The sequence below is a fragment of the Talpa occidentalis genome, unplaced genomic scaffold, assembly GCF_014898055.3.
Source record: "Talpa occidentalis isolate TD23 unplaced genomic scaffold, MPIMG_talOcc4v2.1 talOcc4.11, whole genome shotgun sequence".
Classification (NCBI taxonomy): domain Eukaryota; kingdom Metazoa; phylum Chordata; class Mammalia; order Eulipotyphla; family Talpidae; genus Talpa; species Talpa occidentalis.
The window spans coordinates 39,213,139-39,282,256 of record NW_023601104.1 but is presented as its reverse complement, the minus strand read 5'-3'; the positions used below and the strand labels follow the sequence as shown (position 1 = coordinate 39,282,256).

Below are 69,118 nucleotides of genomic sequence, written 5' to 3'. Positions count from 1 at the left end.
GAAGGACGATGTTGAAATACCTTCTCTGAGTCACACAGGCCTGTTCATACCTGAACCATGAGTCTGCTATCTTGCTGGACCAATGTCTGAAATTTGTTTCTCACTACAAAGTTGCCAAAAGAATGATTTCTTTCCTGCAGCCATACCCAGCACCTGGTTCGTACTGGCCTGACTGACAACCTGTGCCCCCAGGCACCTGAGGGAAGGCCCTGAGCCTTAGTTATCTCTGTGTACCCACTCTTTAGTGAGTAATGGACAAATTAGAAACTGACCTCTGTGAGGACTTACTTAGTTGGGTCCCTAAGTTGATATAAAAATTATATTAAATTGAAGCCATTAAGATTCAGCAAAGAAGCTATATATATTTTTTAAAGATTTATTTATTTATTTGCACAAACACTGGGTACAGACAGAAGCGAGGGAGGGTGAGAGAATTCACCAGAGCCAGAGGGGCGAGCAGAGCAGGCAGACTCATGAAGTACACTGCTGAGGGGTGCAGTGGGCAGCAGGAGAGGTCTGCGCGCCATGTGGGACCCTCGCCCCGGTGGCTGGGGATCGAACCGGTGCTGCAGAGGCTGGGGCAGCTTCACAACCCAGCGCTCAACCGCTGTCCCACAGGGGAGGCCCAGCAAAGAAGCTTTTTTACAGCTTCCCCTTATCTGAATAGAAGAAATGTCTTTGAGGGCAAAACTGCTGTAAATCTCTTCTTGGGGGAAGTTTTATGGCCAAGAAGAAGTCATATCACTCATCCCTGTGAATCAACCTCACAACTATCTTACCTCCCATTTCTTCCCCTAAGAGCTCATTTAACTTTCCAGAGAAATAAAAACACACATTTGCATCTTACAGAGTTCCTATTCTTGCACTTCCAATCTCTGTTAAGCTGGTATATAAATCCTTATCTTTACCCTTTCAGGGAACCATTTTTTGTGTGTACGTGCTCTCCGTATGTATAAGAATAACTTGATCTATTTTCCATTAATTTGTCATTTGTTAGTTAAATCACAAATCCCTGAACAGATACCAAAGTGGTAGGAAGGTGTTCTGCCAACACCAGAAAAAGAAAGGAAACCAGCCCTCTGCAACGTGAGGACCCCATGAGGAGAGGCTGTCTATGACTGGGAAATGTGCCCTTGCCAGACCCAGCTGCTGGTAGCATGAGTTTGGAGTTTCCACCCTCCAGAACTTTTAAACAAGACCCTATATTTGATGAAACAGATACTGAGTTTATTCCCGGGAGAGACAAACAAGGATGCACCTAATATCACCAGAGGGCCAAAGGAAATTGTTCTGATGGAAAGCCCCTCGCTGGCCCCGGCGGGGGATCTCCCTTCACTAGCACTTCCGCTGAAGATCCAGATAAATTCTGCAGAATGGCATGAAGCTATTCCTTCCTCTTTACTTGGAGGGTGTGGAAAAGTGCAGAAATGCTATTAAAAATAGGTCTAATGGAAACAAGGTAAAAAGGACCCCAGTCAACTCTGGAAGGAGTCAAAGGGTGACAGTGTTAACAAAACAGATGATTTGTATCTACTTCTAGAAAATTTGGTTAACAACACCTCTCTTTCTATGTTGCAGAGGAAGTTGCTTGTATCCAAAATAGAAGAGAGAACTGAAAACTGCACTGCTGTGGACAGGACAGCCCATGAAGTTCTCTGCCATTAACGATGACTCAGAGTCTAAATGAATTTGCAGCAGGGGGAGGCTGGGGAGTGTGCTGTTGAGAGCAGCTCTGCCTCTCACTCTCCCAGCCCAAGTTTTTATGAAAGATATGAACAAAGCAACATGAAAATAGCATGCAATTGTGTTTTTGCTTTTACAGATTCACAAATTACTGCTGAAACAAGTTTTCTTGGCTAGTAGGGAACATGTGCACAGCCAGCACTTCCTCAGAGAACAGGAGTCAATTATGGGAAGTTCTGTTTGCAGAATTTGTAACATTCTAGAACTCCATGTGTAGAGCAAACAGGTATTCTCCAAAAACTTCAGGTCTCTTTAGGGCAGCAAGCTCCCAACACTGCACAGTGGTTCACCTTCCTGAAGTAAAACACTTGGAAATAAACACTTGGAAATACATCCTGAGCAACTCCATACAGGCTTTGTGGATGCCACCCCCACTCCATCAAGACACTGGGAATTACAAATCCCATGACCCCCAAAGGGAAGTTGCGAGGACCTAAGGGCAGAGTTAAGCAGCCATTTTCTCTGCTTGTAAATAAAAACCAGCCATGATAATGGGGTCTCAGACACTTGGCTCATGCTCTTGGCCAGGCAGGTTTAGTCTCAGCAGGTCATTTGGGATTCCAGGTCAGCGGAAAGGATAGGACACATTTAAGACTTTATCTCCTCTTTTCTCCCTGAGTTGTACATTTCCTCATTCCCTTTCCCTGTTAAATAAACCTTTTGTTAATCTTTTGTGTGTGCCTGCAGTGTAAGTCCCTTTTAAGTGCGCAAGTGAGGACCCACAGTCAGGCAACCGTTTTAGAGCAGGGTTGCCCTGTAACAGAACTATCTGTAACAACAGAAACAAAAACAAAAAGATGTGAATACTACTGAAGACTAAAAACAGACAAAACCTGAGTAGATGCTGGGGTTGTGGGGGAGACAAGGAGCATGAAACTAAAATTCATCCCACCAGGTCTTTCCTGGCCCCACATCCATATCCAAATCCGTGCATATAAGAAAATAATGTTGACTTTACAGATTTCTAGGCTATCGTCTCAAAATAATAAAAAAATCCATTTAAAGCATTCTTTTCCCCAGCATTTCTCTCTTCTCTTCCCAGAGCTTCAAAAACTAATTACAGCTCAGGTTTTGAGCAAAGCAAGTGTGATGTCCCTAGACTGCCCCTGTGTAGGCAGCATCTCAGAAGGCTCAGTCCACTGTTGTTTAGCCCACTTCTTAGGGAATTTTTCCACCACCCACAAATTAACATTCACTAGTTACATACATTGATGCTTTAGGCACTGCTCTAAGCATTTGTGTCTGCTTTATTTTCTCCTAGTAAAAAAAATCTACGAGGGTCATACGAACATTCGATTCTTAGAGATGAAGCAACTGAAGAAGAGGGAAATTAAATTATATAATTTGCCCTGCTCTTAAGGTGCCACATCAGAAATTGGACTGAGACTGTCTAAATCCAGAGAACAGAAAATATTTTTTTTAAATATGCATGATTTCACTTATATGTGGATTTTTTTTTTTAATAGAGGCATGTTTTCTTCCTTCCTTCCTTCCTTCCTTCCTTCCTTCCTTCCTTCCTTCCTTCCTTCCTTCCTTCCTTCCTTCCTTCTTCCTTCCTTCCTTCCTTCCTTCCTTCTTCCTTCCTTCCTTCCTTCCTTCCTTCCTTCCTTCCTTCCTTCCTTCCTTCCTTCCTTCCTTCCTTCCTTCCTTCCTTCCTTTCGTTTATACATGCACTGGGTACAGTCAGAAGTGCAGGAGGGTGAGAGAATTCACCAGAGCCAGAGCGGGGAGCAGAGCAGGCAGAAGGACCGAAGTACACTGCTGAGGGGAGCAGCGGGCGGCAGGAGAGGTCTGCGCGCCATGTGGGACCCTCCTCTGGTGGCCGGGGAGCAGCCGGGGATCAAACCGGTGCCGCAGGGGTCGGGGGCAGCTTAGCAGCCCAGCGCTCAACCGCTGCGCCACCGGGGAGGCCCCAGAAAATATTTTTTTTTTGTATTTATGTCTGAGTTATTTAAATTGTCACTCAGTAAAAAACATCAAACTAAAACAAATAATTCTCTGTCTAGGATGGAAGAAATCAGATGCTCTCTATTTTTTCTCCAAAAGGGATTTAGAGTTTATTTTATTTCCTCTACTTTGCCCTGTAGCAAAACTGTAGTAAAACTACAGTAGTAGTCACTGTAGTAAAACTGCCAACAAAAATTTCCAACCTTCTGTATTGGGGGTGAAGAGTGGGCAGGAAGTGGCCAGGACTGGGGAGGCCCATTGCAAAAACAGAGGCTTCCTTCTCTTCCTGGTTCAGGCACTCCTCCCTGTTTCTCCAGAATGGGGAAGTTTTCTATATGGGCACAGCTGGACACCTCTCTTTCCCCTCTGTCTCCAGGAAAACTACTACGGGGAGATGAGGATTCCAGTCCAAGCTGTTCAGGATTCCAGTCCAAGCAGAGAGAGACTTCCATCCCTCATTCCCCTGAGATCACAAGTTACATGCCCTTTGTTAACTCCAAGGAATATTACTTGAAAATGGTCACCAAAAGAAAACCAGGACTAGATTAGAGTTCAGACATCAGTGCTGTATGAACTTCCTGTTCCTCCTGGAGAGCCAGCAAACAGATGATCTATGTGGGAGAGAGGCCCCTCCCAGCAGAGGGAAGCCTGGACAAACTCCCAACTTCTGGCATTGTCCTCCTCTTCCTTGGAATGAACCTCAGATGCTCCTCCCACTCTTCTCAGAAGCCACGCCCCTTGTAGTCTCCATAAGATCTGAATCCCAGAGACACCAGAATTGAAGAAACTGGACTCTGTTCTCTCCTGGTGACCAAACTAGGTGAGTGTCCACCAGGTGGACTCTGGACCTGCTTCTACTTGAGTGTGGAGAGGCAGGAGCAGGAGGGGAGAGGCCAGCACTGAGACAGCTTGGGCCAGGCACAGCCAGGGGCAGGGTCTAGAGCTTGCTTGCTGCAAAGAGACCCTGTGGGGCTGGGGGAAGAGCAGCCCTTAGTTAGGAGAGGAAAGCATATCTCTAAAGAACACAACAAATTCTGCTTTCAGGCTCTGGGCTGAGTCTCCTTGAGCTGGAGGACAGCAGGGTCTGTCAGCCTGACCCTGAGTGTCAGGGCAGTTCATGGTTTATGCGAAAGGATCCTGTAAGGAGGTGGTTGAGCATGGGGTACACATGTATTTGACATCAAAACAGCTGAGTAGTCACAGACAGGACTGCCAGGGTTTGGTCACTTTGGCGCTCACCCACAGAGGGGAGGATCGAGTGTCTCTAGCAAGCAGGAGAAAATGCTCTTGAGAACAATAGTGGCTGATTACATGGCAAATCTCACAGGAAAAGGATGATTTTCTTGCTTATCTAAGGGGCACCTATAACCCAGAGCCCAGTGGGGGGAGTGGGGTCCTTCTCCTAAGGGGTGGCTTTTCCTCCTCTCTCCTCTCCCAGGTGGGGCTTCCAGGGGAGCGCAGCCACCATGGCTCTGAAGTCCCTTGTCCTGTTCTCACTGATGGTCCTGGTGCTGCTGGTGCTGGCGGGGGCCCGGCCTTCCTGGCCGAAGTTTGAGAATGATCACATGGACCCCGGAAACGGCCCCTTCAGCCCCAACTACTGCAACAAGGAGATGGAGAACAGAAATATTTCAGGGAAGCTGTTCAACACCTTTGTGCACCAGCCCGTGGAGGCTGTCCAGGCTGTCTGCCTCGAGCCAAATATCACCTGCAAGAATGGGCAGAACAACTGTCACAAGAGCAGGTCCCCAATGAGCATCACAGAGTGTATCAGGGAAAAAGGGCCCTCCGATTACAACACTATTAACAAAAGGAGACACATCGTCATTGCATGTGAAGGGAACCCGCTGTTGCCCGTCCACTATGATGGCTCCGAAGAGGTCTCATCTGAGGCCAGATAGAGATGTACCCCCACCCCCTCTCATCCTCATGGTCCCTACTCTCCTGAGCTCCAATGGGAATAACTCAAGTTGGGCTCCTGGCCATCCCATAACAGCATCCCTGCCTGAGGCTTGTACCATGTGGCTTTGGGGGTGAGACACGCTTGTGTGGGGCCCCCAGTTAACTTCCTCACTGCTTCTTCAATAAAACACACTTGCAACCTGAAGCTGCCCCAGCCAAGGCCTGTCTGTGTGATGCTTCCCTGCAGGGCTGAGAGCTGGGGATCAGGGAGCTCTGGGAAGCAGCATGGAGAGAAACCAAGTTCCTGCTCTTCTGACCTTAGTTTTCAGTGACCTGAGATAATCCTTTCCTAGAGATTCTGTGAAACCAGGATGAAATTTTTAAGTGTGGGCTGTTTCAGATAGAAGGGAGCTATAGGATTGTGGGTGCCCTGGTTGGGGGGGTGGTTGGTAACATACATATAAAAAGGGGTGACCCTATGCACAGACTCTTATATGGTGTGAAAACCAGTGTTATTGTTAGGGGGAAAGGATGTCCTAAGCTAATTCCATACAGGCTTTGTGGACTCCACCCCACTCCAGACCAAAGCCATCAGGACACTGGGAAAGACAAATCCCATCACCACCAAAGGAAAGGTTGCTGGAACCTGAGGGTGGAGTTAAGTAGCCAGGTTTGGTATAAAACCAGACATGTGGGTCTTGAGGGGGGGCTTTTTGGCTTCATGGCTCTTGGCTCTTCGCCAGCTCTCAGAGTGCCATTGGGTTTCCAGGTCTGCGGAATGGGTAGGACGCATTTAAGACTTTATCTCCCTTTTTTCTCCCTGAGTTGTACATTTCCTCATTTCCCCTTCCCTTGTAAATAAACCTTTTATTAACCTTTTGTGTGTGTCTGCAGTGGAGTATTAATAAGTCCTTTTCAAGTGCGCGGGTGAGGACCCACAGCCAGGCAACCTGTTTTATATCGGGGCTGACCCGTAACATTATCTCATTAAAAAATAAAAAAAAATTAAATGTGAAACAATCCAGGACACTGTCCTGCTGGGTGACCTGACACAGGGTGAGGCTCAGAAGTTCTTCCCTTTACTTGGATGAACAAGGACATCAGAGGACCCTGCTCAGCTTCAGGTTAGGGAGGAGGGATCTGTGAAGTTATGATCTGAAATTTGCACTTTGTTTTTCTTTGAGTGAGCAGTCACTAAGTCCGAAAAAAGGGACATTTTCCTGAAAAGTCAAACATCAAATGTAGGAGTTAGAAGGCACTGTGAGACCATCAGATGGAGGGCAAGTGGGTTCCAGCTTGTGCACCTGCTCTAACTGGCAGCCCCGGCCTACAGAGCCCCAGATACATGTCTGAGGAGGGAGGTGCTTAAACAGTCTCCTCTGGGGAGGGCACCAGAGTGGGAGGAGAATGTGCCAACCGCTGCCCATCCCTGGTCTGAGGTCACCCCTGCCTCTGACACGGGAGCCTCTGGAACCGCAGACAGGCCCGTGCCCTGCCCTGCTGCTCATCTTGGCACAGCCAGGGTTATGGCTGCCTAGCCACTGTTCTTGCTGCTGGGGCCCCCAGAAGGAAATTCCAGTGTCTCCCTCCTTCCCTGGGTTGTGGGGTCTGGCTGCTCCATAAGCTCACTTGTGCCTCATCCCCATGACCCAGCCTATGGGCCTGTGGTCACGCTGCTCCCTTCTTGGCAACCCTTCTCTCAGGCACTGAGAAGACTGGACTCTACTGTTCCCACTTGTTCATTTCCCTTGACTCTGTTTATAGTTGCCCCTGGAGAGGGACAGGCCATTTAATCAGCTGGACCAGTGATACAGAACGCAGGCCTCAGTGTCCCTCAGCCAATCAAAGGAAACAGAGTTTGAAGAAAAGGGAAGTGGTTTAATTTGTCGACAAATGAGGAGGGCAGCAGACTCATGTCTGAAAGACAGCTGTCATGCTCTTAGACAGAGTGCAGAGGTATTTATACAAGGGGAAAGAAAAAGGAAATGGACTAGGGTCTGCAAAGGGGTGTGGGAGGGGTCTTCAAGAGGAAAGGTGGGTGCAGCTTGCTTTTCTTCAATAACTGATGTTTAACTCCCTCTTTCTTGAAATGCAGGAGGACTTGTTATGCTCACCTGAGAGGCCTGGGCCCTAAAGACAAACCTGTCAAACAAGGGGAAATTGCAGGGAATAGGGGAAAGACAAACCTGCTAAACTTGCTAATTCTTAGGGACCAGTCATTGGTAACTGCATCATCATCCCCACTCTCTGTTATGATCTTCCATTTCTAAGGGAGAAAGGGGCATTGCATCTTCTGGCTGCTTCCTGAATAGGGTTGTGGTAGGGGGGGTTGGGGGAGGGCTCGTTACTATGGAAGGCCTGCACTTGCTGGCACAGCTCCTGAGAGGATGTTAAGGCTTTCGTGGAGTTGTGGCAGTAATAAGGTATACAACATATCATAGTCCTAAATGTAATAGGGATTATTTTTTTTCCTTTCTCAAGATGATGACGTTTAGGATACAGCCCTCACCAAAGAGGACCAGAGACTAATAGAGTTACTGAGATGTAATTTTTTTCTCTACCCTCATCCCAATTCTGTAAATAGTAAATCAAATAGTAAATCAAATCAAATTTTAAACAATTTTACCTATATTTCCATAAACTCATAGTGCAAAATAACCAAGTAGATGTTGTTGGCTTTGCTGAAAACGCCACAGCCTGGAGTGAGCTTTTTTTTTTTTTTTTAATGTTAACTCATACTTTTTTTTTTTTTTAAAGATTTATTTATTTATTTATACAAGCACTGGGTACAGTCAGAAGTGCGGGAGGGTGAGAGAATTCACCAGAGCCAGAGCGGGGATCAGAACAAGGAAGTACACTGCTGAGGGGAGCAGCGGGCGGCAGGAGAGGTCTGCGAGCCATGTGGGACCCTTGCCTGGTGGCCAGGGATCGAACAGGCGGTGCAGAGGCTGCGGGCAGCTTCGCAACCCAGCGCTCAACCACTGCGCCACCGAGGAGGCCCTGGAGTGAGCTTTTTAATACCCAGTCCATGTAGGCTTCAAAGTCACAGTCTTACCAGACTTCACCTGAGATTTCCTCTTCTCAAGGTTCCCAAGGCCTTTTCCAGGGTTTTTCCAGTCCTACCAATGGAGGCAAGCTTCCTCACCTTTCATGGAGGTCTCTGGAACCCGGTAAGCAAGATTGTATCATTTTTGGAGTCTATGGATTTGGAGTGTGGGGTCCTTGGGTTTTCACTCTGGGAAAAATTTCACCGGAGCTCCCATTTCAGGGACACGGGTGAGTTTCCCAGGCAAGTTTCTCCACGAGACAGAGACGTTAGTTATATTTAAAGAACAGGTTATTAGGGAAAGGGACAGAGGAATAAAGGACACTTGCATAGACACAAGTGGGCAGGAAGAGCTGTCACAAAACGGACAGGACAGGTTTGCTAAGAGGCCTGCATGGTTGCAGACAGGTGGCCTTGACAGGTCATGGGCAGGCAGGAAGGCTGCTGCCCTGCAGAGGGAGAGAGTTTGTGAAAAGGGACACCTGCATAGTCACAGGTGGGAAATGGGATGCTGCCCCCCCAGCCCGTGCACTGATATAGTCTTCTTCTGTTTGGGAGGGGTCACTCCTTGTGAGCTGTCAGTTGGTTGCTAATTTTGGATGACTATGTAGAATTTGAAAGGGACCAGAGATTCTACAATGGGCTCAATCTCCATTGAAGGAAGAGAACCCTACTGTACATTGCAAAATAATTGAGTTAACTGTTCTTTACTCAATTAAATTGGTAATCATAATTATATAAACGTAATCAATGAATCCATCTTTTAATACAAAACATGTCCCCTGAGCTCATGTCCAGATTGCTCCTGGGGAAACTCCCTTCCAGGGGCCAAGGACCTGTGCAGGTCAAGGCTCCACAGAAGCTGCTCAGCACCTGTGCAATGCCTTGCTGATAAGACAGAGGCCATGATCTCCGTGACAGCGCCCCGGACTCCTGCAGCTGAGAAGCGCCTGTGGGCAGACTCTCCACCCTGATGCCGCCCTTGATGGACCACATTTTCTAGCTTCACCCCTCCCTTCTCTGTTTGTCCAAAGGGAAACTAAACAAGTGAGATCCATACAAACTTAAAAAGCATGTCTTTAAGTGTTGTAAGGGGTTAAGACACAACCTATGAAGGAGTTAAGACACAACCTATGAAGCCATCCGTAGCCACTGCAGCATGAGTTCGATCCCCAGCCAGGGAGCAACCCACATGCCACAGCAGACCTCTCCTGTCTCACCCGCTGCTTCCCTCAGCAGTGCATTTCAGTCATTCTGCCTGTTCTGTTCTCCACGCTGTCTCTGGTGAATCCTCTCACACACACACCCCACCCCCCGCCCCTCTGGCTTGTACCCCAGTTCTTGTATGCATAAATAAATTAAAATAAATCTTTTTATTTTTAAAAAGTGGGCCTTCCTAGTGGCGCGGGGGCTAAAGACTCTGCTGTGAAGCTCTCCCCAGCTACTGCAGTGCGAGTTCGATCCCCTGCTTACCAGGGAGCTATCCACATCGTGCAGTCAACCTCTCCCGCCTCCCTGCTGCTTCCCTCAGCTGTGTATTTCAGGCAATCCACCTGTTCTGGTGAGTCCTCTCTACCACCCCCCACCCCCGCCCCACACCTCTGGTCTGCACACCAGTTCTGGTATGCATTAAGAAATAAATCTTAAAAAAAATCACACACACAAAAGGCAACCCCCAGAAAGGGATAAAGTGTTTGCACACCCTGTGCCTGACCAGGGCTTCATCTGCAGCACTGACACAGACACATTCACACAAGAGCAATGAAAGCAATGACCCCTATCCACAGTGGGAAGGAGCGCCGTGGTCACTTCTCAGAGAAGAGACCCCACCGCTGTAGACATGGGCAGATAATTTGGCCATCCTTATTCTAGGAAGGATCAAATGGGCTGGCTGCAGGAGAGGCGCCGCCTGAGTGCTGTGAGGGGGTCCAGGAGAGAACACTCTACAACTCCTGAAATGCAGCAGCGGTCGGGCCCCATGGACAACAGCTGAGCAGACCCCACACACCTGCCAGTGTGAACATGGGGCTTGGAAATGATGCCCAGCCCAGAAGCACAGGAGGGGGCACTGGATCATGGATGGAGTGACCTCTGCCCCGGCGCCCAGGGTGGGGGGTTCTGGCTCTCTTGGACCCTTTTCTGACTTGATGCAGCTCTTGGGCTTCAGTGGCCCTGCTTTGGGACAACCCTGTTGGGCTGGGCCTTTCCCCATGGGAGGGCGGGGAACCCTGGGTGCTGGATTTGGAAACCGCATTTATCCCCTTTTCTTCACTGCACACGAATTGTATTAAAGTTCCTTTCCACGAAAGGCTTCACACTCTAGCGGATGTCTTGTCTCAATGCACTGGACAGCAGAACCTATTGAGAACAGGCAGGTTTGGGGGTGATGGGGTGTCCTCACCCTGCCCTCCAGCACTTTGTTGGAAAGCAAGTGAGAATGACAAAGACAAATATCCTCCGTTGACTTAGCAGGTGAGGAAAAAAAGTAAAATTCCTAGAAAAAGGGACTCTAGAAGCAAGCGAGGCTGTTGAGCTTCGGAGGAAAGGGGAGAGCGGACAGGCCCAAGGGGAAAATGTCAGGGACGAGCAGGTATTAGGAAGGAAAGGTCAGGAAAATAGATTGCGGTTATGGGGGTACTATTACAGAGTGATCCTGGGGGGGGGTCTCTCTGAGGAGCGATTACTTGGCAATGACGTGAATGAGGTGACACAGGGGGCGCTTCCAGCAGAGCGAGCCTCCCGCGCAAAAGTCCGCATGGAAAATGTGGTTATTGTCAGCGAAGTTCATAGGGCCTGTGTGTGTTTGGGGGGGTAGGGGGGTGGAGAGTGGAATGAAGCTGAATTATCGCCCTGTTTCTGTCATGGTGATTTGATAACCCGCCATAGGAATGGTGATTTGATTCCCCTTGGTGGACACCACCTAGGAAGTCAGCCCCAAGTCTGGGGAAACAAACTGATCAGCAGCCATGAGGGAAATACATACATGATTGCACAGACATGAAATCCAAACCCTGGGGGTGCAGGGGTTAAAGAAAGCGCAATCAAGCTCTTGCCAGCCACTGCAGCAAGAGATGGATCCTTCACCTGCCAGGAGCATCCCACAGGGCTCAGCAGACCTCTCCTGTCTCACCCGCTGCTCCCCTCACCAGGGTATTTCAGTAGATCCGCCTCTTCTGATCCCCCTCTCTCTGGTGCATCCTCTACCCGCCCCCCCCACCTCTGGTCTACACCCCAGTGGTTGTATACACAATAAATAACTCTTGAAAAAAAGAAAGAAAATTGCCCCCCCTCCCCTCCAAGTGCAGGCAGGGGCACACACTAAGCCCTTCATGGTGTGAAAACGAGGAGCAGTGTCAGGAACAGCTGCCAAAGAGAAAAGTCAATCAGATGGAAGAAGATGCTCTCACCCAGTGGGAGCAGGTGTAGGCGGTTGAAATAGGCCGGGGATTGGATTACACATGGGAACAGAGATTATTTATTTTGGGGGGCGATGTGCTGGGTCCCTGGAATACTTTGGTTAAATGTAAAGTGGAGGATTGTGATGAGAACACGCGGAGTGCTGCGTGTGAGGTTAACTCCGCGGCGTGGCATGGGGAGCCCCTGAGCTGCTGGGAAGGTCTCCCGCGCGTTTGCAGCCACCGGAGGGTCAGTTCGTTTTCCAGCGTCTCTGCCGAAATAACCAAGACGCTGCGATCCTTTGCGGGGCGGCCCCGAGGAGATCCAGGGCGCGCACGGTGGTGGGGCTCAGGGCCAGAGCGGGTACCTGCTGCGTCCAGGCAGCCCCTCCGGTTCCGGTGCCGGGGCCTCGGCGGCGTCACCTGGGCCCTGGGCGCGGGAGGCGCGGGGGCGGGCGAGGGCTCACACCTGGGGGCCGGGGCGGAGCTTATAAGGCGGCGTCTCCGAGGCCGGGCGGGCTCGGGCCCCCAACGAGAGAGGAGGAGGCCTCGCTGGAACGCCAGAGAGAGTCCAGATCCCCCGGGCGCAGGGGGGCCTGCCAGTCTTCAGCCCCCCTGTAGGGCAGGAATGGCCACTGAGCAGGTTTTCTAGGATCCAGCAGACCGGGGAAAGGAGGAGTCAGAGTCCTCAGTGGTTTTCTGCAGGTCTTTTATTGGGGTTACCAGGTACATGGCAGGCAGGGGTGCTGGGGGGCTGGGAGGCTGGCAGGCGGGAGTGGGGGGATGGGGGGCGCGCTCCTCTCTGCGGCCTCCCGACCCGGCGCCGCGGGAGGACGGTGCGCACGGCGGGGGCCGCCGACGGACTTGGGCCCCGCTCAGAGCAGGTCTGGGGTGAGCGTCCCTCGAAGCTCTGCCCGCGGGGGGAGGCGCCGCGGACCCCAGAGGGCAGACGCCGCCCGGGAGCTGCCGCAGGAGACCTGGAGGGGAGGGAGGGAGCTGCCGGCGGGGCTCCGCCCAGGACCCCGAGCCGCGGACGCAGCGGCGGGGGAGCTGGAGCCCGACGCCCCTGGGCCCCGCCACGGACGCTGGGCGGGGACTCCCGAGCACCCTGGGGCGGGGACGCCTTCTCCGTGGTGCCTGGGACGGGGAGCGCGGGGATCCTCTGGGCGCCCCCGGAGAGGAGAGTCGGGGTGGCCTTACGCGGCCTGGGGGAGGTTCTCCGCAGCCGGCGGGAGAGTCTCAAAACGCCGCCCAGACGCGCCAAAAGCGGGCGCCAAGGCCAGGAGCCCCGAAGGTGCGGGACGCAGCCGCGGGGCTCCCGGAGCAGCGGAGCCCCTTCGCAGCACCTGTGGGCGAGGCCCGTTGGCTGGAGAGCGAGGGTGAGGACCCGAGGAACCTCTGGGGGCGGGTGGCGCCCGGGCCTATGGGGGAGCCCACGGCGGGGAGGGGACCGGAGCGGCCCCGCGGGGAGCGCGCTCTCCCTGGGCGGGCCGAGCCCACGGGCCAAGGGCCGGCCTGAGGCAGGGGCCGCCTGGCAGCGGTGATGAGACCTGGTGCGGCGGGACGGCAGTGAGTACCCCCGGGGCTGGGCGGGTGCCCCCAAGAGAGCTGAGGGTCTCCGACCTCGGAGTGCGCACAGCTGGGGGTGGGGGCGGCTGCGCTGAGACCGCAGCGGGGAGAAGGCTCGGCCGCCGAGACTGAGCAGTTGGTTCCCCCTGGAGGGAGCGGAGCTGTGGGGGGCAGTCTAGAGCGGTCATGGGGGCGGGGGAAGGGGCGTGCAAAGGAGCGTGCAAAGGAGCTGCTCTTTCAGCCTTCCGGGGTGCCATGGATGGGGGGGGCAGTTTCTGCTGTCTGTTGTGATTGCGCTCCGCGGCGCCGCTCACCGGTGTGGGTCGTGGAGCAGGGGTGACCGGCCGGGAGAAAGCCAGGTGGAGACTGTGGAGAGACAGCAAAGGGCTGTGTGGACTGAGGGGCAAGCGACGGCTGCTTCCTTTCGGGGTTTGCGCCGAAAACCTTTGTGGCAGTCCAGGGTAGTGAAAAAAGGGGGCGTTTGGGAGTGCAGGCTGTGGTCGGCAGCCTGAGGGCGGGCACCTGTCGGAAGGGGCCGGAATGCTTACGGGCGGGCGCATTGAGGTGGGGGCTGCGAACATAAAGGTTGCTGCAGGCAGCAAGGAGCTGAAGAGCGCCAACGGGAGCGAAGCAACTGGACGTAAGGGTAGAGGGTCCGGGGGAGGTTTCGCCTATGGGGGGATCTGGCGCCCCCTACCGACAGTTCTGGCGGTGTCACTTTTGCGCCTGTGCGGTCGGGTGGGCCGGGTCTGGCGCACCTGGGGCTGCACTTGGGCTTCTCAGCTATGCTGGGGCAGGTGCGGGCTTTCCCCCATCAGGGATGCGGGTTGCCTGGGGCTGGCGCCCGGTGCGGTGTCTGGGGGGCGTGTTTGCATTTCCTGGCCGTGGGCGCGGTCACTGTCCGTTTGTGGCTAGAGGGGTGTCCTCCCTGACAAAGTCATCTCGCCCCTCACCCAGGGCGTCTTCGGGGCACAGGCTGCTCCTGGGGGTGTGAGGGTGAGGGGAGGTTGCAGGTGACCCTCTATCCCCCCGGCGAGTGTGGCCAGGGCCAGGGGGTGCTCAGATGGTTCCGGGAGTCCTGTGGATGCAGCAGCTGGAGATCCCTGGGGGAGGGGGGGTAGTGCATGCGCCCCTGCTCTGCTTGGAGCCCCCTGGCGTCTCAGGGTCGCTGGCCGGGCGGGGCCTTAAGTTGCGTGGCCTCTGCTGAGGGTGGTCGGGCAGAGAGGCCCTGGCCTGGGGGGCACCGGGTTGGGCCGGCACCTGCTGCCAGCGCAGTGGGTGCTGGGGGTCAGGAGCCCCCGCACTGTCCCGGGGAACCAGGACCCTGCCCTGGGCTCAGTCTCTCCATCGTGATCCCCATGGCAGCGCCGTCTCTCCTGCAGCTCAGGTTGTGCTCAGCTTCCCCGTGAGAACTGGGGACCCTTTCAGGTCATGACGTGGGCCTCCTGGGGGCAAGGGGGGTACAGATGGAGATCCCCAGCTCTGGCCAGCCTCTGTAGGATGAGTCCCCCCCAACCCCTCAACCCCGCCCCCACCGCCACTGCCACCGCCGGCTGGCCAGGAGCAGCCCACAGGGCGCAGCAGACCTCCCCGTCTCCCTGAGACACAGGGCAAGCTAGGAATTAGGCAGTTTTAGGGACAGTGCAGGAGGGGACCTCTGAAGAATTTAGGGAGGCTTCAGAGATAAGGACAACCAAGGGAAAGTAACCCATTCCACTAGGAAAAACAAACATCCCAGCACCAAGGACAACATTGTTAATGCTGGTCCTGGTTTCCTTCAGGTGGTAAAGGGAGGCGGAGATTGGAGAAATGGAGAGTGTTTTAATTTATGGTCACATTAGAAGGGCAGCTGTTTAACTTCAATGCAGGGATGCCCATCCAGAAGACTGGGCCATAAATTTAAAGATGCAACAAATGGGAAAAGAGGAAGCTGTTAGATAAGGAATGTGAAGATCCCCCACTCAGTAACAAATTGAGTGAGACAGCGGAGAACTAACCAATCACAAAGAGACTGGGGCAGCTTTAGAATAATGAGGGAAAGAAGGTCTATGTTCCCTGAGACATGACTCCACTTTGGCTTCCTTGCCCCTCCCAGGCCTGGTTCCCTGACCTGGGAGTCCCACTTTATTTCTGCTCTTTTTCTCCTCAATAAACTTTTTCTTTCTATAAACAAACTGCCTCTACTCGCTTGCTTGCCTGAGCGTCTGCGAAGTTCCTGCTGCGGCTTCGTGAGACACCAACCTGTGGGGGTCTAGTGGCTGGGGCTCAGCGCTGCCCCTGCAGCCTGGAATCAGTTCCTGGCTGGGAGACTGGGCCTGACAATTCCGGTATCATCCCTGCTGAACCCTTCTGGCGTGGATTTCAGTCCATCCACCAGTTCTGCTCCCCACTCTGTCTCTGGTGACTCCTCTCACCCCACACCTCTGGCCTGCACCCCAGTTCTTGTGTGCATAAAGAAATAAATCTAAAAAATAAAGGCGGAAACGTGTAGCTACGTGTAGCTACAGAAGCATTTTATTATGAATATGAGGTTGGGTCTGAGCTGCTGGAGCCGGCTGATGCAGCTAAAAGTGATGGGGCCCTCAGGGAGGAATGAACCAGTTGGTCTCCCCCATCTCTGGCAGTTCCCCCTTTGTGTGACAGGTGTGTCTACTCCCCAGGAGCTGAGACAAGCAGCCTGGAGCTTGCCCATCTCGGGCCTCCCCTTCCCCTCCCCTTTGCAGACCCTCCCTCAGCCTCCCCTCTTTCCCCTCTGCACAAAGCCCCTGCCCTCTGCCCAGAGCAGGTCAGGGGTCTGTCAGACATGAGTCTGCTGCCCTCAGGTTTGTCCACAAATTCAACCACTTTCCACTCGGTTTCCTTTTTTTCCCCCCTTAGATTTCATTTATTTATACAAGAACTGGGGTACAGGTTAGAGGTGCTGGAGGGTAAGACAATTCATCAGAGACAGAGCAGGGAGCAGAACAGGCAGCAGATGGATGACACTGCTGAGGGGAGCAGCGGGCGAGACAGGAGAGGTCTGCTGTGCCATGTTGGTTTCTCCGTGGCTGGCTGGGGATCGAACCCACGCTGCAGAGGTTGTGGACAGGTTCACAGCGTGGTGCTCAACCCGCTGTGCCACCAGGGAGGGAAACTGAGGCCGGCATCTGGTATCAGTGGGCCAGGCCAGAGGCAAGGGCAGGCAGGAGGCTGCTGCCCGAATGAAGAGAGAGTTGGTGAAAAGAGGCACCTGCGCAGTCACGGGTGGGCAGAGAGATGGCTGCCCCTCGCCAGGGCAGAGACAGCACGGGTATAGTCCTGTTCTCTTTGAGAGGTGCCACTCCTCTGTGGAGTGGCCTGTTTGTTGCAGATGTTGGATAACTTGGCAAAACTAGGAAGGGGCCACAGGTTCCAGGATGGACTAATCTCCCCGTCTTTACCCTCAGGCCTGTGCTCCACTCCCTAGAACAATCTAATCCTGCTTGGGCCTTATGCCTTGTGATAAGGCACTGGCCTGAGGCCTAGATTTCTACAGCTGGGTTAAAGGTCGTGTTGCTTCCCTCTACCCCCACCTCCTTGTGTGAGTCAAGTTCTAGTCTTGGGGCACCCCTTTCCAGGTTTTTCACTGCTGTCCTCCATCAATTCTTCTAAGGTAGGAAACTCAATTTGAGACCTGTTTGTAATTGCAGTTTGGCAGGGGTGTGTTCTTTTTTTTTTTGACTCATTCATTCATCACTGCTGATAACGGGAGAGTACCCTGCCCTGTCTCTGCAGCTTGGCCTGACTCCAACCCCTAACTACGAAACCAGAGAACAGACTCAGGGATGTCAGTCTGGGCCACACTGTATTGTACTGCACCATAATGTGCAAAGAGAAACGTTATATGTAGAGCCAAGAGACTTCATTTTTCTCGTGATGTACTTTGAATAACAGCTGCTTTTTAATGTTTGCAATAGGATCCATGTCAGGATCTGCATGTAAATGACGTTTTGGTCATGCTTTTATTTTATTTTATTTTTTTACAGATTTATTTACTTATGTGTTCATTTGGACTGACAAATGGGTTCAAGCTAAAAATTGAAAACCCATTGGTGGAATTCAGATGATGGGGTTCAGTATGGTGGTGGGGTTCTTGGATCTCTCTGACAAATAATTCAGTAATGTTCCTTTTCATCAGCACACGACAAGGTTATTGAGGAAAAGAGAACAAGAGAGATGTCTGCATAGATACAGATAGGCGCTGAAAGAACAAAAGCTGCATTTTGCCAGGGTAAGGGGTGTTCTTTCCTAATGTTCTTTGATGGAATTATTGTGGAAATTATTGCCTTGGGGTAAGAATGGGTTCTGTTTGATAATCCTCTCTGCCCCCACCTCTGGCTGATAATCTTTTCTAACCCCACCTTATATTGCTGGAACCTTTCATAGTTGGGTTAATAAAGATTTATAGATTGTCCTTATGATACCTCCCTCAGTAAAAACAAAACAAAACAAAACAAGAAGGTGACCTTGTCATTAACTGATATGCAGCTACTCTTCTCACACCTGCTTTACTATCAGGAAGACCATATTTTCACCCTTAGAAATTTTTCTATAACTGCAACAGAATTTTTAAGGCTTTCTTAAAAAAAAAATCCTATGGTTACTTTTCACCTGCCAAGGAGCAGGGGGTTAATTGCACCAATGATTGCACCAAGTTTTAAATTTGCTTTGGTTGACTGGTTCTGAAACTGAAAGGGAGTTGTGTACATTGTAGAATATTTCAACATTAGAATAAAATAAAAGGAGGAACAGTGAACTGTGATTTTTTTCATAAAAAAATAAACACTTTTAGTGTCTTCCTAGTGGTGCAGGAGTTAAAGTCTCAGCACTATCAAGCTATTGCCAGCCACTGTGGCCTGAGTTTGATCCCCAGGCAAGGAGTTGATCCACAAGGCGCAGCGGACCTCTCCTGTTTCCCCGCTGCTCCCCTCAGCATGGGTTTCAGTGGATCCACCTGTTCTGCTTCCCACTCTCTCTCTGGTGAATTCTCTCACCCCCTGCACCTCTGGCCTAGACCCCAGTTTTTGTATGCATAAAAATAAATCTTTTTAAAATAGATAAAATTAGCTTACCTCCTCATAATTTCCAATATTTTGAACTGTGAACTATAACACCCGTGTGTGAGGGCAGAGACTATACATGTGAAAATTTAGAATTACAAAATGAACTCCCATTAACTGGGTGAGGAAACCGAAGACCACACTATATTATAATCTTCCTCCCCAAGTGAGCAGGAATATGTGGCTGTCATTATAATTATTTCCCTTGCCCTTCATGACAGTTCATCACCTAAGTGTGTATCACTAAATGCATACCTAACACATGATTTCAATTTTGTCTGGTATTGAAAATTTAAATCAATCATAGTATGTTCATTTTATATCTGGAATAATGTTATGCCTACAATTTTATATCTTTCCTCCATCCTTTAACATTATAACACAAGTATTTTCCAAGTCATTTAAAACTATTCAGAATGATTGTACCCAATTGCTACATTTGTTTCATGTACATAGTGTAATATATTTCACTGTCTCCTGGAGTTTTGACTTAGGTTGTTTCCAGTATTTGTTAGTATGAGAAAATGCTGGTTAGCATTTTTACAAATAAAGATTTGTGTGTGTGTGTGTGTGAAAGCATCTCCTTAGGTCATATCTCAAAAATTGAATTACTATTTCTTTTAATACATACTATATATATATATATATATATATATGTATATATATATATATATAAAATATCCCAAATGCTAATATCTAAATTCAGAGTCCCCGCAGAGGGCAACACCAACTTGTTCTCTTCTCTGAATGAGCGAGGATCCCTATTTCAGTGGGTTCTTGCCTCCACGTCATTTTATCTCCCCATCCTCAAGGCTCTGACTTCACAAACTCCCGCTCCCTGCCCCCGCCGCTGCGCGCCCCCCCTGCCCCCCGCCCCCCGCCTTTCCGGGCTGCGTCCCCCCTTCGCCCGGCTGACCCGCCCCTCGACCGCGGTTCAGTCCCCCCTGCCCCTCCCGCCGGCCCAGCACCCATGCCCATTATCCCGCCGGCCGCACCGCCCCTCTGCACCACCAGGTGGCGCGCGCCGCTGCTCCGTCCCTGTTTTGCCCCGTGAGCCTCTCCTTCCTCGGCCTTGCCCCGCCCCCGTAGTGTTACGTCACGTCTCTGCGCGCTGACGCGAGATCGGAGCGGAAGTGGCGGAAGTCAGGAGCTCCCGCCCCGGTGGAGCGGGACCGCGGGCCGAGGAAGGAGAAGCCCCGAGGGCAAAGCACAGGAGCGCGGGAGCGCGCGCCGCCTGGTGGTGAGGCGGGGAAATGCGGCCTCACGGGGAGTTAAGGAGGAGGCGCGGGGGCAGGAAAGGCCAGGGCGGGCGGAGCAGGACGGCCCTGCTCTCACTGTGGGAGGCGGCGGGATTGGCCACTGACCCTCTGTGGCCGCGGGTCAGTGTTCCCCAGCGTGTCTTTAATGCACATGGACACGACCTGCTGTTTTAATGGCTGCGGAAATTTTAGGGTCATAGTGTTTTTCAGAGATGTGGGCTCTTCGCCTCCGTTTCCTTTTAATTTTCTAAACTTCAGCCGCAGCAGGACGGGCGGGGGCGCCCCCGTGAGCGCCCCGGGGCTTTCCCGCTTGTCTCCGGCCGTCCCCCCCACCGCCGCCGCCCCTGCCGCCTCGCCCCTGCCCCTGCCGCCTCGCCCCTGCCCCTGCCGCCCTGCCCCTGCCCCTGTCCTCCACGCGGACGGGGGTTACAGACGGAGAGCTCCAGCTCTGGCCGGCCCCTGCAGGACGAGTCTCACCCCCGCGGGCCAGGAGCAGCCCACAGGGCGCAGCTGACCTCCCCCGTCTCCCCTCTGCTCCCCCCAGCCGTAGATTTCAGTCCATCCGCCAGTTCTGCTCCCCCCTCTGTCTCTGGTGAATCCTCTCACCCCCGCACCTCTGCCCTGCACCCCAGGTCTTGTATGCATAAAGAAATAAATATTTTTTAAAGATTTATTTATTTATTTATTTATGCAAGCACTGGGTACAGTCGGAAGCGCGGGGACCGGGGTGGGGGGGGGGTGAGAGAATTCACCAGAGCCAGAGCGGGGAGCAGAACAGGCAGACTGACGAAGTACACTGCTGAGGGGAGCAGCGGGCGGCAGGAGAGGTCTGCGTGTCATATGGGACCCTCGCCGGCTGGGCGGGATCGAACCGGTATTGCTGAGGCTGCGGACAGCTTTACAGCGCTGCGCTCAAACGCTGCGCCACAAGGGGAGGCCCAGGAAATAAATCTTAAAAAAAATTAAAATGATTGATTGGGATACTTACTATAACATGTAAGGACTTTAGTTTCCATCTCATATTAGAAACCTCCTTGATTACCAAAAACAAACAACAAAAAAACAAACAAGAAAACAATTTTTTTTAAAGAGGCACGTATTTTATTTATTTATTTATTTATACAAGCACTGGGTACAGTCAGAAGCGCGGGAGGGTGAGAGAATTCAGCAGAGCCAGAGCGGGGAGCAGAGCAGGCAGAAGGACCGAAGTGCACTGCTGAGGGGAGCAGCGGGCGGCAGGAGAGGTCTGCGCGCCATGTGGGACCCTCCTCTGGTGGCCGGGGAGCAGCCGGGGATCGAACCGGCGCCGCAGAGGCCGCGGGGAGCTTTGCAACCCAGCGCTCGACCGCTGCGCCACCGGGGAGGCCCAAGAAAACAAATATAAATGCCTATATCCGGGCCTCCCCGGTGGCGCAGCAGTTGAGCACTGGGTTGCGAAGCTGCCCGCAGCCTCTGTAGCGCCGGCTCCATCCTCGGTCGCCAGGCGAGGGTCCTACATGGCACGCAGGCCTCTCGGGCCGCCCCGCTGCTCCCCTCAGCAGTGTGCTTTGGTCCTTCTGCCTGCTCTGCTCCCCACTCTGGCTCTGGTGAATTCTCTCACTCTCCCGCGCTTCTGACTGTACCCAGTGCTTGTATAAATAAATAAATAAATAAATCTTTTTTAAAAAAAGGCTATATCCACTGAACTTGAAAGAGTGAAGTTGCTTTAGGAATTAGTTTGTCTTTGTCTTGAAAAGGAATATAGTTTTGGTGAAACTGTCCACCCGTCCAAAACCTCTTCTAGGAATTAAAAAAAAAAAAGATGGCAGTAAGAAGTGATAGGGAATTTTCTGCCCCACTTTCTTTAGACTCTAAGAGGGATTCTTACAAATATAACTTGAAAAATGTTTTCGTATCTGAAGGAGTTAGTTCAAAAAGAATATTTAAAAGTAATAATTGCTGTCAGTAATATTGGTAAAATGACTGTCTCTAAACATTAGAGATAGTGGCCCAAATTCTAAATGAAAGAGATCTCTGTTTTGAAAAGACTATCCACTATTTCTTCCCTTTAAAAGAAGTAACTTTGTTCCCTAGGTAAGCACCTTCATTGATTTTTTCCTTCACTTGTCCTAGACAAAAAGCAAAAGAAAGAAACAAACAAAAACACCAAACCTCTTGTTTCCTTTGTAAATCTGCAATTTGCACTCCCGCTGCTGCCCTGAGGAGGGAGAGAGTTGGTGACAGGAAGCACCTGCATAGTCACGAGTGGGCAGAGGGATGGCTGTCCCTTGCCAGGGCAGAGACTGCACGGATATAGTCCTTTTCTCTTTGGGAGGCGTCACTTCTTTGTGGAGTGGCCTGTTTGTTGCTGATGTTGGATAACTTGGCAAAACTGGAAATGGGCCACAGGTTCCAGGATGGACCCAATCTCCCTGTCTTTACCCTCAGGCCTGTGCTCTGCTCCCTAGAACAATCTGATCCTGCTTGGGCCTTAGGCCTTGTGATAAGGCACTGTGCCTGAGGGTTTTGATTTCTACAGCTGGGTTAATGTTCCTGTTACTTCCCTCTACCCCCACCTCCTTGTGTGAGTCAGGTTCTGGTCTTGGGGCACCCCCATTCCAGGTTTTTCACTCTTGTCCTCCATCAATTCTTCCAAGGTAGGAAACTAAATTTGAGACCTGTTTGTAATTGCAGTTTGTCAGGGGTGTGCTCTTTTTTCTTTTCTTGACTCATTCATTCATCACTGCTTATAGCAGGAGAGTACCCCACCCGCAGTCTCTGCAGCTTGGCCTGACTCCACCCCCTAACCACCAACCACAAAACAGATTCAGGGATGTCAAAGTCTGGGCCACAGTGTATTGTACTGCACCATGATTTGCAAAGAGAAACGTTGTATGTGGAGCTGAGAGCCTTCATTCTTCTCATAATACAGTTTAATAACAGCTGCTTTTTAATGTTTTCAATAGGATCCATTTCAGGATCTGTAGGTAAATGACGTTTTAGTCATGCTTTATTTTATTTTATTTATTTTTTTCCAGATTTATTTACTTATGAATACAAGAGCTGGGGTGCAAGCCAGAAGTGCGGGGGTAGGGTTAAGAGGATTCACCAGAGACAGAGTGGGGAACAGAACAGGTAGACTGACTGAAATCCACTGCTGAGGGGGGCAGCAGGGAGAAGGAGAGGTGTGCGGGGGGCCTATGGGTCACTTTCCTGGTTGGGGATCGAACTCCTGACGCAGTGGCTGCTGATGGCTTCATAGTGCTGTGCTTAACCCCTGCGCCACCCGGGTGGTCCCTAGTCATGCTGTATGTCAGCTTCAGGTAAGGGGATTTTTAAGAATAATTTGGAAAAAAAAAATCTTTCCCAGAAATTCAAGCAACCTTGTTTGCCGTTTCAATGACTAACGGATAATTTAGAGTCACAGTATTTTGGGCGAGGAGGAGACTTTTCTCTGCATCTCAGAGTTTATTTACAGACCGTCCCGTCATGACCTGAGGCCGGGTGGGCGTGGCCTCCGGGAGGCCCTGCCCGCCCAGCCCCGCCCAGAGCACAGGGGCTGCACCTGCGCAGCTACCGCACATGCGCGCTCGCCCAGGCCCTGCCCCTGGCCCTGCTGGCCCCCAACTCGGGGTGAGGTTCTGGGGTGAGCCTGGTCCTTCAGGAACCCCGTGGGGGCGCCACTGCCCTTGACCTGGGGAGCCGGGGGCGTTGGAGCAGACAGGTGAGGCCGAGGGAGAGAAGGCGCAATGGCTCGGGGAGGCCCCAGCGCGGCGGGCTGGGTGTGGAGAACTGGGGCTTTGGGGGTTCATTGTGGGGCTGGCAGGATGCAGGGGTCCGGTTCCCTCCTTGCACGTGGCCCCGCTGCTTCCTGAGACGTTTGCTCCCGACTGTGGCCCGCGAGGGCGCCCTGGCGGGTCCTGGGCCCTCCATCCCCGCGCCGGCCTGTGCATTTTCATCCCCGCGGTTTACAGTGCACTTTGGGGAACGGGTTTTCCACTTTCCTGGGTCCGATCGCCCTCCCGCCCCTGGTGTAGCAGGCCAAGCCACATTCCAATCTCCCAGGGTGCAGGCTCTGACCAGTGGGCTGCGTGGGCCTGGGGCTCTGCTTTTCTCACGGGGTCTGAGGTGCTGCCCCTAATGGGCCTGGGCCCATGTCTGAGGGCAGAGGCGTCACTTCCCTGTCGCGCAGCTGATATGGCCATTCAGAGCCTGAAAGGGGAGTTTCACACCTGAAACTGCCTCATGAGGTGACTTTAGACTCTCCCTTGAATAGAATCCAGGCATTCCTGAGCCTCAAGTGAGCAGGAGCCACGCGGCTGCTGCACTCTGGCTGCACGACTCTGGTTTTCTAAAATGGGTTATTATTAACTGACTCAGTGTAGTGAAAGCAGTGACCCTCTCTGAGTCACTAAAGGGCCCACCTGAGAAACACAGCAGGTGCAGCCGGGCCCTGTCACCAACGGGGTGTGCAAAGTTCTTCTTTGGGGAGAATCTGAGACACTGAAGGGCCCTTTCCTGAGCTCTGGAGATCTTTTCTCTAAGACAGCTGGTGCCAAGAAGATTCCTCTTATTTCAGGGGCTGCATCAGCCAGTGACTCATTCACCTGGGAAGTAGCATTTTGTAGATAATCCATGTTGCCTCTTAACCATTCTAATGTGTTAACCTTTTGTTACCTAATCCCCTGTTATGAGGAGAAGTTGGGCTCCTCAGGGAAGGAGAAAGGAATTGCGTTTACTAAGCACCTGCTGGAGGTGACCTGAGGCACTGCAGTGCATGCGTGACTGAAGTGAGTGATCGCCATTAATGACATTGTAGAGATGTTACTCCTACTCCGTGGTGGAGAACCTTAATCTTGGCGTGTTTCCAGCTCCTTGACCTGACTCTGGTTATTCCCAGAGGTGTTTTTCCTTCCTCATTACTTCGTTGGAGTCTTAGCACCCAAATAATTGTCGATGCTTCGGATTTGTAGGGATGGCAGGCCTACCCGGAAGTCAATCCATGGCTGCAATTCCACAAAAGTGGAACGCTCTATGTTCTGCCATCATCTGTCTTACTGACTGTGGAATCTCTGCTACCATCATCAGGATCTGAGCTCCAGGAGGAGACAGAAAATGACAGTGTGCCATTGGCCGGACCCTGGAGATGGCTGTAAATGTGAGTTGATTTGAAACACAGGAATTTCATGCTATACTGTCCTATTCTTATTTGTGGTTTGCTTTTTGGTAAGGCCAATGACATAGGCAGAAAGAGGATATTTAGTAATTTCAAATCTTGTTTGATGAAACATCATGGCTCCATTTGTCACTTGGCCTTTTTTCTTCCATAGGTATGTACAGCTTTCAGAACTCTTGTATTGGAAAGCTTGAAGGGTCTGGACTGTCAATGAGTGTCATATCGTCTCTCTTTTTTAATCAAAGCAATATAAAGTTTGTGAGTTAAGCAGCATACATTTCTAAATTTAAAAACAAACAAACAAAAAAGGCAAAATGTGTTTCTTTGGATTTATGAATGAGAAGGAGCCTAGGTTTAGGCCAGAAACCCAAACCCCCTCACTAATATCAATGAGGTGAGCTTGACATTCACTCCAATTGAGTCTGCTCTGCCCAAGCCTGCCTGACTGGCAGGAAGGCCACAGTTTCACCCTTAAAGTAGTTTTTCTATGACCACAACAGAATGATTTACTTTGAAAATAATTTGACTGGTTCCTTTTCCCCTGCCAAAGATTGGGAATATAAGTGCACCAGTGAGTTTTCATGAGCTAGAGTTGACTGGTTCTGATCCTCAGAGAGAGCTTTGTACATTCTAGGAAATTTCAACCATAGATGAAAATAAAACGACCTATGGCCAATGATGATCTTTCATCCACAGAGAAACACTCTTATGAGTTAGCTGACTCTTTTTCCTGTGATTTCCATTATTTTGACTTGTGATCTAGAACAACCGTGTATAAGGGCAGTTTATATCCATGTAGAGTTTCAGAATCACAACATGAATCCCTATGAACTGGGGGATGAAACATACTATCAAATGTCATCATCTTCTTCTCTGAGTTCGCACCAATAGGAGACCTTTACAATAACAATTCCCCATGCTTTGCATGACACGTTCTCACATAATGGTGTATTAAGAAATGTAGCATGAAAACCTGATTTTCATTTTGTCTGGTATGTGAAATAGTAATCAATCCTCTTTGGTTCATTTTCTATGGAGACTCAACAAGATGTGGGCAAGGTGATCCCCAGGATTGGCTGCAGTGAGAGCCTCCTGCTGTCACTGCTGTATCGTGTTCCACTGGATGCCAAGTCCATTCTTGTCCACATGCACACTGGGTAAGTTCATTCCTGTTTTCTATCCATGCTGGAATAACACTATCTTGGGAATTTTATATTCCAATTTCTTGACTGATCACGGTCACAGTTTGATACATCTGAGAGTGGATTGTTTCCTGGGGTTTTCATTGAGATGGTTTCCAATCAATTCTTCCTGTATATAAAGAGCCAGGGGACATTTTTATGAATCAAGATTTCCTTTTAATATTTATTTATATATGCACACAAGAACCGAGATGCAGGGCAGAGATGTGTGTGTGTGTGCACGCGCGTGTGCACAGGTCAGGATGGGGGGGTAGGTGGATGGTGAGAGAATCCACCAGAGACAGAGTGGGTGGCAGAACAGGTCCACTGACTGAAATACACTGCTGAGCGGAGCAGTGGGCGAAATAGGAGAGGTCTGCCACACCATGTGGGTTTCTCCCTGGCTGGCTGGGAATCGAACCCGCGCTGCAAAAGCTGCAGACAGCTTCACAGTGCAGCACTCAACCCCCTGCACCACCAGGGAGGACCCCAATGGAATTATTTTTACATAGTAAGCATTTAAAATATTTTTTCTTGAGTGCTGTAGTACGTAATTAGTCACTTGCTGTTTCCAGCCATGACTTCTCATGACATCCAGGTCTCCATGCCACAGTCAGGCACAGAAGTTTTGTTTCTAACGGTACAACTGGGAGGAGATGAGTCTATACCTTTGAGAATGGACAATTAATGAAGGACCAGACATGTCAAGTGGCATGTGAAGGCCAGAACAGTTGTTGAGATGAAGATAGCCAAGCTGGAACAATTACCCACAATACAGTTCTTCCTGAAAGAAGAGATCGTGTAAAATGGCTTAGATCAAATCCCATGTTATGTTTGTTGCAGGTATAGATAAATATGTTTCTGTAAGAGAAGTCCCATATCAAGTTTTAAACAATGCGTATTCTTTGAGAGGAACACTGGAGCATATGGGAAGTCCCCTAGTCCATAATGCAAATAATCATTCAATACATTGTGAATATGGGATAGAATTAAACTTTCAATCGAATACTTCTCAACATCACAGATGTGACTTGGAAGATAAAATATCTACATGGGATCCTATTGAGGAGTCCTCAAAACTTATCCAACATCACACAATTCATGAGAAAACCCATAATTGTAAAGAATGTGGCAGAGCCATCAAATGGTGCTCAAGACTCACTCAACATCAGAGAGAGAGACTGCACAAATGTGAGGAGTGTGGTAAAGGCTTTTATTGGCAGTCACAGCTCACTCGACATCTCAGGAGTCATAATGGAGACAAGGCTTAGATGTGTCCAGACTGTGGTAAAGCCTTTCTATACTTGGGTCACCTTTCTCAACATGGGGGAACCCATAATGGTGAGAAACCTTACAAATGTAAGGAATGTTGGCAAAGTCTTTAACCATCAGCCTAGTCTTAGTCATCATCACAGAATTCATACTGGGGAGAAAGCTTACAAATGTCAAGAATGTGGCAAAGCCTTTAACCAGCAGTTAAATCTTCCTCAACTTCTGGTAATTCATACCAGGGAGAAAGATTACACATGTGAAGTATGTGCCAAAGCCATTAACAAGAAGTCAATTCTTAATCATCATGATCGAATTCATAGTGGTGAGAAAACTTACAAATGTAAAGAATGTGGCAAAGCCTTTCATCAGAAGTCAAGTCTTACTCAACATCACAGAATGTGTATTGGAGAGAAATGTTAAAATTTTGAAGAATGTGGCAGTGTCTTTAACTGGAAGTAAAATCATTCTGAACATCAGGCAGTGCATACTGGAGAAAAATCCATAATATAAAGTGATGAGTGGGTTGTCCTAATGGTTATTTTGAAAACACCAGATTTTCATTTTGGAAAGTAAGTTTAAAGAGGTAAAAATGTGAGTAATTTATAGTCACATCTAAATGCATATTAAAACATTGCCGCACAGTAGTAAGTCAATAACTGAGACATTATTTCAAATCAGAATATTTTTATAGAGCATAAACCAACATTAAAATGCTAAATATGTAATAGTAGAGTGTAAATGTTCAAGATGATGTCTTTGGGACAGGTATAGTTATTTTCTATGTCCTTTTTTATCAGTCATGCTTGAGATATTATGAAGAGACAGGATGAATGTAATTCAACCTTAAATCATTTCCTTCTATGGCTATTGCTTCATATATCTGTGAAGTCATGTTTTTTTGTTTTTTTTTTTTTTTTTTTGCTACCTCAAACATCTAAGGGATCCTCCTCTAGTAAATTGATTTTTTATGTCTAACTTTCTGGGTTAGTTTAGGAAAGTGTATTGTACATGTATGAAGACAATCTAAAGGGATATGTTGTTTGTGGTTGAATCAAAACATTGATCCAAATGACCATTGTGGCCTTCATTGTTGGCATAAAAGTCAGACAGGAACATCCTGAATTTCAAATAATTTCAGCAGTTTCTCAAGGACATAGACTACAGCATACTAAAGTCCTGATGTCTCTTCATAGTAGTAATAGAGGTCATGAATTTTATTTGACATTTGCCAAAAGATTTCTTCACAGGCACTTGATGAAAGAACAGGTGACTTTTTTATAACAGAGCATCAAATTCTTGTCCATTTACATTATCTAAATATAGAGTCTCTATGTTGACCACAAACTCTGGGGTCCTGGTATCAGAAGAATAAGACTGCTTCTTAAATGCCTGTATATTGATTTTTTAAAAAAGGTTAATTTATTTATGCATACAAGAACTGGGGTACAGGCCAGAGGTATGGGGTGAGAAGACTCACCAGAGACAGAGTAGGGAGCAGAACAGGCAGAGTGACTGAAATATACTGCTGAGGAGAGCAGCAGGCAAGGCAGGAGAAGTGTGCTCTGCCATGTGGGTAGCTCTCTGGTCGGGGGGATCAAACTCATGTTGCAGAGGCTGCAGACAGCTCCATAGTGCTGAGACTTAACCCCTTGCACCACCAGGGAGGCCCCACCGTAGGATTTTTAATGGCTGCATACTTTCTTTATTGTGTGGAGGGACCCTAATTTATTATACTTGTTCCTTAGAGGATGAAAAAGCAACAAGGGGACAGAGTTTTCAATACCTTTGTGTTGTGAAGAGCTTTCCTCTGAAGCCCTGTGTGACTGCAGTGCAGTCATGATGGGGGATGAGTGAGTGGGTGAGGTGTAGGAATGGCCAAGGGGTGAAAGGGACTTACCAAGAAAGCCAAAATAGAAAACATGTGTTTGGGAAGATGGCCCGAGGCAGCTCATGGGGTGTCCAGCATGGGCAGCAGTCGAGGGGTTTCCTGTATACCGAAGAGTGGAGCAGAGGGATGCAGGGTTTTAGAAAGCAAACTTGGCTTGGTTTTCATACTTGAGCACCCTCCTGGGGTTGGGTGCAGGTGGGGGACCTGATTTGGCTAAAAGCAAGTTTCTGGCAACAGTGAAATGGGCAGTCAAATAGGCATCAATTCCAGTTGTAGAAAGTTCCATTTTATGGTATGGTCCTCACAGATTTCAGGTGAGGAATGCAAGCACCTGCTTAATTGTAACAGTTCTTCCTAGAACCTTCTTTTTTTCCATCATTATTCCAGATAAAATTCCCAAGGGATCCAGGTGTCCAGAGGCATGGAGAGGAGGCCTGGGGTCTGAGGACACAGGTTGCTAGAATCATTCCCAGGCCTATTCTCTCGGTAGTTCTCTTTCCCTCTTGGCCTGATTTTATTTTGTGAATCTCAACCCAGTAAAGGCTCTCCTGGCCCTCTCTAGAGAGGTCTCTCTCTGTGAAATGATTAACCATACCCACCCTTTCAGCCTTATGTGTGTGGGTGGGAGACTCCTCGATGGGTCTCGATAAGTTTCTTTTCTGCTCTGTGATGTCTGAAAAGAGGAAGATCTACTGAAGAAAGGAAGTTCCTACCATCTTTTGCCTTTCCTTCTTTTGTCGTTTTTTGAATGGGGCAGTATTGATGTTCACTGATCAATATTTATGTTCACTGATCAGAGGGTAGGAGGAAACCCTGAGTTTCTACTGTGGGTTTATATCTGAGTTCACTTCAGAAAAGCAGGACATGGTGGGATTTTTGTTTGTTTTTTGGGAGGTTGTTTTGTTTTTGGTGAATTTATTTTGAATTCTCTGTGGGCTTAACAGAGTTCACTGCCCCAAAGCACAGAGTGCCTAAGAATAAGGTAACCTATACACATGCCAGACTAGAAGGTTGTACACCTAAAACCTTATAATGTTATAAGTTATAACCTTATAACCATATAACCTTATAATTCAAGGTTACTCTAATACAAGTTTTTTTTTTTTTTTTTTTTTTTTTTTTGGGACCCTCGCTGGCGGCTGGGGAATGAACTGGTGCTGCAGAGGCTGCACCGTGCTCAACCTCTGCGCCACCAGGGGAGGCCCTGCAGTACAAATTTTTTAAAAGGGCAAATTTTTTTTTTCCTGCCTGAAGAATGCAAGCTCCATGACATGACGGACATTGTTGGCTGCAGCACTGAGTACCTATTGGTCACTGGATGACCAAGCCATGTTTTGTACTGGTTCAAGTGTCATTCCTCTCTGAAGCCATTCTCAGTGATCCTGGCAGAATGGATCCCTGTGCCTGGTTTGATTTACAATTTCTTTTTTTTTATAATAAATTTTATTTTTATATTCCCCATACAATTGCAACCCCCTTATTTTGACCCCAATCCCTCCCCTCCCGCCCCCTACCCCCCATAGAGTGTCTCTGGTTCATAGTTTTTTGTTGATTTTGATTTTCACTTTCTTATAGTTATTCATTTTCCTGGTCCCTTATTTAAGTTTTCTAGATTCCTGCTATGAGTGAGACCATCCGGTATTTTTCTTTGTCTTTCTGGATTATTTCTCTGAGCATGATCCCTTCTAGCACCATCCATGTTGCTGCAAATTGCATGTGTTTGTCTTTTTTGAATGCTTAGTAATATTGCATGGTGTATATGTACCACATCTTCTTGATCCAGTCATCTATTTTTGGGCATTTGGGTTGTTTCCAAAGCTTAGCTATTGTAAACAGTGCTGCTATAAACGTAGGGGTCAGGTGCTCTTTGGAATTGATGTTTCTGTGTCCTTTGGGTAAATACCTAGGAGTGGAATTGCTGTATCATATGGAAGCTCTATGTTTAGTAGGTCCAGAAATCTCCACACAGCTCTCCATAGTGGTTGGACCAGTTTGCACTCCCACCAACAGTGCAGGAGAGTTCCTTTTTCTCCACACCCTTGCCAACATTTGTTGTTGCTAGTTTTTTTAATATGTGCCATTCTCACCGGTGTAAGATGGTACCTCATGGTAGTTTTGATTTGCATTTCTCTGATGACAAGTGATGTTGAACATTTTTCATATGCCTGTTGGCCATTTGCATTTCCTCTTCAGAGAAGTTTCTTTTTAGCTCTTCTGCCCACTTTTGGACTGGATTATTTTCTTTGTTTTTGTTGAGTCTCATCAGCTCTTTGCAGATTTTTGTGATCAGTTCTTTATCATTAGTGTTGTGTGCAAAAATGTTCTCCCAGTCGGTGGGGTTTCTCTTTGTTTTTGTTATTGTCTCTTTTGCTGTGCAGAAGCTCTTTAATTTGATGTAGTCCCAGCTGTTGATCTTTGCCTTCACTGTCACTGCTTTGGGTGATGTGTCTGTAAAGATGTCTATGATGTGCATATCATGTATATTTTGCCTATATTTCCTTCTATGTATTTTATGGTTTCAGGTCTTATGTCTAGTTTTTTAATCCATTTTGAGTTGATTATTGTGTATGGTGTGAGGTAGTAGTCAAGCTTCATTCTTTTGCATGTAGTGACCCAGTTTTCGCAGCACCATTTATTGAACAAACTTTCTTTGCTCCAATGCATATTCTTTGCTTCTTTGTCAAAGATTAGTTGACCATAAATCTGTGGGTTTATTTCTGGATTTTCTATTCGATTCCATTGGTCTGTGTGTCTGTTCTTGTTCCAATACCCTTATGGATATATTTTTAAGTACATTATATTTATCTATCATCTATCTGTATCAATATTTGTATCATCCATCTAATCTTACCTATTTCTGTGCCTAAGGATATTTATAGCAGCATTGCTTCTATAAGGTAAAAAAAGGCTGAAAAAGAGGGGGAGAGCTAAGTAAAACTCCTATGTCCATAAATAAGAGATAGATAAATTAAGGTGTATACATATTATGGAATATTTTGCGGTTATTAACAGAATGAGATAGATTGATATATGCTGACATGGAAACTTCTGCAAGTCATACCACTACTAAGTAAAAAGCAAGATTCAAAGCCATATACACAGACACATGGAAACACAGATGTGGGTGTATATGTGCATGCAGGTGTGCTATAGCTTTCTGTGTGTATATGGTGTATATGTGTAAATTGATAATAATTTCATGTGGGTATGAATTTGAATATTTGTAGAATCATCTCTGTATATCAGAAAGAAGTTTAAGGGGAAAGGGTCTGAAGGGAATGGAGTTTGTCTGGGGGTCAAGGTGCCCTTTGTTCTGAGTCAGTCCTTAGTTCCAGGAGAGCTGTGATTGGGGAGATAGATCCTTCTGGGCTGTGAGGTTGGTTTCAATTGACATGAAATTGAAGCACACATTACAGTATATTACATGTTACAGTATAGCCTTTTTATAAGACACCAATTCAAGGGATTCATTTTAACTTTGGGGAGTATCTATACCTGACGAACAAAGCAAACCACACACACCCAGGTGAGTTTCATTGTCAAAACCATTGAAACTGGGGCCTCCCCCATGGTGCAGCAGGTTGATCACAGTGCTGTGAAGCTGTCCGCAGCCTCTGCAGCATGGGTTTGATTACTGGTCAGCCGGGGAGATACCCACATGGCATGGCAGACCTCTCCTGCCTCGCCTGCTGCTCCCCTCAGCAGTGTTTTCAGTCCGTCTGCCTGTTCTGTTCCCTGCTCTGTCTCTGGTGAATCCTCTCACCCTCCTGCACCTCTGAATAAATCTTAAAAAAAAACAATCATTGAAACTGGCCTGGATCCATCTGGCATCAAGCTGGTGAAAATAGGTCCACACCTTGCTACCCACTGCTTAACTGAGCACCTCTACTTTCAGACTTTGTGGGGAGGGGTATAATTCTGCACCTTTGTCTCTTGGTTTCTGATGTGCATCTCCTGTCTTGGTTTCTTGGAACCCAGACACACAGAAGGAAGCCTCCACAAACTGGGCCTTCCAGAATGTGGTTCCTGAGAGTCTACCAACAATGCCTAAGCATCCAAAGAGCACGTCCACAGGCAGTCCACAAAGATGGTTTGGGAGACATTACTGCCTTGAAAAAATTAAGTTTGCAGAAGCATATTATTTAGTTTTGCCCAGTTTCCCTGAAACTCTCCAAAGAAAGTGCTTGTCTTCACTCTAGAATAGCAAGGAACATTTTTTTCCCCAAGAAGTAAAACAGGAATACGACAAAAAATATCTGGTGTCTGTTATTTTATAATAGATGGAAAATGGATTATCTTTGTTTTACACTGAGCCCCCAGAATGACAAAAACCAATATTTTGTATTTTTGATATGAGAGTTTTGATTGCTGCAAAAAGTTTTAAAACTCTTGCACTGTAGTAAGTCATAAAGATATGATTTAGTTATAAAGTAAATTAGTCTTTTTTCCATCCTTCTTTCCTCCCTTTCTCCCTCCCTCTTCCTTGCTTGTCTCTTCTCCTTCATTCCTACCTTTCACTGCCTTTCACTTGTTTGAGGACACATCATACATTTCCACATGGAAGACTGCCCGGGTGTTTCCCCCTCTTCCTTCCTGAGGGAACCCCAATTATGTTGAATAATACATTAACTCTAGGGAACATCTCACAATTGGCTCAAAGTGCATGAATCCATTCTCTTACCAGAGATGGGTCGAGGAGAAAACATATGACCCGGTGTTGGCCAGTGTGTGTAAGAGGAATTCTGCTGGATGCTACTTGAAAATAGTCTCCTTTCTGGTAGGGAAGAAAGGTGTAAGAAGAGTCTTTTTGCGTCTCTCTTCCTTTTTAAAAAAGATTTATTTATTTATTTATACAAGCACTGGGTACAGTCAGAAGCGCGGGAGGGTAAGAGAATTCACCAGAGACAGAGCGGGGAACAGAACAGGCAGACTGAGGAAACACGCTGCTGAGGGGCGCAGTGAGCAGGCAGGAGAGGTCTGTGCGCCCTGTGGGACCCTCCCTGGTGGCCAGGGATCGAACTGGAGCTGCAGAAGCTGCGGGCAGCTTCGCAACCCAGCGCTCGACCACTGCGCCACCAGGGAGGCCCAACTTCTCTCTTCCTTTTTTGGTTGTGACTATTGGGCTGTCCCATGATGCCTGCCACTGGGGCAGCTGTCCTTCCACATTCCCAGGATGCTCCCTTGGCAGAGAGCCAGTGATAGCAGAGTAGAGGGCCAAAAAGAACCTGGGATTGGAACAGTCCCAGCCTTCTCGAGAATTCCTAAGTAAACTAGAATTTTCCTAATGGTTGAAGTCAGGTTTTTCTGTGACGTGTAGCCACAAAAGCACTTCCCTGTACACCTGGGCTCTAAAATCAAGTGGAAAGTTCTATTACATTAAACAGAAAAGTAATCGTGTTAATTATGATGACAGAAATAGGATCAAAGAGCTTTGGCTCCACCCAAGACTGATAGTAGCACTGTTGGAAGGGGCTGAGGAGACCACCCTATTCTGTCTCCTGGGAGGAGGGGCGGGTTTGGTGAGGCATCTGTGATCACTGCTAAATCATCCTGAGCAAGTTTTTTTTTTTTTTAAGATTGATTTATTTCAAGAACTGGGGTACAGGTCAGAGTTCGGGGTTGGGGGGTGAGAGGATTCACCAGAGACAGAGCGGGGAACAGAATAGGCAGATTGACTGAAACACACTGCTGAGAGGAGCAGCAGGGAGACAGGAGAGGCCTGCTGTACCATGTGGGTCGCTCCCTGGCCAGCGGGGCATCGAACTCGAGCTGCAGAGGCTACGGATAGCTTCATAGCTTGCGTCTTAACCTTGCGCCACCAGGGAGGTCCTGAACAAGTTTTTAAATCCATGTACACCTGTTTTGCTGTTTTAGTGGCTTCCTGGAGTTTTCGTTGGGGTATTTTTGGAGAAGACAGGGCTATTTGCCTCTGTTTGAGTCTGATTTTCCAACTTGTCCGGCTGCAGTGGGCCTGCGCAGTGGGCGTGGCCGCCCCACCTGCCTGCCCCACCTGCCGCACCTGCGCCGCCCCCTGACCACGCATGCGCGCAGTGCAGTCGGCTGCTTAGTTCCCACCGGCTTCCCCGACCTTGGGTGGGGTTGGGGCTGCTGGGACCTGGTCTCTTCTAGATGCATCTGGGAGTCATCTGTGCATTTATCTGGGGTCCCCTCGGGCTGGCAGAGGAGTTGGTGAGCCGAAGGCGAGAGGAAGGTGAGGACATCTCCCTGAGGGCGGCTGAACGCGGAGGGCAGTGGGAGGTCCCATGGCGGGAGGGCTGGATGTGGAGAACTGGGGGGTATTTGGGGTTCGTACTGGGCATGGAGGAATAGAGGGGTCCGGGCTCGTTCCTGAGCGTGACCCTCCGTGTCCGCCTCCAGGGCCTGAAGAGCGGTGTCCTGCGCCCCTGCTCCGGGCGCCTCTGCTGCATCGATGGCACCTGGGGCTCCCGGGCTCTTCTGCGCCGCTGGCCTGGGTGTATCTATCACAGCGGGTTTATCATGCAGTTTGGGGAGCATGTAGTGTTTTCTGGGGCTGACGCCCCCCTTCTGCCTGGATTTAGCCGGCAGGAGGCAAAACCACCCCAGAGGCCAGGTCTGAGCAGCTCCCCACCTCCCCGCCCGCCCCCGTCTTCTCCCCGCTCTGTGGCCCTGGAGGAGAGGATGTGAGGAGGGGGGCTCAGTCTTTGCATCTCTCCAGGCGTCCTTCAGAAAGAAGATGAAATCCTCCTGCATCAGCGTCTGTTTAGGTTGGGCCGGTTGGAATGGAAGCCCCTGCCCCAGGACAAGCACATCCTTAATGTCAGCGACTCTCTCTCCGGAGATGCTGAATTCAGATTTGTTGTTTGGCATCGTTTGCCCAGAATAACCCTGACTGCTCCCTGGGTTCAAATTCTCACTTTTATTATCTACGAAATTACCTCCAGTTGAGACTTTGTGTTTAGTTCACAGTTTGAGTCAGGGAGCAAGACGCCTCCAGCTTCACCTTTGGAGAGTTGGTGCTTCTGGTCCCCTGTGCCCTTGCCCCCCGCACTTCAGGAGGGTTAGTTTCTCTGGAAGCTGCTGTGGGGATTGTGATCAGGACTGCGCTGAACCTGTGGTTTGCTTTGGGAAGTCTGCACATTGCAATACCATTAACTATTCCCATCGCCAAGCACAGAATATCTTTCCATTTATTTCTGCTTTTAATTTCTTTTACTGGTATTTTCTAGTTTTTCAGTGTACAGGTTTTTCTTCTTCATTAAATGTTTCCCCAGGTATTTCATTCTTTTTGATGCAATTGTAAAACTTTCCTATTGATGCTTTCTGATGGGTCATAATGAGGGTGTAGGCACGCAACTGAATTTTGTGTATATACTGATTTTGTGTTCTGTCACCTTACTGGATTCATCTTTTCTAACCATTTGTCTTTTTTGATGGAGTGATGCTTCCTGGCGGGGGATTGCATGCAGGCCACGGTGGCCTCAGACAGCTTCGTAGTGCAGAGACTAACCCCTGTGCCCCCAGGAAGGACCGAGTCTTCCTTTGTGGGATGCTCCTCAATGACAGGATTCCCGGGTTGTGTCACAGAACCCTGCCCTTTGGGCCACAGCTTGGGAGGGGGGGAAGCAGAGCTGGGGGCCGCAGGCTGTGGCCCAGGGAGCGGCTCATGGCAGAGCCCGGCTCAGCAGACTCCGTGTCGGGGCTGCATCCTGCATGGTCCAGTCACTTGTGCTGCTTCTGATATGTCCATGTGACTGTCAATATTAAGACAATGGAAGGGCCTCCCTGTGGTGCAAGGGGTTAAGCACCGCACTATGAAGCAATCTGCAGCCTCGGCAGCCCAAGTTCGATCCCCTGGCCGGCCAGGGAGCTACCCACAGGCGCTGCAGACCTCTCCTGACTTGCCTGCTGCTCCCTTCAGTGGTGCATTTCAGTCAACCTGCCTGTTCTGTTCCTTACTCTGTCTCTGGTGGGTCCTCTCACCCCCCGCATCTCTGGCCTGTACCGCAGCTCTTGTACGTATAAATAAATAAATCTTTAAGAAAAAAAGACAATGGAATAGTTGACTGTATTAAACACCATTTTCATCCACTCAACCCTTCAAAACAGCAATGGATTCATAAATGTCCGGTATGTGCTGAGATGTGTTCTAGCCCGTGGTCGAGTTAGATACACAGGGTCTTTCCTGCCATGGGGTGTAAAGTCTAGAAGTTTCTCTTGAGGAGCCGGAATGTCAAAGCCCAGTGGCCACAGCTCCATGAGAACATAGAAAACCAGGGAAGAGCCAGATCACAGCAGCTCAAATCACAGCCTCAGAGTGTCCTTCCCCTGTGGGATGTGAAAATCATCCTCTTGGAGAAGGCTCAGCCATCCCGGCTGCCTCCTGCAATATCCAGCACATAGTGGGCTCTTTATGAAAGTGTCTTGAGCGATGGGGACAGTTGTGACCAGATCTTTGAGAAGAACAAACGTTCATTCATTCATTCAACAACCCGAGAGCGGGTGGGTTTTATGCCAGGGGCATAAAAAGTGTCTGGCTTATCTAAAGTGATACTGAAAACAGCAAATCGCTTACGATGTACACAGCAGATTATATTTAAAAGCATGGCTTCTTGTCATTTAAAAAAATGTCACCCACAGCTCACTTTTTCAAGTGTTTATAATTCCAATTCGTGTATAACACAGCCATTCTCTGTGTGCATTTCTGTAATATCCTTCTTGTTACCCCACCTCACAACATAAAAGCCAGGGCCTGACAATCACATCCCCCTGCCACCCCACATATACCTCTATGTCACCCCGCATCCCCCCTGCTTCCCCCAGCCCGAGAACAAGCTGCCTGCTGCGGGGTGCGGGTGGGGGGTCCCTGCAGACTGTTCCAAGCCGCTCTCGGCCATTTCGTCGACGCAACCGACGTGCCCAGAACAGCCGTTTCAAGCAAAAGCGGCTGTTTCTCACGGATCCACGAGGCCGTGTCCCCCTCCGCCAACGTGATTCGCGTCCCTCGATGGGCGCAGCCCCCGTGTGGCCCCTGCTCGTGCTCCGCCCGCAATACCCCCAGAGCCCCCTCCCTCCCCTCTCTGCCTGATGAGCCTCAAGCGCGTGACACCCCTAGGTGTCTGTGGCCGCCCCTGGAGGGGACCCCAGAAGAGCAGGGGGCCGCGTCTCTGGCATCGGGAGGTGCCGGCCGCGGGGGCGCGGCGAGCCTTTGCCGAATGACTAAATGTTGCTCCGTCCTCAGGTTCTGAATCGGCCCTGGGGCCAGGGAGGCGGCCCGGGCGCCCGCCCGCCTTGCAGAGCCTCGGGCCCGCCCACGCGCGCTGCTGGAGCCGGAGTGCGCCCAGACGCCACAGCCCATCGGACGCCCTGCCCGGGATTGGGGGGCAGTGGAGCGGTCCTGGAGACGAAGGTGAGGAGAAAGGTGAGGAGGCCGCGGGGAGTGAAGATGGCGGCGTCCCCCCACGGTCCAGTGCGCGAACATTGTGGGGGCCGTGTCGGGTGGCCTCGCTGTGGAGGGAGTCACCCCAGACCCAGTGGCTTCAAGCAGCGCCCTGCTCCTGCGTCTGCCGGCCATGGGGGGACGGGTCCCGGGCCCTCGTGCCGCGGGGCGCGCGGCAGGGTTCCCGGCACCCCTGGCAGGTCCGGGCCGACCTCACCCGCTGCTCCAGCCAGGAGCGGCCCCCCCTCGCCGAGCCCGCGCGCCCCCTGCCCCGCGTCCTCAACGCGGCCGGACCTGACTGGGCCCACGGGGCTGCGCGGACGCTGCTGCCTCGTGGGCGGGGCCGGCGGGGCTGAGGTGCGCTCGAACCCTGAGGCGGGGCGGGAGTCCGGCCGTGGGGTGTCCGCTGGCAGTGAGGTGCAGGCCACCCGGAGCCGCCGACTCCGCGGGGTCCCCGGGAAACGGCGGGTGGGCGGGGCGCAGAGGGACGGGGTCTGTGGTGCCCGAGGTCGTGATTTGCGTGCTGGGAACCCCGGAACTGGGGCGACTTCTGGGGAGATTTTGGGTTTGTTTTTGCAGGCGGGATGTCCGCGTCTCTGCGGCACGCGGGCGGTGGAGCGCGGGCGTCCTCCAGGGCTGCGGCTCGGCGGCTCCGGAAGGAGGCAGGTAAGTGGACCCGAGAGGCAGGGCCCCCCCCACCCAACTCCTAACGGACCTGCTGGCCAAGACGCTCGCGGGGCGCCGCCCCCACGAGGCCAGTGCCATTTGCGCCGCGGGGGCGGCGGGGTCCATCAGGCGGGGCGTGAGTGTGGGGTGTCCCCGTGGCCCGACCCCGTCCCGCGCAGGCCTGCGGGGTCACAGGCTCTGGCTGTGGGGCGTCTCCGGGAGCCGGGAGGCCTCCTTCTGCCGCTGGTGTGTGCTGGGGGCTTGGCGCAGCTGGGAGGGGCTGTCCCGGAGGTGAGGGGCAGTCACGAGGACACCCAGGCCCCCCGCGCTCCTCCCAGCCTGAAACTTGCAGGGGGGCAGCAGGGGAGGGCGGGGCCGAGCGCCGCCAGCCGCCTGGTCACTCACGGCCTCTCTCTGTGCCCCCAGACCTGCCTGCTCTGGATGCCAAGTTCCCCCAGGCCCGGAGCTCCATGGAGGAAGGCGCCAGGCCCAGTCCCTAGGACTCCCAGGTAAGGGGACTCCCTCCCCTCCGCAGACTCCCGCCCTGGGAACCCCACCCCGTCTGCCCAGAGCTGGCCCAGGAGGCCACGGCATAGTAGCGGCCCCCCGCCCCGTAGCCCCTCATCTCTGCACCTGGCCGTCCCTCGCCCATCACCGCCACCTGGCCATCCACTCCCCCGCCCCCCTCACCCCAACCTCGTGCTCCCGTGTGCCCCCCCAAGTGTGGATCCAGTTTGTCCATCAGCCGCCCACTCAAGGGCTCTCAGCCTGCTCACTGCCCACTCACCCACTCACCCGGGCACCCTTGCTGACTGGTGAGGCGCCGCCAAGCACGTCCTCAAGACTGTCTTGGGGCCACAAGCCCTGGGTGTGAGGCGGGGATGGGCTGCCCTCAGGCGCGTGTCCACCCCCTGCCCCGGAGGCTGCGGCCTCTCGCCCAGTGCAGGTGTCCCCCACCTCTTGCTCGACCCGACTGATGGTTCAAGTCAGAAAGAGACTTGGGGGCGAGGAAAGGCTGGCCCCGGGGGTGAGGATGGAAATGACTCCACGGGGCAGCTCCGGGCCATAGGCTTGTTCTGGGGCCTCCCGGAGAGGCCAGAGCAGGTGGCGGGGCTGATGGGTGTGGGTCTCCTTTGTGCTGAAACGATGGCCTTTGTTGCAGGAGGGCCGCAGGGGTCCAGGTGATGAGGGTTGTCCTGGCTGCTGCTTGCATGGCCCCAATGCTTCCTGTGCACGTGGGGGGAGGGCCACAGGGGAGATGGGGGCCGAGGTGGCTCCGCAAGGAGCAAGGAGTGAGGAGCGAGGGCTGGATGAGGTGGAGGGAGAGGGCCAGGGCCATTACCTCTGAGCTCTGAGGGATGAGTGGCCCCAGCGCACCCTACCCCGCACAGGAAGGTGTGGCAGTCAGTGCTGGCCCCCAGTGAGGTTTGGTCACCAGCTCCATCCACCTGCCCATGGTACAGCCACCCCCTGTGGGTGACCCCCTTCCAAGAAATGGGGGGGATCTGTGGCTGTCCCAGGAGGGGTGGGTTCTTTGTGGGTTCAGGCAGCTGGAAAGAGAATCTCGGAGCCTGATGTCACTTCACCTGTTACCCAGTCGTGTCCTCTTACAGCTGAAATCGCAGCAGCTCAGCATGTGCCAGGCTGAGCTATCCCTGGGCCTAAAGCCCTCCTCCTGCAAGTGCCCCCCCCAGCTGTTGTCACACCCCCTTTTGTCTCAAGGTTTCCTGGAGTGGCCCAGAGTGTCCCAGCAGATGACCATCATCCTGGTGGTCTGTGTGCTCTTCCTGTTCCTGGTGTTGACCAGGATGCCCATGCTTTTCCTCTGACCACCATGCTGCTGCCGCTGAGGGTTCTGCGTGTCTGCCAGGAAGTGACTGGGCTAGCAGCAGGAGAGGCCACTGAGGCTGACCGAGTGCCCTCCCAACATCCATTGGGATATTTGTTGCATTTAACCTTTTGGTGAGGCCTTGCACCTGTGTCCCTGAATGAAGTCATCGTCGATGCAAACGTTTCTGATCCCACTGGGAGGGGGCCAGGGATTCGCTGGTGCCCCCCACTAGAGGTGCAGCCTGACCTCGCAGAAGGTGGATGGAGGTAGCTCAGTGGGTGGACAGTGCTAGTAGCTTCCTGACCTGTGTTTTTGGGGTGTTGGATATGTCTCCAGATACTGAGCCCCGGTCTTGATAGTTTCTGGAGGAGTCTCATGTCTGTCGAGTTTGGTGTGTATCCATTGCAGTTTTTTATTCATCCTGATGATGGATTTTGTTGCTAGAAAATCCTACCACTCAGCCGTTCCCATTATTGCCTTAATTTACTATGTTACCCTTCCCTTTTTGGTTCATTTGTAAGTGTGTGACCAGTTTACTCTTTTTTCCAAAGAAAGAGCATCAGGATTGATTTATATCCATTTTCCTCCAGCTTTGGGATTTGTTTCCCATTGTTAGGTCTTGGGTTTGAAAAAATTTTCTACTCCTTGTGTCAATGTTTAGGTTGAATCCTTTGTGTTCTCTTACTACAAATTATCCAGTAGTTGAAGTTGGATGCCCAGTGTTTTTTATGTCACACTGTCCTCTAATTTGCAATGACTAGTCTAAAAAAGTCATTTTCTTGATTCCCAGCTCTGTGAAGGGACTGTGGCCTGTCAGCTGCTTTCCAGAAGCCATGGCTGCGGCCTGCCTGCATCACGACCAGTGTGTGTGTGTGTGTCTCGTGGACATTTTAGACCGATTTTCTGTTTCTAGAATTCCAAATTTGGCTTATTACACTGTGTGCCCCTTATTTTGGCCCGCCCCTGTCCTGACCACACGAAGGTTATGGGAAAACCTGCGAGAGTATTTTTCTGATCACACCAGAAAACCCCAAATAAATGGTGAAACGGAGTCCCTTCATGTCGCTTGACCAGGATTCCAAGGCCTTTTCCTGGTTTGCCAGAGAAATGAGGACATGCAAGTCTGAAATGGGGGGTTCTCTCCCCGTGGCGCTTCTGGGGAGTGTACCCCAATAAGAAGAGGCATCTACAGGGAAAGGACACAAATCTGGATGGGGGCGCTGTATTTCCCATCACCTTCCGACCCACGCCCTGTCCCCGTCCCGTCCCGTCCCGGATCCTGTCCCGTCCCGGATCCTGTCCCGTCCCGGATCCTGTCCCGTCCGGTCCGGTCCGGTCCCGTCCGGTCCCGTCCGGTCCAGTCCGGTCCAGTCCGGTCCGGTCCGGTCCGGTCCGGTCCAGTCCGGTCCAGTCCAGTCCCAGATCCCATTGTCACAGCGCCACCTGGTGGCAGGTGAAAACGGGCCATCTGGTCTACCCGGCTGTTGGGCTTGGGCCGGCCAACTGGTCGACCTCAGCAGGGCGTAGCAGCAGGAGGTCCCTCCTCCCCCCAAGCTGGGTTCCAGCGCGGGGGGAGGAGAGACCCACGACCCATTCTGGAGCCCAGACCGAGCAACCTGCACTCCATAGTAGGGCCATGCACACGACACCCCGGTACCAAAGCCCAGCCGCTGCAACAGCCCCAGACTTACAGCAGAAGGATGAAGCTACTTACCCGGGGGCCCCCATGGAGCCATGGGGATTAGACTTTGGGGGAAGCAACCACCACACCAGGGGGTGGGCTCTGTCAGGAGCTGCATCTGACCCCTTAAAACAAGCTTCAAGTCTCTGCACTGAGCAGAGTCACACCACCCCTGGCTTGAGAGCCTTCCCTGGGGGTGAACACACCATCATGAATGAGGCAAGAAGGTACATAGGGTGAAAGGAACACACTTCCCCAGACACAGGACACAGATAAGGAGCACTATGAAGGCCCCCTTCCACCAGGCACCCCTCCCAACATTGTAGCTGAACTGAAGCCCAACCACAGCCTCAAGCATCCCAAGGTGCACAGCTCCAGAAACTGGGCCCCATAGCCCTATCATGGCCACCACAGCCTGGAGAGCAGAGGCCCCTTACACAGAAGCATCTGAGGGCAGACAGGTTACAGAGTACTCCAGGGCCTCCACTAAGGAAGCAGCACCCACAACCATGATGACAGAAACAGGAACCATTTCAGGCAAGAAAACCACAGCACCTAGGGCTGAGACCAAGCTATAGGCCCCATCCCTGCCAACCATTGACCAGTACACTCCCCCAAGCTGCTGTGGAGGAGGCCCCAACCTAGGGCCAACTGCTTAAGGAGGGGAGTAGCCATGACCACTGCAGCAAGGTGAGGCAGCTGCACACAGACAAAATTTTCTTGGCCAGCTCTAGCACCACCACCCATCCAACACTCAAGTGCTACACACCTCCATTATAGGGCAAGGCCCACTCAGTCAACATGAGCCAGGTACCCACCAGGGATAAGTCAGAAGGACTGACCTGCTTTAGCCCACAAAACCACCCATTTGTAGGGTCCAGCCCACGGAGCAGCACTCCAGAACCAGCCCCACAGAGTTGCAAAAGCACCAGCTACAATCCCAATCATGGGGACAACACTGCCAGCAACTAAAGTCAGCCCACATCAGCCTGATGACCAGAGGCCAACACCATAGGCTCCCCACCACAGGCCTGTGGTTAACCACCTCTGCCAAGCACCATACTGTACACCACCATAGGTCTAGGGTAGCCAGAGCACAGCTCAGTGAGAAGACACTCTCCCCCCAGGGCCTGCTAGTGCTTCATGCCCCCACAGGGCCTACAATAGAGCACCCATCTCTTGTGTTGCCCTCACACCACCACAGAGGTCTCCAAACATGGCACTTTTGTTCCAAAAGCTAGAGAGCCAGCCCCATGTGCTGGGGGGCACCAGTTCCAATTCAAAATGACTCACACAGCATTCAGGGAATGTTCCCGAAGACCCAACTCTGGGCTCCCCCAAACTACAACCAGGGGTATCCAATGCCCCAGGAGTAGCAGGTACTGGGCACAAGCCCAACTCACCTAGGGGCCCCACACCAAGGGGGAAGCAGGCCACCTCTAGGTGGTAGGACCATAAAGAGCCACACAAGCAGCAAGTCAAGTGACCACCTACTGTCCAACCTCTGCTCCAGACAAGCATATTTGGGAAGCACTCAAGGGGCGCCACAGGCTCTGTATCCCAGGAGACCGACATGTTAAAGTCAAGGAGCAGGTACTAGAAAAAAAACAGACCGTCAGGGCTAGGTGCAGGGTCGGAAAAGGCAGGGAAACAGCCAGGCCCGCTGTACTTGGGGAGAGAATCCCACGAAGTTTGCACTGTCCCATGCGCAAGGTTCAGACAACACCCAAAACCCCGGCGCTTCCGTAGCCACCACACTCAAGGGGGGCGAGCAACCCCCAGAAAACAGCCCTACCTACGCCCGCACATTATTGCGGGGTCGTCAATTCAGGGAGCAGTGGGCGCGCAGGAACGCACCGGGAGCACCACCACGAAGCGCACGGGATTTTGCGAGCAAGGGCACAGCGCCCCAGAACACGTAAAAGGCGGTCTCAAAAAAAAAAGCATCACAGCACCAACGACATGGGGGACAGGATATAGGATCCCCGGGCACGCCTGCTTTCTCGTGACCCCACCCCAGGTTCGGGGCTAAGGGAGCACAGCTTCGCGCAGCGCGCCCCGTCGGCTGCAGGAAGCCAGCTCCCCACACTCGCTGCTCTTATGTGGGAAACACGGACACGCACCCGATGGCGCATTTTTTGGGGTTTGCCGTGAGACATAGGCTCAGTCCACAGTCGGTCCCCGCCCAGCGCGGTGAGCGGGCGACGCTCCAGTCAGCAGAAATTTGGCAGCGCAGCCTTTTGTAGAGTTGATAAACCAGAGCCCAAACGCAGCCAAAACACCTTTCGGTAAAGGACAACCAGCCCCTTTTTGACATCCGGGTGTGAAAACATCATGAGCGATGTGTCTGGTAGCGCGGACGGCACGAGCGCACCCTGGAGCCAACTACGTTCTGGGAAGCCTCAAGAAGACTTTTGCGGCCGGCGGGGCCGCGCGCCGAGTCAGCTGAGACTCCACAAGCGCATTTTGGTTAGTTTCTTAAAGCCGCCGCCCGCAGGGGGCGCCCTCATTTTTTCTTTTTCCTGTGTCGCGGTCTTGTTTGGGTGAACGCAACTTCATCGCGTAAGACAACAAAAAAACGCTCGCATGAAACCGATGAGACAGCAAACTTGCTCGCGCGCTGACACACGGAAACCTCCGGAGCACAAGCACAGGGTAAAGAGCGCGCGGGGCCCGCCCGGAGACAGGAACCACCAATAGCCTGGCGGCAAAAAGCGACGATTTAGGGCCAAAAAAATCCCGGCGCCCAGGAGCGGGGCTGAGCCGCAGGCCCCCGCGGGCCTCTGGAGCACCGACCAGGCTCCCGGCCCCAGGCACGACCCCTTTCCCACCGCCCGGGGGTGCGCCGGGGCCTCTGGTCGACCTCGGGCGCGAGGGGGGTGGGGGTGGTGCGGTGAGAGGTGGGACCTGGCTGGGGGCCGTCCAGCCTCGGCCGTCCGACGGGGGAGCTCTCCGCGCCGTGGGCGCTGCTGGTCCGGTTCTCCGCCGCGGCCATCCCCGAGTGCGGCTCCGGCCGGATCCCGCGTCCTGCGGCTCGGGGATCCGGCTCCAGGCTCGCAGCTCCGCCCCAGTCCCCCGGCTTCAACACGCGGCTCCGACCCCAGTTCGCGGCCCCGGCCATGGCCTTTCCAGGAATCCCGCCCCAAACCCTCCCCCGCAGCCCCGGCGCTCGGCCCCGCGACAGCGTCCCTCGCACCAGCTTCTCGGCCCGGCTCAGCCTCCCCTGCCCCGCCCGCGGCTCCAGGTTCGCGACTCGGCCCCCTCGGCCTCCTCACCCGCGGCTGCTAGCCCGGCTCCCTGTCCAGGTCCCTCAGGCTCGCGGACACCGACCCTGACCCGGACCGCGCGACTTGGGCGACCAGCGGCGGCACCTCCGGCCTTCGGGCACGGCAGGGGCAGCAGGGGGCTGGATCCTGGTCGTTCATACCCCACCGGGCACCACCATGGCCCTTCCTCCCCCGCCCCGGAGCGGGACGTGGGCGCTGGGCAGCCGCTGTCTCCTCCAGGAGACCCGGCCCGGCAGATGTGCGCTCCTCGTTGGGCAGCGTCCCGCGGGCTGCGGGGGTCCCCGGGCGGGCTGGTGGTCCCGGGTGGGCTGTGGGGGTACCGGGCGGGCTGGGCGTTCCGGGCGTTCCAGGCTCCCGGCAGGCTCGTGGTCCTGGGTGGGCTGCGCGTCCTGGCGAGCTGGTGGACCTGGGTGGGCTGGGGGTCCCGGGCGGGCTGTGGTGCCCGGTGGGCTGCGGGAGGAGGCGCGGACCCCGCGAGGAGCTGGTCGACCGGTGCAGCGCGCAGCCCCAACCTGTGTCGGCGAGCGCGCTGACCGCCTCCCCCATAAGTCTGCGCTCACAATCTCCCAGCGTCTGACGCCGCGCGCACAGCCCGTCCCACCGGCTCGTTCTGCCCGCGCACTCCGGCCTCCCGGAACCGAGCGCCGGGTGCGGCAGCCAAATCCGCTCCCTTCGCAGGCGGGCGTTCGGGCGGCAGCCGCCGTCTATGCGGCCGCCGCGGGGCCCGCCGCCTGCCTGGCTCCGCCTCGCGCGCGGCTCTAGCGGGTCCGGGCGGCCGCGCTCCCGGGGAGACGCCGAGATCGGGCGGCCGAAGCGAGGTGGTGGGGTCGGCGCGCGCGCACCAGCTTGAGCCACGCAAGAATGCGGGATGCGGGAGACGATCCAATGGCCCCGAGCCCTGGGAAGCGGGGGCTGAGGCGACCGGGGAGTCACTTCCCCGTCGCCGGAATTGGGCAGCGGGTGTCCGGCGCCCGAGGTCAGGCCTCCTGCCGAGCGGCCGCCGGTGGTAGCCTCGGGCCCTCCTATGGGGGTCACTCCGCCTGCTCGGCCCCCTTCGCAAGCGCTTCTGGGGACAGGGCCGCCCTCCGCGCCTTCTGCGCCCTCCGCTCCTGCCGGCGTCAGCTCGGCTCGGCTTGGCTGGGGGATGCCAGGACCCTCCTCTGACGCCGAACCTCGTAGCTGCGCGCAAGGTCCTGGGGCGGCTCCGCGGCGGGGTGGCTCCTCGGGGCCCTCCCAGCTGGCTCAGGAGCGGCAGGGAAGGCGGGCGCGGCCTGGTCCATACTGCGTTGGAGCGCGCAGGAGCCCGCGGCCCTGGTGTCTGGAGGGCCCGGGGGGTTCCACGTCACCGAGGGCAGTGACAAGCTGGAAGGGGGAGAAAGGGCGACTGTGGGCCGCAACGTGCCCGTCTGTGTTTGCGTTTGTCCGTCGGGTTGACCGGCGCAGACCCGCCGGTGCCGATGTGAGAAAAACACCCCGGTAAGGAGCTTCATGTGGAAGCCGAAGTGAGGGGCAGCCGGAGAGAAGAAAAGCCCCTTCACTTATCGGGAGAGGGCGCCGACTTCCTGCGGGGAAGACCTGGCTTTAGCCTGAGTGAAATCTGCCCCTGGAAACTGGGGTCATTTCATTTAACCACCCAACTGGCATTTCCTGAGCACCCACTGTGTGCGGAGGCAGGGGTGGGGAAATGTGGGCCAGAGGAAGGAGCTGGACTGCATGGTTATGACCCTGAGTTCCCGGCCTGGGTGCGTTCAGCTGAATAGTCCAGCACAGCATTTCCTAAGGCCCTAGTGTGTGCTGAGACCTAGATGGTGTCTGCGGCCCTAGGAGAAAACAACTGTGCTTTGTCACCTTTGACGACTCTAGGGTGGATGCTGGGTGAACTTGCATTCAGCTGCGGGGAATGGGGGGGCTTCGTGAGAACCTACTGTGTGCCAATGGCTGGGGACAGGAAAGAACCAGGACTCTTGGTTTCTGACTTGGAGGGCCCCCCAGGGCTAGTGCTGTGGATGCTCACCGTTCATTCGTTCACCCCAGGACTCATTCTTCCTGAAGACCCCCTGTGTGCTGAAGCCCAGGTGACATCCAGAGTACAGGGGAGATTCAGACTCCACAATTCCTGACCTGCTGGGCACCAGGGCCAGGCCAGGGCTTTCCCCCACTTACTCATTTCCCCAGATGTTTTCTGAGGACCTACTGTGTGCCAGGGCCAGTGCAGGTGATGCCAGGCCAGAAGCAAAAACTCCAACAGTGCCTGATTCCTTCTCAGGGCTGAGCTGAGCTGAGAGGCCTCCTGGGCCTGGGCTCTCTTCTTCCAGTTATACACCCGTAGATCACTTGTGCTTAACTTATTTTCAAATAAATCATGTTTTTCAAACTTTGTGGGGGGGGGTGGAACAAGGAAACCTGAATATGGATTGGATAAGGATATGAAGAGATTCACTCTGTTGGGATGATGCTGTGGCTGTTTAGGAGCTGATTTTGCTTAAAAACACAAGTGAAGGTATTTACCGGTGAAGCGAGGTCAGATAAATTTGGAAACATACAGACATTTTCATGACCTATTTCAAAAGCAGTTATCTATTATAAAGCTTAGTAAACTCTTGTTTTTCTTGGTGTTGTTTAAAGTTTCAAAGGTATTGGATTAGGGAATGCACCATGCTTTATACTTTTTGGTATCATTGGAAAATCTCATTGGTTTTTTTTAAAACGTGTGATTTTTGTGTAGACCTGTTGTCCGAGACACAGGGCAGCCCGTCCGTTGACATTGTGCCCAAACTGTGGGCACCTCGGGGTACGCCGATTGTAGGGTGTAAGAGAATGAACGGAATCAGTGGCCGCCTGTGTGGGAGCCCATTCAGGCAAATGAGCGAATATTCACACGAACCCTCACTTACCGGGACTTACCCGGAAATAGGGCAGAGGCGGCCAGGGGACCACAGACAGTGGTGCCTGGGGGGCCCCTGGGAGGACTCTGGGGGGACTCGGTGCTTCTGGGGGTACTTAGTATCTGGTGGGGACTCGGTGCCTGGGGGAGGGGTGGCTGGTTATGTTTTTGACTTCACAAGTTGCCCACCACGTGGACGTGACCGGTGAGATGATGTTGGGGGTCCTGCTGTGATTATGGCGCCGAGGGAGGCCGCGGCGGACCTGCGCCCAGTGGGCCACACGGTGCTGCGGCAGCGGGGCGTCCCGAAGGCGGCGGCTTCTGGAGGACTGGGCCCCGGGTCCGCTCCCCCGACCCCCCCACCCCGCGCCTCCAGGGCTACCCGAACCCGCGGCCGCGCTGTCTCCGCCCTCCAGCTCCCGGGGCTGGGGGTGCCGGCGCGGCCAGTCTCTCCGCTGTAGAGTCCGGCGGGGCCGCAGCCCGTGCGTCCTGCTCCCGGCGGCTCCGCCGCAGTCTCGGTTCCGGACCTGCAGGACAGAAAAGGGAAACCCAAGCCGGTGCCCTTTATCCCGGGAGCAGCGGCTCCGTGCGGAGCTGGCGGAGCGGGGGCGCACGCGGGGCAGCAGGGGCCAGGCCGGGGCGGGGCTTCGAGGGGAGCGCGGAGCGGGGCCCAGGCCAGGGCGGCGCAGGGCAGCAGCGGCCACCGGGGCGAGGGTCAGATCGCGCAGGGGCTCGGGCACAGGCCGGGTGTGGCCCCGCGCCCTCGGGCGGCACCCCTCTCCTCCCGGGGGGCGCAGCGGGCGTCTGGGAGAGGACGGGTGGGTGGGCAGGGGAGGGCAGGGGCCGGCGCGGGGGTCGCCTCGCTTCTGCACCGCGAGGGAACAGACGCGCACTTGGCGCAGCCGCGCCCTTCCAGTCCGGGTCCCGCTCCGGGAGCTTTGGGCGGCCTCCGCCGGACGCAGCGAGTTCGGGCCGCTTCTCCTCGGCCCCGAGACCCCCGTCCCGCCGTGGCGCGGGTGGGCGACACGTCCGGGAGGCGTCCTCAGCCTGGAACTACAACTCCCAGAAGGCGCCGCGCCCGCCGGCGTCGCCGAGACTACAACTCCCAGAAGCCCGAGGAGGGCTGGGGGCGGGGCGTGCCCGCGGGGGCGGGGCCGGCATGAGCGCCAGAGAGGCTGAGTCGCTGACCCCAGGTCACACAGCGGCCCGCGGCGCCCTCAGCCCGACGGGCGCGGCTCGGGCGCGTCCCAGCTGCTCCGTCCAGCCCTCGCCGGTCACCTCGCGGGCTCGGCCGATCCCCCACCGCCGTGACGAACGATTTCCCGCAAACGTCTGGGGCGCCCCAGTTCGAAAACGGTAACGGTGACAGACCCCGTGCCGCGCCCCTGACGTCCGCAGCCCCGCAAGCTCGTCTCGCCGCCAGCGCGGCCCCAGGAGGGCAGAACTGGGGCGCCGCCGGGTCTCCGGAGGGAGAAGGGCCCCGGGGCGGCAGGGAGGGAGCCATCTCGGTGCGCAGCGCCCTCTCGCCCCCGCCCCTCCTCCCCCTCGCCGCCGTGGGGTGTGTCCGCGGGGCCGGGGCGGCGCCTTCGGGAACCGGCCCCACGCGGGGGAGGGGGGGTCTGCGCCCCGGCGGCCCGGCCGCGCCTGGGAGCCGGCGGGGCGGGCGCCGCGCCGAGAAGCGTCTTCCCTGGAGAGCCCCGGTGTCGCTCGCGGGGCGTCCGCTGTGGCCGAGGCCCACCGCCATGGCGGGGTCGCCCTCAGAGACGGGCTGACGAGACACGGGCGCGGCCGCCGGCGCCCGCCCAGACCGAGTCCACTCGGGGGGCCGGAGCCCGAGCAAGTACGCGGGACCCCCCGCCCCGTCTCAGGAGGGCGGCCAGGAGGGGAGCGAGGAGGGCCGGGAAGGGCAGCGGGGGGCGCGGGCTCTCGGCACAGTCACCAAGGCATGTTGGGGGGCGGAGAGGCGCGGGGGGCCCTGATGAACCGCGGCAGCTCGCGCCCCAGACGCGCCAAGGGCGGGCGGGTCAGGCTCCCGGGCCCGGGCGGGCGCTGCGTCGGGGACGAAGGAGCAGCCGCGCCCTCAGCCGAGCTTTCCCGGACCAAAGTAGGGGGGCGGGGGCGGGTGAGGGGTCTGGGAGGCTCGTGGCCCCCTGAGCCCGGAAGGCAGGGGAGCCCCTCCCCAGAGACCCGCCCTGGCGCAGGAGCCCTGGACGCCGAGGACCGCGCTAGGCAGGACTCGCTCCCCCGGACGCGGCTCCGTGGGCGTGAACGGGACGCGATCCCCTGAGACCCGCCACCGCCCGCGGGCTCCCCAGGGCCAGGGCCGCGGCTGTCATGGACACGCGGCGTCGGGGCGCGAGCGGGGCCTCGGGTGTCGCGCGCGAGCTCTCGGAAGGGAAGCGGGGTGTGCCGAGGGCGCCCCAAGACAGACACGGGAGAGAGCGCAGGAGGCCGTCGGCGCCGCGGGGTCCGGAGCCCGAGGGCTGGGTCCAGGCGGCGCCGGCGGCGTTTTCGGAAACGGAGGCGGCCGCGGGGATCCCGGTCGGAGCAGCCGCGTCTAGGGCCACGGGAGCGAGTCGGCGGCTTCCCCGTCCGCGCCCGCCCCCTCCGCGGCCTCCGCTCGGCCGGACCCTTCCCCGCGCCGCTGGGCTCCGCCGCCTCGGCCTCGCGGCTCCGTCTGCGCGGGGCCAGGACAGCAGCGGCCGGGACAGGACGGGGGCACGGCGGGGGGCGCCCGCCAAGCTTTCCTTCCGTCCTTCAACCGCCGAGCCGCTGGCCCGCAGCCGCCCAGCCCGGCCTCCTGCCGACGAGGTCGGTCCCCAGGGCGCCCGGAGCTCGAGAGGCCGCGGGGGGGCCCAGGTACTGCGGTTCCGCGCCCCGACCCCCCCCCCCCGCGTCTCTCCCGCGGGCTCCCGGGCGCGGAGGCTGAAGCGGAGGCGGAGACGCGGGAAGGCAGGGCCGCCCCAGGGACCCCGGGGTTGGCAGGTGCAGGTGACCCCTTGGACTCACTTCCTGCTCTGGGGGGGGGGTGAGCGCCTGAACCCCGCCTCTGTGGGGCCCCCACACGGAAGGAACCTGCGCCGGGTGTGTGGCTGGGAGCAGGGGACGGGGAGACTGCGGGGTGTGCTCCCCAGGCCACCACGCCCCCCCCAGCCACCCACCACGCCCCCCCTTCTCCCCATCCTCTTCCCTCGCCGGTGGCTCCCCCCAGGCCGACAGGGCCGCTCCCCCCGGCGCGTCCCTCTCCCCTCGTGAGAAGCGCGTCGGCCCCCGGGACCCCGACGGACCCGGGAGACTCGGCGGGAGCCCGCGGGCGGCGGGGCCGGGCGGCAGGAGCGGAGGCGGCTTCCCGGCCGCGCTCACCGTGTGGGGCGAGGAGAGCGGAGCGGGCGCGGCTGTTTCTTCCTTCTCAAAGGCCATGAATTCTCCGGCCGGGCCCGCGGCGGGGGCGGGCGAGCCGGACGGGGCGGGTGAGGCCAGGCCGCGGGCTGTGCGCAGGGGCCGCCGGGCCGGCGGGGAAGGGCTGGACGCGGGGCTCTGGGGCTCATGTCGGGCCCGGAGGAGCGCACGGTCGGGTCGGCCCTGAGCCCGGGCTGCTGCCGGCTCCTGGGGGCCCTGAGGGCGCACCCGGGTCGGGCTCCCCTCTGTCCCGCGGGCTGTTTTCACTCCCGCGGGTTTAGGGTGGAGTTCGGGGCGCACGTTGCAGACGTTCCCAGCTGAGCCCCCTCCCGCCCCAGGCCCAGCAGCGGGAGGGCAGAGCGGGTGCCCGGGTGTGCGCAGCTGGGGGCGGGGGTGTCCCTACTTCACCCCAGTGTGACCCAAGGCGGGAGAGCAGGTGTCGCCGAGAGTATCAGGGTATCAGGCGGCGCCTCCTCGGCCCGCTGACCCCAAGTGCTGCTCAGGAATGCATGTCTTTGGGGAGCGTCTCCCCTTCTCCCTCTGTCGGGTGTTTGGCCTGCAGAGTCCTGTCTCCTGTCATCTCCCCCCTTGTCGGGGAGCCCCTGAGGGCAGCGGGCTCGCCTTTACCTTAAGCCTCCAAAGAAAGGGCTGGAGAAATAGCCGCTCCGGAGGCCACAGGTTCTGTGCGCCAGGGAGAGGGTGTGTGTGGGGGGCGGGGTGCAGCGGAACCGCGAAGGCGGTCGCAGGCCTGGAGGACCAGCTGGCATCTGCGCCTTCCCACAAGGCCCCCCGGCCCCATCTTTGAAGGCCCTCCCTGCACACTTCACCCCTGCTCTACTCCTCCCCCCTCCTCCCCGCTCCCCTCAGGCACCCCCAATGCCCTCCCTCTCCCCTGCTCTTTTCTTTACCTGTCCCCAATGTCATGAACTGAAAGAGCAGCTGATTTGCGTGCCTCACTTCCAAGTGGGGACCCTCCTATCTTTGGAAGACTCTGCTAGCGCGGCTCCTCTCCCGGACAGTGCAGACAACTCACTGACTTTATGACTCTGGGGGTCTGGGGGCCTTGGCGGAGATAATGGTGGGTACCTGAGGCTGCTGGTACCCAAAACTCAGCTCTGACCCCAAGTACAGCGTCACCTCCTCTCTGGGGGCTCTGCCCTGTACCCCCCTCCCAGGTGTGTCAACCACTGTTTCCTGCCCCCACTTTCTTCTGGTGAAGTCCCAGTAGCTCTGTGAGTGCTCCCCGAGTCCAGAGCTGTCCCATCTCTTATTCCAGATACTGCCCAGGCGGGAGCCCCTCGCCAGGAGCCAAGGCCTTCGCGCAGGAGAGGGGCTCCCTTTGGTAGAAGCTGCACAGACGCGGGGCGGTGAGTCTGACAACCCGCGGGACCGGGTCACGCTGGGTAACAGTGGGAAGGGGAACTGGGCCTGTGGGATTCCTGGGGTGCAGCGTCAGCTTATTGGGAAGGGACATGGAGTGCCTCCCAAAGCAGGATGGCGGGAGGTCTGTACAATTGTGGTCTTTATAAAAACCTTTTCCTAGGAGAAATACCCTGTGCCTTCAGCTGGAGCCATTTCTCTTTTGCCTGAAAACGCTCATATAATCGATCCCGTGACACATTTTCTGTTTCAGGCCAATGAACAGTGCCCCTGATGTTGACAAAGCTCAGGGTGACCAGGAAGCTCGGGTAAGTGACACTCAGATGCAAGAGCTTTGATTCCGACTCATAAATGAAATGATCATAAATGATCTGTGTTAATAAAAACCATGATCAATGTTGTCATCGCCTCTGAAGATAATCTCATTCGTGGCTCCACCACACAAGTATCTTCTCATTTTGAGAGAAATACTTTATCCCAAACTGCAATGAAATAAAATAAATTGCATACAGGTAGTGAGTCCCACCTGGACATGTTACTTTTCCCTATTGTGGAACATTCATGAAACAGAGCATTAAAAAAAACCCCACCTTGGTGTTATTTTTCTAAAAAGACACATTAGATGTGTTTGGGAAGATGAAGAAAGAATATTCTGGAGATAAAGCCTGTTTGTTTATCATGTTATAGAGAACACGTTGTTATAATAAGGCCACTGTGGAGCTACCACAAAAGGTCACGTGTTTTAATACCCCTGTCTTTCCTACTGCCTGTGGCATCTCCACCGAATGAACCAGGGTTTGAGTTCTAGGTGAGATAGAAAGTGAAAGCCACAGTTGAACTATCAACTATGATCTTTGCCAGGACACTGGATTTATACTGACCTGTGACACCTTGAGCTGGACAGGGAATTCCACTCTATTCTATTCTTTTCCTTTTTGTAAAGGCAAGGAACTAGTCACAGGGAGGAGCTTTCAGTTATACAAAATTTTGTTTTATGAAATATCCTGGCCCCATTCATTAATTTGTCCTGCTCCTCCCATAGGTGTAGACAACTTTCAGGACTCCTGTATTTGGAAGCTGGAAGGGACCAGACATTGAAGCATTGTCTTGTTTTCACTGTTTTATTTTTAATTAAAGCTATATACAGCTGTGGATTAAACAGAATAAATCTATAAATTTAAAAATAAAGAAAAGGGGCAAAAATTGTTTATTTGGGTTTCAAAGCTAAGCGGAGCACAGGTTCAGGCTAGAAATACAAACCCCCTCACTAGAAAAAATGAGGTGACCTTGACATTAACTCACAACGCTGCTGCTCTGCCCTTGCCTGCATGAATAGCAGGAGGCCATGTTTCATCCTAAAATGTTTTTCTGTAACCACAATGGAATTCTTAAGACTTTTTAAAAATTACTCTTCCCCTGCCATGGAGCAAGGAGGTATAATTTTTCCAATGGAGTTTTCATCAGCTTCTGTTACTGGTCCTGATAATGATAGGGAGTTGAGTATATTATAGAAAATGTGAAGAGTAGAATAAAATAGGATGAATAGTATCAAAAAGTACTCTTATGACTTAGCATGTTTCCTTCCTAGTTTTTCCCCAATATTTTCAATTGTGAAACAGAATGCCTGTGTAGAAGGTAGGTAGTAGCTTGAGAATTATAAAATGAGCTTCCATTAAATAGGTCAAGGAATATAGTCACATCATATTATCTTCATCCATAAGAAAGCCCCTCTATAGCTGTCACTAATTTTTTTCTTTGCTCTTCACCACATATTCTAGGTATGTATCACTGCATGGATCATTAAAATATGATTTTAATTTTGTTAGCTGTTTAATATTTAAATTACTCACGTTTCTGTCTTGGATGTCACTCAACAGTATGAAGGCAAGAGTAGTCCACATTTTGGATGCAGCGAGACTGTTTGTTCTCACTGCTGTCTAACAGGCCACTCGATGCAGTTGTTTACATTGTGTTCTGCTCACACATAAGGGGTTAGGAGAGGACGTTTCATTAATATTTTCCTTCTGTGGTGGAATGACATCAGTGCTAGAATTTTCCACTTTCAACATTTAACACTAATATAAGTACTTCCCACATCACTAAAAACTGTTTAGTGTTACTGTATCTAGTTTTGCATTTAATTTTGTATATATTGGCGGTTTTTATTTACTTTCAAATCATTTTACTGTAAATAAAATGTTAGTGAACATTTTTACACATAATGATTTTTTATCTGAATTTGAAAACATTTCCTTAGGTCTATCCCAAAAATAAAGTTACTATTTCCATTGAAAATATAAGTATTTTAGGGCCTCCCTGGTGGCGCAGCGGGTCGAGCGCAGCGCGGTGAAGCTGTCCGCAGCCTCTGTCAGCGCCGGTTGGATCCCCGCGGCCTCCGAGCAACCCACATGGCGAGCAGACCCCTCCCGGCTCCCCGCTGCGCCCCTCGGCAGTGTGTTTCTAGTCAGTCTGCCTGTTCTGCTCCCCGCTCTGTCGCTGGTGAATCCCCTCGCCCTCCCGCACCTCTGGCCTGTACCCCGGCTGTTATGTAAATAAATAAATCTTTAAAAAAAATTAAAATGTAAGTATTTTAAATTCAAAGTTCCCTGCGGAGGGGTTGTGAACTTGTTTCTCAGGAATCGTGAGGACAGATTTCCTCTCCTGCCATCATTTGTTCTGTCCCGCTTTGCTGGTCAAGCCTCCCGCCCTCCCCTGTGTCGCGGCGAGGGCCTCACTAGTCTCAGCTCCCGCCGTTGTCCCGCACGGCGGGCGGCGCTTTCAGTCCTCCGGCAGGTCCTTTATCAGCCTTTTGCTGTATCTGCCCTTTAAGTGCGCCCTTGGCAGTGACGTCATCATTCTGAGACTCCCAGGATGCTCCAGGCCGAATGTCAAAGGCCACGCCAAGAGCGGCTCCTGGGGGGGGGGGGGCGAAATAAAGAGGCGAGATGAGCGAGTGTCTCCGCCTTGTGGACCGGGGTGGTATCGTGGGAAAATCTCTTCCCGAAATTCAAGTGGGACCAGAAGTGGCTGCGCAAAGAGCGGCTCATGGCGGGGGCAAAACAAAGTGGCGAGAAAGCAAGTGTCTCCGCCTTGTGGACTGGGGTGGTATTGTGGGAAAATCGCGGCCCGACACGGCAGCTGGACCAGAAGCGGCCGCGCCAACAGCGGTTACTGGGGGGGGGAGAAATAAAGCGGCGAGATGAGCAGGTGTCGCCGCCTTGTGGACCGGGGTGGTATCGTGGGAAAATCGCTGCCCTACAAGGCAGCCGGACCAGAAGCGGCCGCGCCAAGAGCGGCTCCTGGGGGGGAGCGAAATAAAGCTGCGAGATGAGCGAGTGTCTCCGCCTTGTGGACCGGGGTGGTATCGTGGGAAAATCGCGTTCCGAAACGAAAGCGGACCGGAAGTGGCTGCGCAAAGAGCGGCTCCTGGGGGGGGGGCGGCAAAATAAAGCGGCGAGAAAGCAAGTGTCTCCGCCTTGTGGACTGGGGTGGTATCGTGGGAAAATCGCGGCCAGACATGGCAGCTGGACCAGAAGTGACCGCTCCAAGAGCGGCTCCTGGGGGGGGGAGCGAAAAAAAGCGGCGAGATGAGCGAGTGTCTCCGCCTTGTGGACCGGGGTGGTATCGTGGGAAAATCACGGCCCAAATGCCAGCTGGACCGGAAGTGGCCGTGCAGACTGGCTCCTGGCGGTGTAATGAAGGTGCAGGTGGAGTTGGTGTCGCCGCCTTGTGGCCCGGAGGGATAATGTGGGTGGAAAACGCAGAATGATGGCAGTGGGATGGGTAAGGTAAAGCGCCAGGAGGGGTGAGAAAGGTGGAGAGTAAGGTGGAACGGCAAGAGGGACAAGATGAAAGGGCCAAGCTCGGAATAATGTATGGGCTGGACTGTGAATTAAGATGCAGTAAGTGTTTCAGGGCAATAGAAGGGCAGTGAGGACCATGTGAAAAATAACGGGGGACGGCGCCGCCTGGTGGCCATCAGTAGCGAAACAGCAAATCTCTGCCAAGTGGCCAAAGGGGAGGATAGAAAAGCCCAGGTGGCCAAGCTCGGGTACCAGGAGGGGACCTGTGGGGGCAGAGTCAAGTGGGAACAGCCATGACAGCCCACGGGGAAGGGGCGGGCCCAGGGGAGAGGCAGGAGCAGCAGAGCATGGGGGGAATTTGTGTTCAGAACCTTCAAGAGGAAGACTGAATAGACTGTTAGTGAGACTGGGAAATCTGTCCTCACTATTCCTGAGAAATAAGTTCACAACCCCTGTGCAGGGAACTTTGAATTTAAAATATTTACATTTTCAATGGAAATAATTTTATTTTTGGAAATGACCTAAGGAAATGTTTTCAAATTCAGATAAAAAATTTTTTCGTGTAAAAATGTTCACCAACACTTTATTTACAGTAAAATGATTTGAAACTATCTAAATGAAAACCCCCAATATATACAAAATTAAATGTAAAAACTAGACACAGTAACACTGAATAGTTTTTAATGATGTGGAAAGTACTTATATTGCAATGTTAAATGAAGTAGAATATAAAATTTTAGTGATGATGTAAGCATACTCTCCTTAACCCTTATGCATGAGAACACAATGTAAACAACAACTGTACATCGAGTGGAATATTATACAACAGTGAAAAGTCTCAAGCTGCATCCAAATTGTGGACTAGTCTTGCCTTCATACTGTTGAGTGACATTCAAGACAGAAACAGAACATGATTTAATTTATTTAAATATTAAATACGACAAAATTAAAACCACATTTTAATGATACATGCAGTGATACATACCTAGAATATGTAGTGAAGAGCAAAGAAAAAAATTTAGTGACAGCCATATAAAGGCTTCCTTATGGAGGATGGTCATGCTATGATGTGATTTTACATTTCTTGACCTATTTAATGGAAGCTCATTTTATAATTCTCAAGCTACTACCTACCTTCTACACAGGCATTCAATTTCACAAATGCAAATATTGGGGGAAAAACTAGGAAGGAAACGTGCTAAGTCATAAGAGTACTTGTTGATACTGTTCATCCTATTTTATTCTACTCTTCACATTTTCTACAATATACACAACTCCCTATCATTATCAGGACCTGTAACAGAAGTTGATGAAAACTCCATTGGTAAAATTACCTCCTTGCTCCTTGGCAGGGGAAGAGTAATTTTTTAAAAGTCTTAAAGTCCATGTGGTTACAGAAAAACATTTTAGGACCTCCGTGGTGGCACGGGTGGTTGAGCACCATACTATGAAGCTGTTTGTAGCCTCTGCAGCGCAGGTTCGATCCCAGCCGGCGGGCGAGATTCTCACATGGCACAGCAGACCTTCCCTGTCGCCTGCTGCTCCTCTCAGCAGTGTATTTCTTCAGTCTGCCTGTTCTGTTCCCCGCTCTGTCTCCATCTGGCCTGTACCCTGCTTCTTGTATAAAAATAAATAGATCTTTAAAAAAGAACAAAACAGAGAAACATTATAGGATGAAACATGGCCTCCTGCCAGTCAAGCAGGCGAGGGCAGAGCAGCAGCGTTGGGAGTTAATGTCAAGGTCACCTCATTTTTTTTTTTTTTTAGTGAGGGGGTTTGGGTTTCTAGCCTGAACCTGTGCTCCAGCTAGCTTTTAAACCCAAATAAACATGTTTTGCCCTTTTCTTCTTTTTTAAATTTACAAATTTATTCTGTTTAATCCACAGCTATATACAGCTTTAAGTAAAACAAGACAGAAGACACAACTTCAAAGTCTGGTCCCTTCCAGCTTCCAAATAAAAGAGTCCTGAAAGTTGTCTACACCTACGGGAGGAGCAGGACAAAATAATGGATGCAGCCATGATACTTCATAAAACAAAATTTTACATAGCTGAAAGCTCCTCCCTGTGACTAGTTCATTGCCTTTACAAAAAGAAAAAAAAAAGAACAGAGGGGCCTCCCTGGGGGCACAAGGGATTAAGATGCTGTACTATAAAGCTACCACCAGTCACTGAAGCACAAGTTTGATTCCTGGCCAGGGATCTACCCCACATGGCAGAGCAGACCTCTCCTGTCTCCCCACTGTTCCCCTCAGCAGTGTGTTTCAGTCTGCTTGTTCTGCCCCCCACCCTGTCTGGTAAATCCTCTCACCCCCCCATCTCTGGCCTATACCCCAGTTCTTGTATGCATAAATATTTTTTAAAGATTTATTTATGCATACAAGAACTGGAGTATAGGCCAGAGATGTGGGGGGTGAGAGGACTCACCAGAGAGAGTGGCTAACAGAACAGGCAGATCTAATGAAATACACTGCTGAGGGGAGCAGTAGGCAAGTCAGGAAAGGTCTGCTTTGCCATGTGGGGCAGCTCACCCCAGTTCTTGTATGCATAAATAAACATATTTTTTAAAGATGTATTTATGCATACAAGAACTGTGGTACAGGCCAGAGATGTGGGGGGGGGAGGGGTGAGAGGACTCACCAGAGACAGAGTGGGGGAACAGAACAGGCAGATCTACTGAAATACACTGCTGAGGGGAGCAGTGGCGAGTCAGGAGAAGTCAGCTGCACCATGTGAGAAGGTCCCTTGCCGGGGATCGAACTCGTGTTGTGCAGCTGCAGACAGCTTTATAGGTTGTGTCTTAACCCACTGCGCCACCAGGGAGGCTCCTAAATAAATAAATCTTAAAAAAAAAAGAGAATAGAACAGAATAGAATGAAATTCCCGTGTCCAGCTCAAGCTGTCACAGGTCAGTATAAATCCAGTGTCCTGGCAAACAAGATCACAGTTGATTGTTCAACTGTGGCTTTCACTTTCTGTCTCACCTAGAGCTCAAACCCTGGTTCATTCAGCAGAGATGCCACTGGCAGCAGGGAAGACTGTGGCATTAACACACTCACATGCACTTGTGCGGCAGCTCCACAGTGGCCTTACTGCAGGGCAAGCTTGCAAACCACGCAAGGTCAGGAGCACCAAGAAGAGAGAAAGAAAGTCCCCTCTGGGAACCATGCAAAGGCCAACAATATTTAAACCCCCATTTAAAAAAGGGTTTTTTGTTCCCCTCAAAATATTTCACTCCAAATGAATTTGTAAGCTGTCAAGGGAAGAATGTGCCTCACACACCGCGGACACCTTCGCAGTGTCTGCCCTCCCCTCAACGCCCCCTTTTTTCACATGGTGAATTTCAACCAAGCAAATACAATAAATGTTAAGAGTCTCAGGCTCAACACATTTCAGCAATTTTGAAACCAAACTGGGTACAAACCAAATAAAATTTGTATCATCACAAATATTTCCACTGAGACTGTGGGGACATGTGAGGCTTCCACCTGGACCTCAGAATTTTTAGGTTAACTGTTTTTCCAGAGGACATGGAATATGTTTGCCTCCATTTCCGTTTGAATTTCCAAAATGTCATCAGCGCCTGCAAGGGCTGTGGCGAAGAAGCTTGAGATGCCTCAGTCTTCCCTGGAAGGGGTCCCTGACACACACCCGGGGAGGTCGGGCAGGGCCACCTGGAAGTAGCTGAGACTCACCCTTGAGAGAGTCAGTCAGGCAGATGGGGGCTGCGAGGAGAGAGCGTGCCAGTGAGGCACACACGGGCAGGATGAAGACCTGGGGCCAGCCCAGCCCAGGCAGAGGCGACGCGCCGTTGCTCCTGCCAGCAAGTGAGCCGGCGGGCCCAGCCCCAGCGAGGACAGCCCCAGACGAGCGAGCCTGGCCTGGCGCGCAGTGGCGGGTATCACCTAGGCTGTGGGCATCACTGTCACGTGACCAGGGCCTGGGCTGTGACCCGGCTCCACCTTTATTGCCTGTTTCATGTTCCGATTTAAATCTTACATTTGCCTCCTATGCACGCCATGCCAGTGCTGTACAGGGACGTCAGTGCCACTCAAGGGACAGCTGTCTGGTCCCCGTGGCGTGTGGCAGGAACGCCCTCCTCAAGGCCAGTGAAGGAATCCGGGGCAACGCCTGGCGTCATAACAACGTGATCAACACACTTTATCACCCGGACAGCCTTTCATCTCCCCCAAACACCTCTAGTGTGTCCTTTTAGAAAAATAATACCGAAGTGGTTTTTTGATGCTCTGTTTTATGATGTTCCACAATAGGGATAAGTAACACGTCAAGGGGGACTCACTACCTGTATGCAATTTATCTTATTTCATTGCAGTTTGGGATAAAGTATTTCTCTCAAAATGAGAAGATACTTGTGTGGTGGAGCCACGAATGAGATTATCTTCAGAGGCGATGACAACATTGATCACGGTTTTTATTAACACAGATTCGTTTTTCATTTATGCGTCGGAATCAAAGCTCTCGCATCTGAGTGTCACTTACCCGAGCTTCCTGGTCACCCTGAGCTTTGTCAACATCAGGGGCACTGTTCATTAGCCTGAAACAGAAAACATGTCACGGGATCGATTATATGAGCGTTTTCAGGCAAAAGAGAAATGGCTCCAGCTGAAGGCACAGCTGGAGCTGTGAAGCTCCAGCTGAAGGTATTTCTCCTAGGAAAAGGTTTTTATAAAGACCACAATTGTACAGACCTCCCGCCATCCTGCTTTGGGGAGCACTCCGTGTCCTTTCCCAGTAAGCTGACGCTGCACCCCAGGAATCCCACAGGCCCAGTTCCCCTTCCCACTCTTACCCAGTGTGACCCGGTCCCACAGGTTCTCAGACTCACCACCCAGCCGCTGTGCAGCTTCTGCCAGAGAGAGCCGCTCCCCTGCACAAAGGTCTCAGCTCCCGGTGGGCCACTCCTGCTTGGGTGGACTTTTACCCACGAGGGGACGGGTAACTTTGGGTACTTGATTTAGAAACTATATCCTTTGTCTTTCCTGTATTGTTTTCCAATTGTATTAAAGTTCCTTCCCATTAAAGTCTCATATGTTTTATGCTAATGTGGCGGATGACAGAATCTATTTAGAGCGGGCAGGTTTGTGGGGTCTGGGGTGCCCCTCTCCCTGCCCTGTAACAGATTGGTGAGGGGCTCCCACCCGGGCAGGGTCTGGAATCAGAGATGGTGCAGCTCTGGACTCGAGGGAGCACTCACAGAGCTACTGGGACTTCACCAGAAGAAAGGGGAGGGCAGGAAACAGTGGTTGACACAGCTGCGGGGGGTACAGGGCAGAGCCCCCAGAGAGGAAGGCGACGCTGTGCTTGGGGTCAGGGCTGAGTTTTGGGTATCAGCAGCCTCAGGTACCCACCATCATCTCCGCCAAGGCCCCCAGGCCCCCAAAGTCATAAAGTCAGCCAGCTGTCTGCACTGTCGGGGAGTGGTGCCATGCCAGCCAAGATGTCCAAAGATAGGCAGGTCCCCACTTGGAAGTGGGGCCCGTGAATCAGATGCTCTTTCAGTTTGTGACACTGGGGACAGAACAGGGAGGGCCTTGGGGGTGCAGTGAGGGGAGCGGGGAGGAGGGGGAGGAGCAGATCAGGGGTGAAGTGTGCAGGGAGGGCCTTGAAAGATGGGGTGGGCGGGCAGGCCTTGTGTTAAGGTGCAGATACCAGCAGGGTCCTCCAGGCCTGAGACCACCTTCGAGGCTCCTGCTCTGGCCACCCCGTGGGGCGCACAGAACAGCATACCATGTGGCCTCGGGAGCAGGTGTTAAAGGGAGGCTTATAATAAAGGTGAGCCTGCTTGCCCTCAGGGGCTCCCCCATTAGGGGGATGGGGGGGGAGATTACAGGAGACAGGACTCTGCAGGCCAAACATCGCAATAGAGGGAGAAGGAGAGACATTCCCCAAAGACATGGACCCCTGAACAGCACTTGGGGTCAACCCACGGAGGAGGTCCTCCCCCCATACCCAGTTACTATTACTTTGCTAATTTCAGTTCATTTTGATTTGTGGTGCGCGACCTAACAAGTCTTTCAAGGAATGGGAGCCAGTTCCTACTGCCAGTGTTTTCATGTTAGTCAACTGAACAGATAAACCTCTGCATTCTAGCGTCTAGGCATATAATCCAAAAACATACTATCCCTTGCCACAAATATTCTGACCTACTTATTTTGTAGCAAACATTTTCCAAAGCGTTCAAAGATGACATGCTGCTTACTCGGCAAATCTGCACATTTGAGCTTAAACATACGTGGCAGTTACTAACATTCTACACCTGAAAAACTTAATTTTGCATTAAATTTGTGGCAACATCCTGGGTTTCTCCCAGGGCTGCCACTGGTGCAGAAAATCTGTCAGTGCATCAGCGCAGTCTGCGCAGGGATTACTCAAAAGATGGTTTCAGCCAAGAAAAAGCCCAGAAGCCTCGGTGTGCAGAGATAGAGTCTGGGGGTCAGGACACACGAGACCACTGACGACTAACAAAAACACAAATCAATTTGAAAAGTGACCCGAGGACTGGAATAGAGTCTCCTCCACAGGACGCGGACCAATGCCCCGACAGCCCCCGAAGAGCCTGTCAGCATCGCCAGTCGCCACAGAAACACAAAACTAAACCCAGGGCCTCCCTGGCGGCGCAGGGGTTAAGTCACAGCACTAGGAAGCTGTCCGCAGCCTCTGCAGCACGAGTTCCATCCCCGGCCAGGGAGCAACCCAGAGGGCACAGCAGACCTCTCCTGTCTCCCCGCTGCTCCCCTCAGCAGTGGATTTCAGTACATCTGCCTCTTCCGCTCCCCACTCTGTCTCTGGTGAGTCCTCTCACCGCCCCCACCCCCATACTCCTGGCCTGTACCCCAGCGCTTGTATGCATAAATAAATCTTAATAAAAAAAAAAAAGAAAACTAAACCCACCCCCCGCTTCACGCTACGACGGGAATGAGGGAGAACACTTTAAATCACCAACACGCGAAGCTCGCCTGGAAGGGACAAGGCTGCGTCTTTCCCAGCGAGTTGCAGACGGCGCCGGCCCCTGCTTGGGCGTCCCCACTCCGGACCGACGCCCCGAAGAACTGGAAACAGGTGCTGAAGCTCCAATTTGCACACAACCATGTACAGCCGGGCCACAGTGGGGTGAAGTGGGCCTTCCCCTCCGGGGCGGAGAGGGGGACACCCCAGCCCCGCCCCGCGCTGCGCGCCCACGGGCACCCGCGCTGCCCTCCCGCTGCTGGGCCTGGGGCGGGAACGTCTACAACGTGCGCCCCGAACTCCACCCTAAACCCGCGGAACAGGGGGAGCCCGACCCGGGTGCGCCCTCAGGGCCCCCAGGAGCCGGCAGCGAGCCCGGGCTCAGGGCCGACCCGACCGTGCGCTCCTCCGGGCCCGACATGAGCCCCGGAGCCCCGCGTCCAGCCCTTCCCCGCCGGCCTGGCGGCCCCTGCGCACAGCCCGCGGCCTGGCCTCACCAGCCCAGTCTGGCTCGCCCGCCCCCGCCGCGAGGCCCCGGGCCGGGGCGCACAGGGCGCCTCCCCGCCGGGCGCTGGGCCGTTTCCCGCCACGACTTCACCTCAAGTCCCGCGAAGCTGGCGCGGCACCAGCGCGGGGCGGCGGGCGCATGCGCGGCAGAGGGGCGCAGGCGCGCGCAGGTGCGGTGGGCGGGGCGAGCGCAGAGACGTTCCCGTGGTCACGCCCCCGCGGCTGGGTTGGGCCCTCGCGCTGGAGCGGGGCGGGGCCGCCGTAGCCGCAGCGAGGCCTGTGCCCACGACGCGCCGGGCGGGAAGGGCGGGAAGGGCGGGACGCGCCTGTTTGGATGTGAAACTTCAGGGCGCGTGAGCTCAGCCCGGACACCCAAACCCCGCACTAAAAAGCGAGGTCACCAGGACACTGAGGTTCCAGGTGCCGCTGCTCTGGGGACCCTGGGGGCGCCCCGAAGCCCACGCTGCCGCCCGGACCCCCGCGGGCTCTCCGGACGCGTAGACCCGTCGCCGGCGGCTTGTCGTGGCCCCGGGCGGGCGGGGCGCTCGCCGTGATTTCCAGCAGCTTTAGCTGACCGGGTCTGGCCCTAAAAGGGCGTGTGTGCATTATAGAAAATTTGAAAAGTAATAAAAAGCATAATGAACAATATGCAACTGTGATTCTTCCATCAGAAGAGACTTTTATGAGCTAGCTTATTTTATTCCCAGTATTTCCCAACATTTTAAATTGTGAAATATAGCATCTGTGTACAAGGGTAGACGGTACAAATGTAGAGTTTGAGAATTATAAAATGAACTCCCATTAACCAGGTCGAGAAATAGCAAATCACATCATATCATAATCTTCCTCCATAAGGAAGCACCAGTGTGACTTTTATTAAAATTATTTGCTTTGCTCTTCATTTTAATATATCATCTATGTATGCATAATTAAAACATGATTTTAATTTTGTCTGGTATTTAGAATTTAAATCAAGTCATATTATGTTTATTTTATATCTTGACTCTTTCACTAAACAATATGAAAGCAAGATTGGCCCACATCATTGGATATACCTAGAACCTAATTATTTTCACTGCTGTATAATATTCCGCATGATGCATTTTTTTCCATTTTATTCTACACACACAAGGGTTAACAACATCATATTTCATTGATTTTTCCTTCTTTTGTGATACTACATTATCTCTAGAATTTTATATTGTACCTTCATTTAACATCGTACCATGAGTATTGTTCACATCATTAAAAACTTTAGAATCTTGGTATCAATTGCTACATTTCATTTGTGTATATACTGTAATTTATTTAACCAGTTCCTAGGCTTTTCATTTTAATTTTCAATTATTTGCTACTGTAAAGAAAATGCTGGTGAACGTTTTTATACATAAAGATTTTTATCTGTATTTCCAAGTATTTCCTTAAGCCATGTCCCCCAAATAGAAAGGTGTATCAAGCAGTATAAATATGCTAAATTCACAGTTCTCTGCAGAAGAGATACTAATTCAATCTTTCTCAGGAATGAATGAGACTACATGTTTCACCTTGCCCTTGCCAACATTTCATTTTTTTTTTCTATATAAAAAGGAACAGGCAGGGGCAGGAGCAGTGGTTACACTGCAGTTGGATGTAGAAATTAGAGGCAAAGGAGGTTCTGGGAGGTTTACAGTCTGGAAGTTCTTTCCAGGATGTCTGCACACATCTTCCCAATAACTGCCAAGGTCTTGCCAAGAGAAGGACTCCATGAGTCTCTAGATGTCTGGAGCCTCAATGACATTCCTGGCCTTTCAAGCCTGATGCTTCCATTTTACAATTTCAGCTGTCTGGCTGGAGGTGGTCAAATGCCAACCAGACTCTTCCATTTTACGATCCTTAATCATCTCAAAAACAAACCCCGGCCTCTGCTGAGGTGATGAGGCCTTGCTGATGGTGGACTCAGGGGAGCCACGGCCAGTGCTGACTTTAGCAGGGCCTGGTGCTAGTCCTGGAGGGCGACGCGGCTGGACATTGGGGCTGGTCTGCAGGCTTCAGGCCACCGGGCCCCGGGGCTTTTGTTTCAGGGCCACTTGTCATGTGCTCAGCTGCTTCCCGCTCCGCCTCAGCCCAGGTCTGCAGTTCCTAACACATGGGACCGACCAACAGGCGCCCTTCGACAGGGGTTGGATAAAGGAACCGTGGAATGCAAAATCAAGGGGTTGCTGCTTGGCCATGACAACTATGAAGTGGTGTCTTTGGGGACAACATAGATGGACTTTAGCTGATTCTGCTGAGTGAAATAAGTCAGAAAGTGAAAGACAATTACTGGGGAGTTTCACTTATTTGTGGAATATAAATAAGCAAACAAACTGGTAAAACACACCAAAAATAACTCAAAAACTGAAAAATATGGTGGTTACCAGAGGGGAGGGAGGGAGGGGAGGGATGGAGGGGCGGGTCCTAGTTCCCAAGCGGCTGTGGAGGGTCATGATGACTGACAGATGAATGACATTTGTAGGGAAACCCAAGGAAATAAAGGGGTGAGTATTCTTCTCTTTTCATGAAGGACACAAACTCCCTTTAACCTGCCCCAACTGAACTTTCCACCATGCTGTCCTTGCAGAGTTTGCTGACCTGGTCCTGTCTGCACAGCCCCAGGGAAGGTGTCCGGCCTCTCTGGCGGTTCCACAGCTGCCCAATGTCCTGGGCTGACATGAGCATTTGGGGGGGGGGCAATGGGTGCTGCAGCTCTTGGGGACACTGGGGATATGGATTGCGGTGGTGGTGGCCATGGGATCTTCCTTGACCTCCCCTCTTCCCTTCACAGAGACGGCCCCACAATTCTCCTGGGTCGGTCTCTCCCTGCCCCTGCCCTGAGAAATCCTCTTAAAAAATTGCTCTTTTTGGCCAGACAATCCTTCCAGCCCGAGCGTGAAGCGGAAACACAGCCGTCCCTCCCACTCTGCCACTTCTCACGCAGCGCCAGGGTGTCTGCACTGGGTGGGCTGGAGGCTTTGGGAGGAACTGAAATGGGGAACTGGCAGGTTTCTCTTTCTCTGCTCAGCCAGGGTCACCTGGAGGTTTTTTTTTTTTTTTTTCCCTCACTCCTCACCTGGAGGTTTTTATACGTTCTCGCCGGATCCATTGACTCAGCAGCTGGAGGCTGCTCCCCACCAGCACCACAGCAGCTCTGCCGCAGGCACAGCTCCTCTATCTGCTCATCTCCTGTGGCCCTTTCTGGCCTGCGGCAGTGGCCCGCAGTGTGGCCTCCTCATCTCCTCAGTCAAAGCCCAGGTGCCAATGCTCTGGCCCAGCCACTGTCCTCCCTGCCCACTCACCATGGCCCGGATGGCTGGTGCCCAGCAGGGCATGAGGGAGGCCGGAGTCCCTGGTACAGGAGGCCGCATTCGTCCTTCACAAAACCACGACCTCAGGCAGGGCTGTGACCCGAGGTGGAGGGAGGTCTCCTAGGAGGAGGGGAGCGTCAGGGGCTTCCAGGGGCACCATCTCCGCTCCCCCTCAGCTGCCAGAAGAGCCATGTCTGCCTAGCCGCAGTGCTGTCCTCAGAAGCGCTCAGAGGCACACTCCCCCTTCTGTTCCCGTGCACTCTGGGCCAGACGCAGGCCTGGAGGGACACACCAGTGAGAGCAGTTTATGTGTCCCTGCCACCAACAGCCTTCTGTGGCCACCCCCACCCCGACTCACCAAGACAGAGCAGGGCGGGAGATGTGGCTCACGGCCTGTGCGGCCTGCTGCTGGTTTGAGGAAGGATCCTGTGGAAGGGGGAGACCACAGGAAGCTGTGGGCTGGCCTCAGGCCTCACCGCACTTCCTCCTGGTGGGGCTGCAGCCTGCAGAGGTATGGGTGGATCAGAGTGGCCTCCCCT

At 53.1% G+C, this 69,118-nt stretch overlaps 3 protein-coding genes and 1 long non-coding RNA gene across 5 annotated transcripts; 3 read left to right on the top strand and 1 right to left on the bottom strand.

Annotated features, from left to right (window-relative positions):
* The first annotated feature begins 4,238 nt into the window (after nucleotides 1-4,238).
* LOC119238212 (ribonuclease pancreatic-like) lies at nucleotides 4,239-6,451 on the top strand. The gene is made up of 2 exons (XM_037501922.2): nucleotides 4,239-4,510; nucleotides 5,129-6,451. The coding sequence occupies exon 2, from the start codon at nucleotides 5,157-5,159 to the stop codon at nucleotides 5,589-5,591; it is 435 nt and encodes a 144-aa protein (XP_037357819.1). The 5' UTR covers nucleotides 4,239-4,510; nucleotides 5,129-5,156; the 3' UTR covers nucleotides 5,592-6,451.
* A 7,691-nt stretch (nucleotides 6,452-14,142) lies between these two features.
* On the top strand, nucleotides 14,143-42,666 carry LOC129145404 (uncharacterized). Its single transcript, XM_054692858.1, has 6 exons — nucleotides 14,143-14,242; nucleotides 26,181-26,251; nucleotides 38,656-38,835; nucleotides 39,433-39,519; nucleotides 39,946-40,028; nucleotides 42,141-42,666. Exons 1-6 carry the CDS (start codon nucleotides 14,143-14,145, stop codon nucleotides 42,418-42,420), a joined length of 801 nt encoding a protein of 266 aa, XP_054548833.1. The 3' UTR covers nucleotides 42,421-42,666.
* A 6,772-nt stretch (nucleotides 42,667-49,438) lies between these two features.
* Nucleotides 49,439-56,134, top strand: LOC119238865 (sterile alpha motif domain-containing protein 1-like). Its single transcript, XM_054692857.1, has 5 exons — nucleotides 49,439-49,633; nucleotides 50,396-50,558; nucleotides 53,878-53,968; nucleotides 54,235-54,289; nucleotides 55,024-56,134. Exons 1-5 carry the CDS (start codon nucleotides 49,439-49,441, stop codon nucleotides 55,027-55,029), a joined length of 510 nt encoding a protein of 169 aa, XP_054548832.1. The 3' UTR covers nucleotides 55,030-56,134.
* Nucleotides 56,135-58,352: 2,218 nt separating this feature from the next.
* LOC119238864 (uncharacterized) lies at nucleotides 58,353-64,977 on the bottom strand. Of its 2 annotated transcripts, none has more exons than XR_008549494.1 (3): nucleotides 62,630-64,689; nucleotides 62,284-62,338; nucleotides 58,353-59,422 (listed from the first exon to the last, which is right to left on the bottom strand). It is a non-coding gene; the product is annotated as an uncharacterized LOC119238864 (long non-coding RNA). The 2 variants fall into 2 exon arrangements; XR_008549493.1 differs by lacking the exon at nucleotides 62,630-64,689 and adding an exon at nucleotides 64,696-64,977 and having other exon boundaries at nucleotides 58,354-59,422.
* Between the last annotated feature and the right edge of the window lie 4,141 nt (nucleotides 64,978-69,118).

Coding starts and splice junctions, on each gene's coding strand:
- LOC119238865 (XM_054692857.1), top strand. CDS start 49,439: ATGGCGCCGAGGGAGGCCGCGGCGGACCTGCGCCCAGTGGGCCACACG. Junction 49,634..50,395: donor TCCAGCTCCCGGGGCTGGGG/GTGCCGGCGCGG, acceptor CGCTGACCCCAG/GTCACACAGCGGCCCGCGGC. Junction 50,559..53,877: donor GGCGCCCCAGTTCGAAAACG/GTAACGGTGACA, acceptor CTCTTATTCCAG/ATACTGCCCAGGCGGGAGCC.
- LOC119238212 (XM_037501922.2), top strand. CDS start 5,157: ATGGCTCTGAAGTCCCTTGTCCTGTTCTCACTGATGGTCCTGGTGCTG.
- LOC129145404 (XM_054692858.1), top strand. CDS start 14,143: ATGCTTACGGGCGGGCGCATTGAGGTGGGGGCTGCGAACATAAAGGTT. Junction 14,243..26,180: donor CGGGAGCGAAGCAACTGGAC/GTAAGGGTAGAG, acceptor GGCTGCAGTGAG/AGCCTCCTGCTGTCACTGCT. Junction 39,520..39,945: donor GCGGCTCCGGAAGGAGGCAG/GTAAGTGGACCC, acceptor CTGTGCCCCCAG/ACCTGCCTGCTCTGGATGCC.